The following is a 72,089-nucleotide window of genomic DNA, read 5'->3' as shown; positions in this document are numbered from 1 at the left end:
ACAACACTTGATATTGTATAATTGTATCTAACACCTATTTAATTTTATACGGTTACTTTATATGTAATAAAATTATAATTTGTACTTTGATATGTTTGAAATTTTTGTGGTACCAATAATGGACAAATTAGTAACACTTATTTATAAAATAACAAACTATAGTAAGATTAAAATTGTCCAACTTCATAATATTTTCGAAAATATATCAATATGGATGTCTATAGAAAGATCATTAGAAATTAATTTCATTGGTTTTTTTATTATATTTTTTTGATTTGTAGTTTGTAAAATATTGTCAAATGAAGTATTATTCGATTCTTATAATAAACATCTCTCTTCATTAATGACGCTGAATAGGATGTTATTTTCTCTAGTAACAAATTGTATTTTTTAGTAAAGTAAAATATTTGTTTAGTAATAAGGAAGATTATTTGGCGCCAATGAAATTTGTCCCGCCTTCTTGTGGTAAATGGCGCCAAAAGCCAAAAAAATTTCCCTCTCATATTTCTAGCTAATGAATTTTTAATTGATGTTGTATGTGTGGTCCGCATACAACAACTGTATGTGTTTCACCTCCCAGAAATAGTGCACCTTAAAATTTGCGTAATGAATGACCTCATGAAAAGTCATTACGTTATTCTGACCTCACTTATAAGATTAAGGCATTCGAGCAGAATTATTATTTCTAAAATTGTCTTTCATCGATTATATAGATCCATTATACATTTAGTAAACATGAATATACAAGCGATAATAACAAATCGAACGCTGTTGCATGAGAAACAGGTGTCAGTGTTTAGAAGCCCACGCATATCGTTTCTCATGCCACGTCCTTGCCTTCATACCTCCAATTTCCCATTTTCTCACCGAATTGACGCATTCATTAACTCCAACTTAACGGAAATTTAACACTATATATTCTATAAATCGAAAATACTATACTTTAATTTTAGTAACTAAGTATTTTAAATTTTGTAACACTACTCTTTCATCTTGATCAATTCAAAATTCTGTTGTGATTTATTCGTGCATCATGAATTCGAAGCATCTTTCGTCCACTGCTAATTCTGTCATCCATCAATGTTCTATGTACATTTTCTTTCTCCCTATCTATAATTTGATCTTGCATACACGTTGAATGCGTACTTGTGTGTTTTATTTATGATCCGAATATATTAGTTTGTGTCTCCGCTAATGCACGGGATATATATTTATATATTTGGAATTGAATCTCATTGTTGCGGTGTATTATTGTTTTTGTTATTTAGCTGAATTCAATTAATTGCGTGATTTGGTTGTTCATTTTGGTTCAGTTTATTGTTTCGTAATTCTCCATCTTTTTTTTTTTTTTTTTTGTTTATTTGTTTATTTACAAGAGATATGTTAATGGTAATTTTCATGTCATAATTAATTTTATGTAGTATCTAATAGTATATTACTCTCTCCAAACCTAATTTTTTTTTTTGGCCCCTTATTGTTATTTTTGGGTCAAACTTGTAAAACATTGACCACAAATATAAGAAATAATATATAATTAAGTGGAATCTTGTTAGACTCTCTCATCTCCAAATAAAGAATTGTGGATAAGTTTATGGTTTGTGTCCTTTCGGTACTCCTGATCTCCAAATAAAAGTCCTATTTACCTTTTTGGGCACGTGGAAGGTGAATAAAAGTATAATAAGATAAAGAACGGGTTTGGTTAATTAGAAGCGACGAAAGAAATACGAGGGGTTAAAGGTGAAATGAGAATTTTATTTAAAAATAAGGTATTTGGGTGAATGAAACTTTTATTTGGATATAGGAGTGTGTTTACCATGTAAATGATGTAATCATACTAAGTGAGCACTGAGGTAGTATGAACTGTTCTAAATGATGTTTTGAGTGAAATTGTGACATTTTTGACAACGAGATGTTTGGACTATGTGAATCTCCGGTTAGAGAGAATAATTAACAATTATGACACTTTTTTTTTTTTTTTTTTTTTTAATCTATTTGTACATGACATTTTACTATGAAGATCGTCCGCTTAAATTATGCTGCCCCCTAAAATGTAGGACTAGTACTTTATGTTATAATATTTCTAAACATGTAGAATGTGGAGGTATTATAATTGAAGAAGAATTGATATGTTAATTTATAAGATGGTACTCTATATGAATATAAATTGATAATTCTGGTAAGAGTGTAGTTTCCGAAGGAAGAACATAGAAAATTAGATAAACCATTCCTTCAATTTAAGCTACTCGAATTTGTTCATCATCTAATTTTGTTCACTGCTTGGTTTAAATTTGAAATAAAGTATTGTATGATGATCTTTTTTCTGGGTAGGAAATTACACACCTCTGTGGATGCATTGTTGGAAGAATATAAGGGAGTATGGAAGCCAGAGATGGGCGAATATTCACGAAAATTAGTGGAGTTTTGCTGCTCAAAGGCTGTAAGACAGGGGCCAGCTTGTGGCGAAGATGACTATATTAGTGATAGTTCCTTTAGCCGCTTCACATTTGACATGATGCTAGCATGGCAGATGCCAAGCTCTGCTGATGAAGAATCTTACAGGGTACATTTTTGTGCACCCTAATATGTACTCTTTCCATCCGTACTTAATAATCATATAGGATATCTGCGGAGAATGTAGACAAAATGAAATAAATATGTTAGTCATTTCCTGATTAATTTGATCGATAATATAAGAGAGCTTTAGTCATCTCCTGATAAATTTGATATAAAGTTATGTGTATAATATAAGAGACCTCTTAAGTTTACCCGTCAAGTATGGTAAGGTAGATGCAAGCGATTTATATTTGATATTTTTGGAGATTGATTTGATCCTCAGTCTCAGTTTTGTTGTGCTTAAAGTGTCCTTATGCTGTCCAAGTTCAGCAATACAACATCGAGGGTATGACATTCAATAGGATAGTCTGAATACATGTCCCAACGACAGTATAGTAGCCTTAATGGATTATTTTATTCATGGAATATTGTTGCTTGCAATTTCCTGTTGATTCGAGTACAGGTTCAATAGTCGTAATGATATACTGCAAGGGCACTGTATGAATTTTGATATATTTTGTAAGTCTCTCATTGAATATTTAGTTCCCTGCTTTTGTATTGATTTACAGGAATCTTTAGGTAAAGAGAAAGAAGAGAAGAAATCCCTTGTAGCGACTCAACCACACGAAGATGTGTCATTGTTCTATTCTGACATCATGCCACTGCTCGTAAGATCTTCACATTTATTACAATTCTGTCACATTTCCATTATCTGTAGATACAATTGTGGGAACCAGAAATATTTCAAATATTTAGCATTTGTTGTTTTCAGTCCATTGACAGCAATTTGAATTATGACATTGCATTGGTAGGTTGATCATGGACAAGGTGTTAAGGAAGATGCTTTTGTATGGTTTGCAACAATGCTCCCTTTGCCTGGAGATGTAATCAATGGCAGATTCATCTTTGAAACGCTTACGGCATCTACAGCAAACATTCTCCATTATCCAGCCTACGATAGATTTCTCACAGAAATTGCCAAGTGAGATGACTTTTTTATTCACATGTATTAGTTTGCTTTGCAATTTATTGGATATTACCTCCATATAGACAGAATGGCATCATAACTATTCCAAATCTTTAGAAGTGCTTTATAAAATTAGTATTGATGTATTATATGTAGCCACCTATAACATCTTCCCTCATCTCCCTAAATATGTTAACAATCTAACTTTCCACTTAAGCTATCACGGCTTCATGAGTCTTGGACTTTCACGGGTTTAAATATTCTAAAGATTTCACCTGGCACGAAGATTATTTTTTTGGACAGAAGATAGTTAAAGAATTTTAATGTATCATCATTCTTTTTCTTGTAACTGTCTGAATGTGATACAGCTCATAAATTTGTTCATGTAGTAAGGCATTAGGTTACTTTCACCGAGAATACAGAAATAGGCTTTTTTTTTAGTTTCAATTTTGTTGGAGTCATTTCAGGTGTATAAGGCATTTGCAAAAGGAAAAAACACCAAAAGGGTGTCAAACTCGCTGATGATGAATATATATTGCATGTTGAGGGAACGGCAAGTAGTCAACGGGTAGTCCGTCATATTGGAGGAACAAGCTGGCCAGGTTGGTTAAGCCATTGTATTTTAGTTTTTTTTTTTTTTTTATAGTTTCTAAGAATCATTCTACATTGAACTCTGGAAAATTTTCACTTCTGCTGCTGTTCTATCTAGGTAGACTGACACTCACCAACTATGCTCTCTACTTTGAGGCCATGGGATCTATAAATCATGAAGATTCAATAAAAATGGATCTCTCTAGGAATATCGAGCAGAGTGTGAAACCAGCTGCTACAGGTCCATGGGGCGCTCCACTTTTTGATAAAGCCATGCTTTATGAATCCTCAGAACTGTAAGACTTTGATCAGCTAGTTAGAAGTAACCTTATTATGCTTTCTGTTTCATTTTTGGGTCTGAAATTATTGTTTAATTCGTGAATTAAAATGAATGAAATTTTGTACATTGGACGGCATCAAATCACTTAAGGGTGGAGATGAGAATCGATCCCAAGATCCCCTGGAATCGGGAGGGAGCTCTAACCACTTGAGCTATCCCTCACTCTCATTAAGGATTTCTAAATGAGCTAATATGAATCGTCTTCTGCTTACAGTCAGCAACTTCTATGAAACAGTACAGGCTTTACACAGTTTAAGTTTCCTGGCATACATTAAGATTTATGATACCATTTTGAGTAATTCAAACGACAAGTATTTAAAAAGCCTTATCATCCCTATCAAATCAAGAGTGGTAGTCCCTTGCGATGTTATGCAGGGTCATGAATTAGATTCCACAACTTGTTGGTATAGGGGGCTTGAGAATGTTTTTGATAGTGAATTTTCAGAAAGAATTAGATAGTGTACTGAAAAGCACTGGTTTCTATTAAACCATCATAGCCAAACTTTCGAAATTGATGGATTTGCGTATTTTCTTGTAGGACTGAAGGTATACTGCTAGAATTCCCGGAATTAACCAGTTCTACAAGACGAAATCATTGGTTGGTCTTAACGAAGGAAATTATTCTTTTACATCAGTTTTTATCTAAAAAGGAATCGCTGTCTGCAAACCAAGTATGGGAAATGCATGCAAGGACAATTTTAGGCTTTACAAGACTTCATGCTGCAAGAGAAATGCTTAGAATGGCACCTCCATTACCACAAACATTTTTGATCTTTACTTTATTTGATGAGCTGCCTAAAGGAGATTTTATCATAGAAGAACTTGCAGAAACTTTAAAGCTGATTGAAACGGAAGAACCCTGCAGTGCAAGTTCAATCCTGAAGAATCTGAATATGTCGCACAAGTTTGCACCTGAAATGGAGTCGAAGGAATCAGATGTGGTTGAAAAAGTCACTTTAAAAAGTGCCCAAGAAGATAGTTTTACAACATTGGATGAAGCTGTTACAGAGGTGAAGGAACAAGCAAAGGAAATCGAGTCAGCAAAAGCTACTACTGAAAGCTTAAAAGAAGAAGGGGTTGTTGACAGTGCTCTTGTACTTTTGGTAAGTGTGTAACCAGACTATATTAGGACTTTAATGAAAAAATAGTCTCATTTGTTTAATATTGTTTTTCCTTGGCCTTTCGTCATTCTAAATTCCATATATACTTTCTTTTCTGATTTCACTAGCTAGTAATAGTGTACACGTAAGACTAGTAAGAGTGCCCTGACTTCTTACTTTAAATCGCTACAGACTTCATGGCGCTTTTGTAGATTACACTTGTTCCTTAATATAGTGACCAGATTACTGTTTCTTTTGGAGTCCTCAAGCCCTATACCATTTTTAAGAGGATTTAGTTCAGTTCTATAATTTGATGTTGGTCAGGATGAGATGTCAGGTTCTGTTTCAGAATGGCATCCGTTGTGCCAGCCTATCATGCCTTGATACAGTGAAGAATGAAAACACGCCCATAGAGAAAAGAAAGAAAGAGAAAATCTGAAGGCCCATTCGTAGGCGGTAATAAATTGCTGTAATGCTTATGACTTGAAGTTCGACTTTACTTACAAAATTACATAAAAACTCACACTGCCTATCATGCTGTCCATGATATAGTTGGGCTGTATCCTACTTTAGTCATATCATCCTATGTATTAGTTTGTAATTGGGAATTTGGGATCATAGATAAAGCAGTGATTTTTAACCATCGTAATCATTTGTAGGAGCTCTTGAAACCACTAAAAAGCAGTTGGATTTGGCTTCAAGAAGTATTGGCATGGGAGAGGCCGGGTGCAACCATCAATTTGATCACTGCTATTCTCTTCATAGCCTACAGGTAATTTTTCGGTATAATGATCAATTTGTAGTTGCATTTTTTAGTGCAGCAGGTTTGTTTTATCAGCAGTTTAATTGTAGGGAGTGGATTGGAAAGGCATTGGCTACCATCTTATTTTGGGCAGCCTATGAAATGCTACGAGCAAGGCAGCAGAGGATTGGAGAAAAGTATAATAAGGTGGTGGTGTGTACTGCTTCAGACCAGACAACAATGGAGAGCATTATATCCGCACAGCAAGGACTTAGAACTGCCCATGACTTGGTGCAGCAGGTCAACATTGCAATACTTAAGATCTACTCTATATTGGTTTCTAGGGCCCCCAAGGTACTTGATTCACTTGTTCTTGCCTCTCCTTTACATAAGTTACGAGAATAAATCAATTCAAAGTCTTTTAAGTGTTATGTTACAATGTTTGTTAGGAAATAAATCGAGTTGAATCTCAATATTTCCTGGTTTTCTTTTTTGATTATTAACACTTAATTTATTCTTCTTTTCACCACAATTTTGGTGTACTAGTATAATTGCATAATATGGGGTTGTCTTTCGGCAGTGACAATAGGACTTTATGATATTTCTATATTTAGATAAAAGTAAGGCTTGGCCAACAGAACATGTTTGCCTTAAATAAAACTCAAAATTATTGCGGGTTTTATGCAGCAAGCAAACATGGTGATGATGATGATGGTTGGAATAGCAGTGATTGTAGCTCTTATTCCCTTCAAGTATATGATTATGGCTTCCACCTTGTATCTATTTGCAACGAACTCAAAATATTACAAGAATCTCATGAAAAACGACTCAGGAAATCGGCGATTGAAGGAATGGTGGGACTCCATTCCCGTTATTCCTGTGGAAACCGTGGACGAACTGCCAGAGAACAGATGATTGGCTTGTGAACTGCAGTCAATGTTTTATGTAATTATATGACCTTAATGGGTTTTACAGCACACTTGGTAGTTAATAAACACTTGGCTAACAGTGTTTTGCGTGGAGCTTATCAGCTGCACCTAGCAATACACTCTTTGGGTGATAGGATTAATTTTTAATAAGGTATATACTTTCCTTTATAAGCTTTTGTTTCGTTTACATTCTTTTGTTTTAGGGGTAAGAGGTGTACAGAACACATAGCAAATGACTTCTGAGAGTTCTGAAGGTATAAAGTTTCATGATTCTGCATAATTATATGCCTTTTTTTATAACTAATATCCTAATAGTAGTGGCGGATCCAGTTGGTTTAACTGAACTCATACTAGATGCAGAATAATTCTAATAAATTTTATTTAAAAAAAAAAAATACACATCACTACGCGCATAGTTAAAGAACTTTTTCTTGCACTCCAGTAGTAGTTGCTTTGTATTATTTAACTGGTCCTGGGTTCAAAATCCCCAGGACGTTGAAGCCTAAAATATTACAGAGTTACACACCTAGGAAAATAGGATAAGAAAGCTTCTAGGCATATGAAGACCCTAAACGATAAAAGTGCAAGAGGGTTAGCTTGCCCTTAAGTTTCTATATTTCTTCTATCACACTTTGCTCATTTTTTTTTATCCTGTGATTTTTCATATTTACTCCTGTTTATATAAGCTGCAATTTGAATAGGAAAGACTAGCTCAATTATATTGATGTAAAATGTGATCCTCCACACATGTTGATAGAACTGTAATTTTCATAATGTTGGTAATCAGACTTGCAAAAATATGAAGATTGGCCTCAAAAACCAAAGTGTCAATCTGAGAACATCAACTTATCACAAAAGGAGTATTATCTTATGTAGCCTATGTTGTGAGCTACGCAAATATGTACTCTAGTAATTAAGAGTCAACACCAATTAAAGTTAAGAGGTTTGTCAACAAGATTTGTGAGCAATAATTTCTACTCATTAAAACTAGATTTGCATTATTAGGGTTTGATGAGTGCACAACGGAAGTAAAGATGTATTTGATTGAAAAGTATAAATTGAATTGATAATTGGCAACATAATTAATATAAATGAACACACGATTTTATGTAACAACGAGCACTTTTATTCCACTATTTAAAAGTAGGAGAGTACAAGAACCCCTTGAGGGTGATTATTACAAGAGAACTCTCACTATAAGAAACTCACAAGGAATATTATGATATTTTTGTAGAAAGGCTTGTGTTTGGTATGGCTTCTTGTGTTGTGTTTTGTTTTGTGTTGTTGTGTGATTGAATACCCTTGACCTATATTTATAGGTGTAGATGGAGCTTGGAAGATTTGTGTGGAAACTTCCACATATGTAGATATTTTTAAACTCTCCACATAAATCTAGAATTTTCATTGACATTTAATAATTCTAGATTTTTTCTCAAATCTCCATCCTTCTTGTGTCCATAATATTCTAGACAAGTAGGATATTATTTCGGAAGCCTTTAGAATATGAATAATACTTCGACTAAAATAATTGGCTTATAAAATTTGGGCCATACCCAACATGCATTATTCTAATGCATAGAAAATTATCATCATTAAAATATAACATCAGCAAAGGAACAGTCAGCCACCAAAAATATAGTACTTCCTTTTTTTTTTTACAACACTTCTCTTTTCACGTTTGCCGATTCATGATTTCAATCATAAATATCTTTAATTACCAATGTGTAAAAGTTATAAATATTTGATATTAAAATAATATAAATTAAGACGAATCTAACAAGATTTCACATGACTATATTTTTGCTTAAGTATAAACCATCAAAGCTAGTCAAAGTGAAACACATGAATAGTGAGTGTAAAAGTCAAACGGTTGCAACTATAAAAAAACGAAGGAAGTACATGTGAACAACCGTCTCAGAGATTGCAATGTCTAGCAACCCCACGGATCCATGGTTATAATGAATTATTAGCCTTAATGTTCAAACCTATGACCTCATGCTTATATTATACTTTAACTTCAACCACTACTCCAATGACATATCTCATATCTGCAATGTTTTGTTAACAAGAGTTAATCATATTCATAAACTTGAAGTCAAACCAAGCAAATTAATAATTTTAAATATTAGATATTGGATAATATATTTTGATGTTCAATAATGATTGGAAAATATATTTAAATAGTACGAGTACTGAAGTAAATGTTGTTGAATTGGAATAATATATCTAGCCGCCCGATCAGATGTGTGTTGGCCCGTTGGACTCCAACGGTTTGATCTTTGGATTCCTTCACTTAATTTCTTGAGTAATTCTTACAACACCCAATTTAAGAGGATGTTTAAGATGATTGTTCACCTCCCTTGATGCTTAGGATTCTTCTTTTATGTTCTTTCATGTTTCTCTATAAATAGAAGAAGCCTTTTTTTTTTTTTTTTTTTAATTCTGATTTTTATACCTGAAAAATACATCAAGCACAATAGTCTAAACACATTCTCTATTGGGCATAAGTTACTTGACTCAAACCTTCCACCCAAAAGTGTGTTTGTGTGAAATACGGCAAATACAATTGAGCATCTTGGTTGGGCCGAAATTCATTTTCAAGTTAGTGCTTTGCATCACGACACACCGATATTGTTCCGTTGTTTGTGAGATTATCTTTTTGATCTTATTTAAATATTTTTATACTAATTGTACTAGACTACTCCTTTATTTACAACAAATGTAACTAATTTTATCTTTTTTTGTATTTTATCACGTACTTTTTTATCATAAAACCTCATTTATAATATACATATAATGACGCGGGGCAGTGCCCGGGCCAAAAACTAGTTTATTAATTAAAACTTGGAAGTATAAAAAACAACAGCATAGAGAGCACCATCAGGTACCTCTTCAATCCAGACCCTCTTTACATCATTACAAGAACTAAGTTTAGCAAGTCTATGTGCCACACCATTTACCCAACCTTCCTACATGAGAAAACTCGATTGAAGTAAAGTGAAGAATGTCCCTCACTATAAAGCCAAAAGTGGTATTCTCGCTCTTTTTGCCTGGCAAAATGATGATAGAGTTTTAGATTATCAGTCTCCAAGATCACTTTGTTCAAGCCAGCATCAAGCAATAGATAGGGTGTGCCTAGCAGCCAACACTTCCAGAACATCCACAGCAAAGCTCCCCTTAAGCTCGCAGCAGGTGGGCAAGGTGGCAGCCATCACATCTCCAACATGGTCACATATTACTCCCCTAAGACCCGCTGAACTATCCATAAAGCAGGCAGCATCAGAAATTGCTTCAAAAAGGCCCGTAGCATGAGGCATCCAGGTATTAAGAACTGGTTGTCTGCTGCAAATATCAGAGGGGACCTTCTCATTTGCTTTTGCAAACTCCCCAACAACATTTACAGCTTTTCGGATCACATCATCAATCTGAGTTCTCTTTTGCTCAAAAAACCAGGCATTTTTTCACAACCAAATACCCCAAAGCAAACTCCAGAACATATGCCACCATTCTACTTATTTTAACAAAATCAATGGTATAAACACAGTTTCTAAAAGACAGGTTCTAAACTTTCATTGAGTCCAAGCGAAGGGGCGAGAAGTGCCATATTTCCATGGCTGAATTGCATAAGTACAGTGTGTGCATCAAGGTTTCAGCAGATTCACCGCACAGTGGACATATGTCGTCAGTACAAACACCTCTTTTCTTCAAATTGCTATGAACAGGAATACCACCATTGAGAGCTCTCCAACCAAAATGTATAATTTTTGGTTGAAGATTTGCAGCCCTTGGGTTCTTCCAAACCCAATTGTTGGATGACACAGATGAAGAAGCACGAGAGTCTCTCTTTGCTTTTAATTCCACACAGTAAGCATTTTTGACAGAAAACTGCCATTATTTGAATGGTGCCAGGTTTAGCTATCCTCCCCACTATAAACAGCAATAGGGATTTTAGCAATTTCAGTCACTTCCCAGCTTGAGAAGTTATCACTCAAAATTTCAGCATTCCAGAAGCCCTCACACATCAATTCAGAAACAATTTTAGGAGCCTCATCCAAAGTCTGCAGTCGTGGCAGAGCTTTGAAATCAAGCATATATGGGATCCATGGGTCCCTCCATATGTCAATTGAGGATCCTTTCCCAACCATCTTTCAAGCCCCCTTTCTAGCTACATCCCTTGCAGACAAAATAGACCTCCACGTGAAGCTAGCACTCAGGGTAAATTTTGCATCCATGATGTCAACATTCGTGAAATATTTGGAAAACATTCGGAAAATAACATTAGTTACAGAACTTACTAAAAAAAACATGAGACACAGAGCATATCATCATGGAGCTTACTAGTGCCATCGATATACAAAATTGCACAACATACAAAAGTAGCAAACATGATAATATAAACTGACAGAATAAGTTTACATCAGGAATTTAATAAAAACTACACTTTTCATTTGAGAAATATGCAAATTTTATAAATCAATTTCAAACTATATCGTCAACAGTCGTAAATACAGTTAAACTAAATTAGCTTGTTTTCGGCAAGAATGCTACACATTAATTGATGGTAGAAACCTTCCTCAACTGTAGACTAGCCAAAGTAACCAAACAGCTGAATATTGAGCACATTTTGCCAAAAAATTGTGAAGAAATATAAACATTAAAAACTCACTTAGGTCATAGACACAATAGATTTGTTGATAAAACAAGTGATTTTAACAGTTTTGGTAATTAGATTAGGTAAGGTTAAAAAGTGACAAATCAGCCTCAAAAACCGCAAACAAATAATAGAGAGTATCAGTTCACAGCAAAAGGAGTCTAATGTAGCCTATGATTTGCAAATTAGCTAAGCATAGATCTGGCTCAGTATTCAACAGTCCAACACCATTTGAAATTCGAAGTTTGGATGAATAGTCACTCTTGGTCAGAACAAACAAGATTGGTAAACAAACAAAACTAATTCCTTTTCATTATGCTGATGTATAGAAAATCATTAGTATACTAAACATCCTCAAATCAACCATTAGCTAATTCGTAATACAAGTGAACAGAAGACTCAAAAAAATGCAGTTTCCAGCATCCCTAGGGCTCCATGGCTCAGCTAGAATTCCAATGTCGTTTCCACAATAACAGAATTTAATAAAACAACCATAACACACAAAGAGAATCCATAAACCAAAAATGATAAAACTACCTATTTACAATCAAAATCAATAAAATCTCAAAATAATAATCACAACAGAAATTGAGCAGTGCTTAGAAAGTATTAAGTTTGATTATTGCATCAAGGAAAATTTGAAAAATACCACCAACAATTATACCCATTTTTTTACAAAACCACCAACAATTTTTTTTTTATTTTATTTACCACCAACAATTGTTCAAAACCTTAAAAATTACCACCTGCTTTCCCAACTCCTCTATAGTGACGTCATAGTGGGGCCCACTCTTCAATTTCCCTTATTTTCCCCTTCTCTTCGCTCGATTCTCACCTTTGTTCTTCCCTCTTCTTCCCTTTCTCTACTTAATTTGCGAAAAAATTGCAATTAGTGCGGCAATTAGGGTTTTAATTCACCATTCTTACTCATGCCAAACAACAATGCAACACCAATTCCATGATTATGTTATTAAAAAGGTGATAATAGAGGTGAGAATCGAAAAAAGAGAAAGGGAAAAGGAGGGAAATTGAAGAGTGGGGCCCACTATGACATCATTGGGCAAACAGGTGGTAATTTTTAGGGTTTTGAAGAGTAGTTGGTGGTAAATTAAAAAAAAAAAAAATAAAAAAAAAATTGTTGGTGGTGTTGTAAGAAAAGGGTATAATTGTTGGTGGTATTTTTCAAATTTCCCAAAGCAAAATTGATAATTTAATAAGTTAACAGCATTGCAACCTAAGCAAAAGAGTAAACTGATCACCTACAATGAAAGTTTTCACTTCTAAACCAATCCAAAACATAATCAACCAAAGAATCGATAACCAATTGATGATATTCACTTAGTACATAACAAAAGAGATACTATAAAGTCATACATTGGTGTATTCCAATACCAAAATTCGATAACATAATCAACAATCAAATTAATAAATGTAATACTCCGTATCTAAGAAATAGTATTGAAAAGTAGAGTTAATCAAAACATGACAAGCATAGAAAAGAGACAATAAATCAAGAAACAAGGATAAGCAATTAACCCACGATGTTCCGAAGCGCCCAACTCATCGACGGTCAAAAGGCGAGAGCAGACCCTAGTAGCCCAGATCACGAAAACCGCCGCAACAACAAACCCAGGTGTAGTTCCAGTAGGAGGAAGAAAGAGCGAAGCCGCAGAGTAAATAACAATAGGCATCAAACAATACCCAACAACGCTAAAACAACGATAAAGATCCAAATTCCCATTTCTCCCAGCAAGAAAATTCAAGATGGTGTAAAGAAAGATAGAAGAAATGGCAATCCAACCAAGAATGACACCAAATTGAACTTTCCCAGCAAGTAATTGGAACAACCCGAATACGATGTAGTACAAGAAAGGGCCGGAAAGGTCGGGATCCAGGTGGAGAGATGAGTTGACTCGGAAAGGGTTGAGTAATGAGCGAGTTTTGTGCCAGATTAAGGAAGGGTTGATTTCGAGTTCTTCGAGAAGAGGGGGTTCGTCGGAAAAGAGGGGGGAGGAGGGGAGGTGGGGTGGTGGGAAGGCGGAGGAGATGTCGAAGGACATGAAAGGGAGGGAGGAGGAAGGGCGTTGGGGTTGGAATGGTGCGGTGGGGACTTGACGTTGGTGGAGCATGTTGGGGTTTCGGATGGTCGCCGGAGATGGGCCGGACGACGGGAAGGAGATGGGCCGGACGACGGGAAGGAGACGGGTGGGATGCTGAATTCTTTCGGCATTTTTTTAGTAGCAGATGGTTTTTGTTGATCACTGTACTCAGACAAGGTACTTCATCGTTTCTTTTCGTTTTTGACGTTCGGAATTATGCACGTCTACTTTGTTTTTTATTTTATTTTTTTAAGGGATGCACGTCTACTTAGAAATTGTGTAATGTTCTAAATGTACTCGTATAAATAGAGGTGTTAAATCGGGTACTCAAATGGAGTTTGGGTTGATACACGACGGGTCGGGATATTTGGGTCAGGTAATAATGGGTTATATTAATCTAACAAACCAAATCAAATCGAGTTGAACTTAATCAGATTCGGGTTAAAGTTAAGTTCAAGCATGGTCGGATACAAATCAAACTTGGGTCAAGTCAAATTTGGGTCGAGTCATATCGAGTTAAGATGAACTCGGCTTCAGATTTTATCGGATTTATTTAGGTCAAAATGGATTTATTTGACTTTGGAACGGGCCGTTTCGAATTCGATTAGATCTCGGTTCAAATCAATTCAGTTCCGATTAAAATTTAAATCTGGTTACTTCGATTATTAGCTCATTCTCAGTTAAAATTACTTTAGTTTCGGTTTTGAGTCGACTAATTTGAATTCAGATCCATCTCAGTTCAAGTCGTTTTAGTTATATTAGAATACATGTCATGTCATTTTTGTTATTGGAGATTTTCATTCATATATAGTCCGTTTGGTTTGATTTAATTAAGTTTTGTATTGGCTTATTAGAATTGTTATAAGATTGACAACTCAAGTTATTACTGAAAATGACTATTTATCGCCTTGTTCGGGTGATTATCACATCATTGTAAAATGTCTTTTTCCTTACCGTTTTGCATTTATCGCCGTCTTTGCGGCTATTTATCATCGTCAATTCATTGGCAACTTGATTATTAGAAGTATTAAGATTGTTTATTATATATTAGCATCTAAATCGTGATTAAGTAATACAAGATTTTCAAATTTTAGTAATGTTTGAATTTTTTTTAATGAAGTTATACCCTTCATTTCGTAATAATTGCAACACATTTATTTTACGTTGGTTTCATAATAATTCTAACACCTTATTTAGTAAGGACACACTACTAATGGTCAATAATGAATAAATGTTACTTGAGTTTGACGTATAACTTAAATAAGTTTTAATAAAGCTTAATAAAAGTTATCCGAATTTAAATAAATTACAGCTAAAATAAGTTATAATAAGGTCTAATAAGTTAAAGTATGTTCAGATAAGGGTTTGTTCAATTCACCTTATTTTCTCTTATTTCAAGACTATAAGTTCAGATAATATCATATAATTTTACATAGGTTTATACAAATTTAGATTAGTTCAGACAAATTCAAATTGGTTCAAATACATTCAAATAAATTTGGATAATTTCAGATACATTCAGAAAAGTTTAGATAATTTTTGAAATATTCAGATTAGTTCAAATAATTTATGATAAATTAAGATAAGTTTAGATAATCTAACTTCAGATAAATTTGGATAAGTTCAGATAAATTAATATAAGTTCAAATTATTTCATATAGTGCAGATATTTTCCTATAAAGTCAAATAAATTCAGATAAATTCAGATATGTTTATAAATTCAGAGTTGTTTATATAAATTCAGATAAGAGAAAATTAAGTTGAAATATATATATATAAACTATATTTTATGGTATAATGATAATTTAGGATTGTTTGACATAAGAATACTAAAATCATGGACTAATATATCCATCATTGTACCGTCCCTATAATGTTATCTCCAATCAAACACTCTTATTGCTTTGCCGCACCACTCTTTACTTTGGGTCGGTTTTAATTGGGTCATGGGAATTTTCAAATCGGGTAATTAAAGGTCGGGTAAAAAGAGGTATATTTCGGGTCTAAATGGTTTCGGGTAGATTTCACTTCGAGCTAGATCGAATTCGAATTTTATATTATCATGTCTTATTGGTTTCGGATTAAATATGAGTTGATTCCAAGTTGGGTTTGGATCATAAATTACCGGGTGGAATCGGTTTCGAGATAACGCCGGGTCGACTCCAGATCGAATTTGAATAAAAATACCCGGGTCCAACTAGTTCGAAAACAGTTCGGATTTAGGTAAACCTTTTGGGTCGGGTAAGTTTTTTTACGCCCCTACGTATAAATATATTGACAGAATTAAATGAGAATTTCTTAAAATGAGAATATTAAGAAAGATTATATATGCATTTTTTTTTTGTAATGAATATGACTCATATTTGATGTGCATATATCTAATAATCTCGAATCTTATAAGAAAAATTGGTAAAAATAATCTTAAATTTTGCTAGTTCACCTAAAATAATCTCAATTATGGATTATTTTTAAATAATCTGAACTTTATGGGTCATTCGTTCAAAATAGTCTCAAGTGACCAATAACCTGATAAAGAGGTAAGTTTTTTATTTAACTAACACGTGTCACAACGTGATTGGTTGGAAACAAATTATTAAAAATAAATAAAAACTTCAAAAAAAAAAAAGGCCCCACCCAGCCACACAACCCCAGCACCACCTATCCGGCAACCCCTCCTAAAAGTGCAGCCATGGTCCCCCGCCTACCACCCCCGTCGGCGCCCAGAAACCCCCCCTCTCCCGCGCCGAAGCCGCCGCTGCCTTCCCCATACCCCCGAACCACCAAATCCATCCCCACCTCACATCGCCGCGACTTTCCCTTCTCTTTCTCTCTCCTCTTTTCTTTCCTCATCTATCTCCTTCTCATTCTTTCTTCAGTTCTCTTTCTCGCCTCTTTCTTCTCTCCTCTTCTTTCCCCTCCTTTACCAACACTTATCTCACACCACCACCGCCCACACTAACCACCGCAACAACAACAACAACAATGGCGACCACCAGCATCAACAACACCACCATCGCGCAACAACAACAATGTCGACCATAACAACCACTGCGTAATAACATCAACAACATCTAGTTTCAAGGTTTTTTGTATTGTGAATCTTGTTTTAATTTAGGTTAGATTGTAGATGTAGTTTTATTTTTTTATATAACAAAAATTCTGATTTGGGCGCAATTGCTGTTGGTCTGCCGAAGGTTACTGCAAGGTGGTTTCGTAGTGGTTGTGGTTGATGTGTGTTTGTGAGCTAGTGTTGGTCATGACGTTGTTCAGGAGTGATTGGGTGTCTGAGCTCCGGCGGGTATGAGGGGTTCTAAGAAGAGGCCATGGTTGGTGGTGGGAGGGTGGTCGTGGGTGGGGCTTGGTTTTTTTTTTTTTTTTTTTTTTTTTTAAGTTTTTCTTTATTTTTAAAATTTTTTAAAGCTTTTATTAAGTTTTTTTCAACTAATTACGTGGTGACACGTGTCACCTTAGCCTGTTATAACAGGTTGGATGACCGGTTGGGAACATTTTGAGCGAATGACCCCTGAAGTTCGGATTATTTAAAAATAATCCAAAATTGGGATTATTTCGAGCGAACGGTGACAAGCTAAAGTCGTATTTCCTAATCAAAAGTAATTCCTAAGACTACTAACTAATAATAGATAGGGAAGTAGGGTTGAATCCACAGGAAACAGCGTTTTTCTATTCCTAATCAATTAAAATAATCTAAATTATCAAGAGACAATCAGGTTTGAATGAATTAATCTAAGGGAGAAATCAATAATAAAAGGCCTAGGGTCACAAGTTCACCAATAATTAATATTCCGAGATAAAATATAACAATCAACAATTAATCTTGCAAACATAACATGATTAAGAGGCTCTCACAATTTATTAATCAACATAGATCTAACAGGCTCTTGCAATTTACTAGACCTAAGCTCCTATTGAAAATAGCCTTTAATATCAATTTTACATCTGCTCGATTCATCAATTCAATATTGCTATACTTTTACAATCAAATCACATCTGCTCGATTCATAATCCAATTGTATAGAATTAAAACAATCCAATAAGAAATTATTATGCAATATCAATAATAAACCAAAATAATTTATCCCTTCATATTAATTATGCATCCCCCTAGAACCCTAGAAATTAACTACTCACACATAATTAAATCTAAACTAATCAAAGCATATATAAAAGGCATGATTGAAATCAAAGCACAAAAATAGCAAAGCAATTAAAATCAAAGCGATAAACAAAGCAATAAAAGAGACGAGAAATAATACCGAATGAAGGAAATATGAAATTGCACTAAAAGGGGAAAACTTGAGTTCAACAATAATCTCTCACTAAAATCTCTCTAAAAGTTTAAGAATGAAAATTGTAATTTAAAAACGTAGCTAATAAAGCTTACAAAGAGTTTAAATACTCAACCCAAAATTAACTCAAAACATGATTCCTAAACGACTCTGGAAAAAACGTGCCCGATCGGGTGAAGGGCCGCCCGATCAGGCCCGCCTTTTTCTTCACACCGCCTTTCTGGGCAACCGCTCGATCGGGCCATAGGTCGCCAGATCGGGCCCGGTCTTTTTCTTAGGCCGAGTCTTCTTTTCTTTTCTTCTTTTGGGCTTCAATTACTTGTGGCCAAAATCCTCTTCCTTGGTCCATTACTTGGACCAAATCCACGAACCAAGCCCTTAGTCACTGAGATAAAAGGTCTTGGGCTACAAACGATGGTCATGAATGTGATCATAGCTTCGATATCTCGTAGTGGCCAGAAAACCATAGAAATCACCAACAAATCGGGGGAATTCCTACAAAACAAATGCCAACTCTACAAAACACTCGAAACCACACATTAGTACTAAAAATAGCTCCGAAGAGCTTGAGTATGCATAAAAATGACCGTGGGACGGGGGATAAAATAGTATATATAAAACGGACAAACATTGAGATTTTTTTTTTATCAATTTTTTCAATCTAATATCATATCACTAATAATGATTATAGATCCATTCTTATAGCAATTACTCAACTACTCGTTACATTTATAGTATCCATGGTTTTACTAGCACTCTGTTGTGAATTAGTAACAGTTTACATGATTTTACTAGTAACACCCTAAAAATTCCTTCCTTTTAAAATACTTATTTTGCCTTTTTTTTAAATACGAAATAGGAAATTCTAAGACATTATCGCCACCGTGATAACAGCTAAGGCAAATATCAAAGACACATAGCGGAAGACTCACTTCAGTACTCATTTAAAACAAACCAACTTAAAAGTTAAACCAAACGAAGTAACATTCAACCAAAGTCAAACGAATTCAACCTACAACTTGGAACCATTGTAAGCCCTTTCAAAACCCAAAACCAATATTTAAAAACATTACGTTAGTCTCATAAGCAAATATATAATAATTAAAGCAAATAGAACATGTCATATTCTCATAAAAACTAAACAAGATTCACTCTTCACTCATGCCCATCATGAATATGCTTCATCACCTGAAAAGCTTCTCTTTACTTTGTCCCCACTACTCGCCATTAGAAATGGGTCGTCGTAGGGCCAAGATAAAGACAAGGTCAAACAAACGTACAAACACACAATCAACAATGCTGAGTACATAAGCGTAAACGAATCACACAACTTATTTTGTTGCACCTGTTGTGAGGAGGGTGTGCCCGTCGTTGGGGATCCTTCTCCTCTATGCCCATGGCCCTTTAAAAGCCTAGGACTTTACATTGTTTTAAGCCGTGTTAGGATTTGAATGCCTAACTGTTTGGGGGACCTTGAATTAGAGTAGATCCTATCATTATGCTTTTTTATAAGAAACTAGTAAGGAGTCGCCAATGAGTTTTAGGAAAACTCATAAACCTCGTTCATGCCTTTCCCCCAAGTAGGGTTCAAGGGATATTTAGCATGAATCATAAGTTTACCGATGCCCAAATTGGTCCACGTGTACCAGAAATGAGTTCGGGAGTGAGGGTACTAAAATAACGTTCCTTTTAGGGAGGAATCGCTATTCTAGCCCAAGTGCGGCCTCTACTAGCTCTTCCTTTTTCACAATTTCATTACCAAAAAATATATGCAACGTGATACCTAAAACTAAGTTAGTTGATTTTATTTACACATATTAATCACGTAGGAATTACATCGAAAATGTCGTTATTCTTATTTATTCAAATTCGTGAAAGAACAAAAAGTAAACAAGATTCGCCTTGGATTAAATGATAAAACAATCAATTAATTTGTCCAATTCTAGTCTTGTTTAACGAAAGAAAACTATGTGAAATTAATTAGTTAAAAGTTTGTTTAGAGTGATCAAAAACACTAATTAATGATTAAAATAAAGTTGTTTAAACAAGAAAAGAAAAGGTGATTTATCTTACCACTTTTCCTTGCTAGATCTTCGTTTAGAACACTTATGGACTCCTTATTGTTTGGGAACCTCCACCGTAAGAACAAACGATTAAAAGGGGTGAGTGTTTAGGACAAGGGGAATGATTAGTGCATAAGATCACAAGGTTTCTGCTGACTTTCGGGTTAATTTTTGTGTGTTTAAAGCTTCGTATTGCACCCCTATTTATAGGGAATGGATGAATTTAGGGTTTTGAATATTCTGCCGCAGCAGGTGGCGTGTGCATCTCGAAAGGTCATGCACGGCTGTTGCGCGCAAGTGGTTGATTTGCGCTGCTGAGGGTAGCGCAACCAATTGTCTTGCACGTGGCTTTATGGTAAGATTCGATTCAGCATTTTTATAAAATACGAAATCTTCTGCGAGCGCACCACTGGAGATTGCGCTGGACGTCACGCGCAACCATGTGTTGCGTGTGCCAGGCCAGCGCGACTCCTTGAGTTGCGCGCGGTTTTTCCTGTGGTAGCCTCGAATTTTAACATAGGCACCTCTAAATCCGTCAAAATTAGGTTTAATCTTTGGGATTAGGCCTAATTACTGATCGGGATTAGTTTTAGTTAGCTTTGGTTCATTTCGTATTGGGTCAAGCTAGTTGTTTTATGTGTTTAAGCCTTAATCAGCATTCCATAAGTATTCTTCACGTTGATCCAACACAAAGATGGTTTTATTTATCGTCATAGCACTTCCGGTCGGGACAGGGGACCAAAAGTAGATGTCTACACCTGTTTACATGCATACAACATACAACTCAAACAATAGATAATTAAATTGCTTAATATTTGATTACGCATCGAACGAATTTCCCACCAAATCCCTGCTCCAAAGAATTAAGGTAAACTACTCCGGGAGCTAACTGGGTAGGCATAGATGTCACATGAAAGTGACGGACGTCCTACTCATAAAATAATAAAGGAAAATACAGCGTCTTGTACTCCCTGTTTAAGCTATGGTTAAATATAAAACCTCATAACTCCCCCCCCATATGTTCATACTCGAGGTATACACGTTCTAAGAGTTTTGGTGCGTAATCTCTTTCACATTACGTTGTTTACATATTTTAGACTTGGTGATGTCTCTCAATCCACAACAAAATTAATCAACATAAATCATACAAGTATTCAAATGTTCCAATTCAATTCTTGAATATTTAGTGATCACATACTTCCTTCGTTCTATTAATATTGCAACAAGGATGAAATTACGCATCCCTAAGCACATTTTATAAGCTAAATATCTATAATTGTGTAAGAGTAGAAATTATAATAAGTTGATACTGTGAAAGTATTTTATGAGATGAATCCAACAAGATCCCACATGACTATATTTTGCTTAACGTATAAATCATATTATATGGTCAAACAAGAGTGATGAATAGTGCAAAAAGTCCATTGTTGCAATATTAATAGAACGGAGGAAGTATAATTTAATGTTGAACCCTTTTTAAACTACCTCGGTGTTGAGACACCTTACGCGCATAAAGCACCGCATATCCTATTCCTCGGTGTTTAAAACACCTTAAGTACACTAAGGCACCGCATTTCATTTTAATCCTTTGTACTAAGACACTTAATAGCTTAATTCTCGTGCTTATAGCATCAATAAAAATTATATGAACCATAATAAAATTCCCTTTTCACATTCCAAACCAAATTAAACATTTAGTTTAATTAAACCTGTCTTCAATCGTACCAATAATAAAAAGTGTGGTCCATATACATTATTCCAACATCATAAATTACAATCAATAATTTATCTCAAATAACCCATTTCTCACAAATCATTCATCAAATCAATCCAACCAACATATTCCAATCAATACCCAGCATGATACTAACTTGGAATTAATTAAACAAGTCCTATCATGCTTTTACAGGCTTTAATAATTACCGAGTACGCGAACGTAACTCGAATATGATCTTATAATCGCCACGATTACATGAAATCACTCACTTGGAAGTCTCCAACAACCCACAAATACCAAGAGACATGAATACCTATTCATATTAAATTTTCAGCAATATATACACTCTTTAAAACACTTTTAAACCTTCTAAAACATGCTGAAAATTAATTAGAACCACCTATTTTTATTCCCAAGTAATGGATACTTAAAATCCTTTCAAGAAAACTTTATTCTAGCCTCTATGTAAAAATTCCAGCAATATAAAAACCCTTAAACTTGGTGGAATATAGTTTAAAAACAATAATTTCAATAGTATTAATCAACCAATCAAATTTCTTCAATAAACATCAATTTAGAAACCTAGGGGTTAATCAATTTGGGGCTAATACAAAACCAAATATGAAAATTATATATGTTAATCATCATCAAAAACATCCTAAAATCATCACACAACACCCAAAACAATAATTAATCAAAGCTAAATAAATTCTAAAACAAGAATTTTTTTTATACACCAACGCACGCACACACGCACGGGGGGGGGGGGGGGGGGGGGGGCTGATGCCGATTATTGCTATTGGCGGTGGCCGGTCGGTGGGTGGCAGTGGTGGTGGCGGCCAACCACCGTGTGTGAGGGTGGCGTGTGTGAGGTGAGGGAAAGGGAAAATAAGAAGGAAAAATAAGAGAGAAAGAGTTTACCTCTTTGAGATCATCACCTTGCGCAATTTCTCATTTTTGCTTTATGGTGAGTACTTATACTCCTCTCGAAAACCCTCTTCCCCTTGATTATTCCTTTTTACCCTTAATGATTCCCACTTCTACTCAAATTGGTCTTTTGACTATAAAACTCTTTTATAATTTAAATATGCCTCAAAGTTTATAAATATAAAAATAAAATATTTCCAAAACCATATAAATAAATAAAAATTAGGTTTTTAATTGAAATATACCTTTTTAAATATTAAAATATCACAAATAATTCTTTTTAAATTTTTTAAATACTTTATAAAATAATATTTTCATTTATAAATTGTATAAAAATACGGGGTATTACAGGTATATATATATATATATATAGTAACAATAGAAAATTAAGTTGATTGAACTAATGTGATATATATATTAAATTAGTAACAATTGGAAGTTAAGTTATGCTGTGTGTTGATAATGACGATAGATTCCATCTTACAGCAACAATTTAGGTGAGACAATATTAGTTTTTTTTTTATTTGTTACACAATTCTGTTTTAATATTTATTTAATAAATATCCACTATATAATTTAATTATTTTTATCACGCGAAATTGTTAGTTTGTAAAGATTTTTTTTTAATTATAAAAGGATCTAGTAACTTCATACTTAGGCAAATGTTGCACATGTATGATGTATTGTGCAAGTGCCTCTATGATTTTGAATCAAAAAATACCTTGTTTAATAATAAACGTTATTTTTAAAATTAGGTTGTGTTCTCCTTACTTTATTTTATAGTTGAAACAGTGATAAATCTAGCATTTTATTAATGGGCTAAAACCAACTTGAAATAAATTATGTTAAAATTATATATGAATTAACAAATTACATAAAACTATATCAATTGGTCAATTAAAGAATTTTAATCCCAAAAGTGGCTTCGACAACATGAAACTACATATATGATAAATTACTCATAATTTTTATATTATTTTTTCATATTAAATAATTTAATTTTAAATTAATCATTATTTCTTCATCTTTTAAATATATAGATTACTCACAATTATTAAATTATCTTTCTCATATTTAATAATTCATTATTATATATTTAATCATTCTTTTAATTTTTTATACCTTGAACTTAAGAGTTGAAAGGCTAATGTTTTCAAAAACACGTTGTATTTGATGAAATTGATAAATTCAAATAAAATATTTATGACAAGATAAAAATTCATTAATTTATATACAACAAGATAAAGGTTAACCAATGAAATTAAATAAGACAAGATAATTCTCCATCTGTCTTATTGTTTTTCTTTTTAGGCGTCTCACTCCTATTTCATATTTTTCCATTTTAGACACTAGAAAAAAAAAATACTAAATTACCATCATTCTTTTTGTTTTAACTCACTCAACTACCTAAAATATCCTTATATATTTTCTAAATATTTGTGTCCCATCCACGTGCATGTCTTAATTTCTTTTCAGGTAGTAATAAGCAAATTTTAGATAGATTTTTTAAGATAAAAACGGTCTTTAGATTTTTATTATCAATATAATCCTATTATTTCATATAAACATAATTAATCATAACTTTTAATAATATACTATAACTCGGTTCTATTTTCATTATAAAGTTTGTTTTAAAATGTTTGTTAAAATTAGATCATTTATAATATAAAAAATAATAGAGAATTAGTAAAAATAAGATTTAATCAATAAAAAAAAAATTTAGTTTGGTAAAAATACTTTCAGTTCAGTAAATATAATTTAAGTTTAATAAAAATAATATGTTATCTACTTACAAACAAAATTAAAAAAATAAAAAAAAACCAATATTATACTCCATCCGTTTTTAAATACTTGCTCCATTTCCTTATTTGGAAAGTTTATACATTATTTAATTCAATTATACAAACTAGTGGACCCCAACTAAATTATATTTTATTACCGATACATTCTCTCTCCTCCAATTTATATAATAAAAAAATGGTACACTCCCCCCCCCCCCCACTCAGCCATATTTAAAAAAAAAACCTGAAACTTTGAAAGTGATTCTCTCTCCTCTAAAATACTTTGAAGCAACAACAACAAACGTTCTAATTGTTTAGATCTAGGGTTTCATGGAAGACTACTCCATGAAATTTCTGGAAACACTAGTTTTTTAGAGGAGAGAGAATCACCTTCAAAGTTTCAGGGTTTTTTTTTAAAATATGGCAGGGTCAGGGGGGGGGGGGGGAGGGGGGTACCATTTTTTTATTATATAAATTGGAGAGAGAATGTATAGGTGATAAAATATAATTTAGTTGGGGTCTACTAGTTTGTATAATCGAATTAAATAATGTATAAACTTTCCAAATAAGGAAATGGAGCAAGTATTTAAAAACGGAGGGAGTACAAACAAGCGATATGGTATCGTAAGTCTAAATGTCCTGCATTATCAAAAGGATTATATGATTGTATTTAACATTCAAGACAAAAAGTTTATCCTAAAATTTTATCAACCATCTGGGCATTGCCCGTGCACAAAACTAGTACTCCTTCCTGTAGGACTTTAGGTACCATAAGCGGAATTTCATGAATCACATTCACACGCACCTAAATCAGGTCACATGCATAACACACAAGAATCACATAATTATACCTTTGAAGCGTGAATTCCACGTAGCTATTCGATTGACAAATCAAGGAGAGAATAGAGCCCCAAGCGTGACTCCTCTACTTAATCTACGGGATTCGAACAAGCGTCCACCAATACTAGATTGGTCGAGTGAAGGGAAAAACCGTGATCACCACCTTTCTTGTACAACCGGACACCACACGAACACCACCACCACCGAGCACACCACCGGTGCCTAGGGGAGGAGAGAACCGTGAGAGAGAGAGAGGGGGTTTGAAGGGTTGGTTCTCGTGTTTGTAATTAGGGTTTCAACTTAACAGTAAACTGTTGGAAAAACCTAGGCACCAAGTCTAATTATAATCCTATTATAATTAGACTAGGTTAGGAAGCCCAAAACCCTCCAAAAAACACCTCATGGCTGGCCACCTAGAGTGATGAGGCCCATCATGGGCCTCGTCCTCTTTTGCTTGATCTAGGCCCTTTGTGTGACCTTATAGGATCCGTCCAATTGGGCTTTGGCCTATTTTACAAGCCCAAAGATCGTTAGTACCTCTAGCTATGATATAACGGCGACTCAAATGGACGAACTTAATTATGTCCATTATATATCTAGTAATTGCACTTGACGAAAACACAAATCCTTCAATCTCCCACTTGTCTGAGAAAAGTGTGCAATATTCAAATTCCTTAACTCAATGTGTGTCGATTTGAAAATATGATTGCATCCCATGTCGAGGTCTTATTAATCTACAAATCATTTCTTGAAATCAAAGTTAGAATTACAAAGCCAAATGATTACTGAGTAATATATTTGAACGCGGCCACGTATTTTCTGAATTCTCCCTCTTCAAGCGGCCATGACACATTTCCTAATTAAATGGGTAGACTCAATCCAATCTTGTGGCAACCAAAGCTCCCACTCAACTTTTGAAGTAACCAGGAAACATCTTTTATAGTCCCCTTTTACGGAATGACGTTTGGGTGTACCACAGTTAAATCAATCATTGAATGAAATCAGTGTTCCACTCATGTTAGAGGAATCCACTAATATATCCGGAAGTTCTATACTTGAACTTCAAAGTAGGTTAATAGTTCGATCATGCATCATTCATGCATACCCATGTGATTAACCGAGCATCTCTATGCCCCTATAGCCTATGAAACTGCGCTATCCAATCAATCTTACATGCTTGTCCATTTATTGAAATCATTTATGTCCAATTTAATGATTTCGAACTAGGAACTTAAATAATTTATGAATTTAGTTCACCTGTGGGGTTCATTCACCAAATCACGTATTTGATTATCTCATCAATTCATAATTATTTTGGACATTTTATTTAATTTCAAAAACCATAATTAAATAAGAGAAATAATAAATTTCTGATTAAACATAATTTTGCAAGTTAATGTATTACTTATGTGATAAGTTTTCTCAAAACATATACAACTTAAATTACACAACTCACTTCAGTCCAAGAATTTAGTATGACTCTCATACTTTGGCCTATGAAAGGGTTTAGTAAGTAAATAAGTGATATTTTCACTCAAATGAAACTTTCATATCTTGACATCCCGCTAGCCAATGATCTCTTAAATGAGGTGATACTTTATCTTAACATGTTTGGATTTGTAATGTGACTCTGACTCCTTTGATTAGGCAAAGGGGTAATTTTGTCACAAAATAACTTGATCCAAACTTCCTCCTTAATTGCTTCTACTGCAGCTAAATACTTCATATTCTGACATTGAGTCTGTGACAGTGCTCTACTTTAAACTCTTTAAGCTCACTGTTTCTCCATTCAGACATAAAATGTATCTAGATCCAAATCTAAAGTCATCTTTGTCTGTTTGCTGGAAACTTGCATCCGTATAACCTTGTTGACAACCAATTTACGTTTGCCACCATAAATTAGAAACATTCCTTTAGTACTTCTCAAGTGCTCAAGGATTTGTTCTTAGCAGCTTTCAAATGTACATCTTCTGAATTTGCTTAAAACCTGCTACACTTACACAAGGCATATGCAACATCCAGCTTTGTACATATCATGGCATACCTAATGGACCCTATTGCAAAGCATAAGGTACATTAGCCATACGACTCAACTCTTCTAACTTTTGAGGGCACTGAGTTTTACTGAGCATAATACCATGAAACATGGGAAGAAATCTCTCTTAGAATCTAGCACCTTGAACCTGTCAAGAATCTTATCAACATAAGTCTCTTGATTTAGTTCAATTATCCTTCGAGACCTTTCTCGATGAATCTTAATTCCCAATATGTACTCGGCATCTCCTAAGTCTTTCATATGGAAACAACTCTTCAACCTATGTGGTTGCCCATGAGCTATATGTCATGTATGTACAAGACTAAGAAAACCAAATTGCTCCCACTAAACTTCTTGTATACACAAGATTCTTCCTTTGCTCTAAAGGAAACAAAACTATTTGATTACCTCGTTAAAACGAATGTTCCAACTCTATGATGCTTGCTTCAATCCATAAATGGATTTCTGAAGTTTGCAAAACATTCTAGGATTTTCTCGATCTCCAAAACCCCTAGGTTGTGTGATGTACACATCCTCCATCTAGAACATTTCAAGAAAACGATTTTGATATCCAACTGCCAAATTTCGTAATCGGAAAATTAGCTAGAAGAATCCAAATAGACTTAAGCAACCAATGGGTTTGAACCATGTGCAAGTCTATCAAGGACTAACACATTATTTTTATGACATGGAGTCCATTCTGGATTTTATAGCCTTAAGCCATTTCCTGAGTTAGTGCTTACCAAAGCTTTTTTGTAGGCTATGAGTTCCACACATTCCAATGAGAAAAGTTTGGAATCCTCAGTTTATCAAAATTTTAACAAACTGTTTGTTATTTTGATTCTGAACTGCCTACTACGGGTATGAGCAACAACAGAATTATTTCCTTCAACTCTTTGAAGTTTTTCTTTCTAGTGGGACGGTAGGAGCCTCGCTAGTCGAATTAGCTTGCTCCGACACATGATTCGTCAAATTAGCTGACTCATGCGCCCTCGCCTCTGATGTGGTGTTTCCCATATCCATTTGTTGCTTGTCTCAAATCTCTTCGAGAGCCACTTTACTCCCACTTGACTTTGTAGAAAGAGAATCCTTTCTAACAAGACACCATCGCGAGCAACAAACACTTTGTTATCTGCGCGATTGTAGAAGCAATACCCTTTTATTTCTATGGGATAACCCACGAAGAACCATTTATCTGATTTAGGGTCTATTTCATCACCTTTGTAAACGTTTTACATAGGTTTCACAACCCCAAATCTCGAGAAAAGACAACTTTGGAACATTTTCACTCCATAACTTTTATGACGTCTTCACAATTGCTTTGGACGGGTTTCTTATTTAGTATATTTGCAATTGCTTTCTAATGCATATCCTTAGAAAGATATGTGAAGATCATTAAAGCTCATTATGGATCGAACTAAGTCAAGCAAAGTTCGATTCCTCCTTTCTAACACATTTGATTGTGAAGTAATTCGACAATCTCTTAGATGATCATAAAATTCTTGAGTCAAATATTCACCACAACGATCAGATCGAAGTGCTTTAATTGTTTTCTCAAGCTGATTTTGTACTTCATTCGGGAATTCCTTGAACTTTTCAATGATTCCAACTTTTGCTTCATTAAGTGGATATAGTCATATTTACTTAAATCCTTAGTAAAAGCAATGAAATAGTTAAATCTCTATCTAGCTTTTGAACTTATTGGTTCACATACATCTATATGTATGAGTTCCAAAAGGTCATTAGCTCCTTCATCCTTTCAACTAAAAGGATATTTGGTCATCTCACCTAACAAGCATGACTCGCAATTCTCAAGTGATTCATAATCAAATGAGGATAAGAGTCCATCCAATTGTAATCTTTGGATGTGCAATTGGTTTATGTGACCTAACCCTACTATGTTATGAGTAAGTTGGTTTTGAATCATCTTTTTTCGCTTTTGTGATCTACTTATATCTATGTTAAACAACAAAATTAACTCATAGCTAGCAAAATGAAAACAATTTATTACCTTATCATGGATCAACACTTGCCCACGACAAGCAAAAACTGAAAAATTGTCTAATCAAAACCCGGAAATTAAGTCTAAAATCATCATAAAATTCTGAAATTATGAAGCTATCTCTGGCCACTTGAACACTTCTCGTGCACCTTCAAGCTCCATTTCCAAGCTAGCTTCACTTCTTTGCAGTCTCTACACAACACGAATAATGTTAGCACTGCAACTTGGTATCACATACCTAAGTGAAAGTTAAAATGTTTATAACATTTTACCTGAGGTCGAAGCTCCATTCTTCTTGAGGTAGTCAAGGTACTTCTAGCAGTTGCGCTTCCAATGTCTTTCTTCTTGCAGTAAAAGCATTCACTTTCACTTGCAGGCTTGGGCTTTTGAGTCGCTTTGGGTTTTTCAGGAGTCTTGACAACTTTCTTGCCCTTGCTCTTGGCACTTGCCCCTTGCCCCTACTTCTTGAACCCCTTCCCTTTCTGGACCATAAGAACCTATTTCTTAACGTCCTTGGGGATTTGCTTCTCTGCACTAACCAGCATAGCGTGCAACTCATTCATAGTCTTCTCAGCATCAGACATGTTGAAGTTCATGATAAACTGATTAAAGGTTTCTGGAAGTGAGTGGAGAATGATGTCTGTAGCCATCTCATTGATGCATGGGTGCCCCAGTTTCTCCATATTTTAAATTAGGTCGATCATTTTGAAAACATGATCTTGCACCCTTCTCCATCTTACAATCCAAAAATGTCTCGATGGAGCTCGTACCTCTCAACTCATGCCTGTTTCTTAAACAAGGCTTTGAGTTCTTGCATGATGGTGTATGCATCCTGGTCTTCAAAACGCTTTTGAAGGCCAGGCTCCATAGTAGCAATCATCAAGCATGTGATTGGCACAACTCTATCAATAGTCTCCTTATGCCTACGCTTCTGAGCCTCAGTTGCATTTTCTGGCAAAGGTGCATTCAATGGGGTGTCAATGACATCCTCTCTACCTTTAGATTTCAGAACATATCCTTCTCAAGGAATGGTCGAAGTTGGAAAAGTTGTCCTACCATATCCTTCTCAAGGAATGGTCGAAGGTTGTAAATATTGTTGTCATTGTTACGGCTACCCATCTACAACAGAATAAGGCAAAGTTCAATTATTATGTTTAATAAAATTAAAGTAGCATAAACGAATTAAATAGGTTACTTTAAAGCACTTTATTCAATAATAAATTATCTTAATTGAATTAAGTGATTCTAAAATCCTTTATTTGTGTAATAGTTGACCGGACTGAGGCCCTACCATCAAGCATTACATTTTCAAGGTGAGTAAACTCTTTACTGATTACAACTCTTATAACTCTTTGTTGAATAATTAACCATCACATGTTAATTATTACCCTTTGCTTCAAGGTTCTAAACGCTTTAGGTAACCTTGTTGAGCACAACCAATTAAATGTGTAGAACGTGATCTACCCCAAATTACCTAAGATAACAAGTGACACCCTGCGGAGGCAGTCCCATCACTCACGATCGAAGGGTTGTTGGGTATCTAAATGGAAAAGCAATCTCAATATTACAAGGACCTAGATTTATTATGTTGTTATTATTTAGTGAACTCTAGCGCATCATCAATCAACATAAATAAAATCTAGCATGCATAATCTACTAATGCATAAAATAAAGCATGACATAGTATGTCCCCTTAGTCCTAAGAAAACTAGAATTGAAAAACTCCCACTTGAACCTTCATGGATCTCCATCCACCTTGCTCCTTTGGGCCTTCACTTCATGGGCTTTTTTGGATTAGACTATTTAAATAACTAATCTATTTACTTTAATAAAAAAGTTACAAAAACCATTAAGGTACGCAGACCGTATTTAGATTACAAAAATACATCACAATGCACAGATCATATTTAGAATCTATGGGCCATACTAGTCTATATATAGCAATATAATATCATATATTATATGAAAGTGCGATATAATAAATCACTCAACATGCTTGCCTAAACTACAACATCGAGTGTTCACAATTAAGGCAACGAAAATCCTAAAATATCTCATATTTTTAATTAGATAATATCGTATATTATTCATTGCCATCTATAAAATATCTTATATTTTAAATGTGGCATGAGATAGAATCAAATATTATTTTAATATGGAAAGATAAATCATATTTATTTTCCTTGATTATCCTAACTAATTTAGGAGATTCTATCCTAATTACTAGCCAACCAAATAATTTTAAAATCAATTATTTTCTAATCTAATTATGGGATAATCACATTATTTTAATCAATTATTATCCTTTTGGAATATGCTCAAAATATTCTAACTGATTTTATCCAAAATTAACCACTTTAATTATGGATAATCACAAAATTAATCAACTTTAGAAAATTTGATTTTATACCAAAATAAAATCAGATTTTATTTCAAAAATATTTTAAAACATAATTTTTTTTTTGAAAACCGCCGCAACCACCAGCCACCTTGGTTGGCCAGCCGAGGCTAGCCACGGTGGCTGGGCGCCTACCCAGCACCCACTGTCGTAAGGCAGTAGCGACAGCAACGCAGCTGTTAGCTGCAGGTAAAGGTGGGCAACGTACCGCGCCGGGCAGCCGTTAGCCATGCCTAGCGGGCCACGGTCTCAGGCGGGCCATGTCGTGCCGTGCCACCGTGCCAGAGGAGGCGTGCCGTGCCGTGCCACCCAAAATCGCAGGCCAGCCCACAGCACGACACGGCCCACTTGCCGAGCGAGCTCGTGTCGGGCTGGCCTGCGTGTTGGCCTGCTGGGCTGCGGCCTTTGCTTCCCTTTTTTTTTAATTTTTAATAGTTTATAACTTATAAGTTAATTTTTAATAGTTTATAACTTATAAGTTATAATCTTATATTATTATTTTTCTAAAATAAATTAAGTTTAATATTTATGTTTTATTATTTTTTATATTTAATTTTTATATTTATATATTTAGTTTATACTATTACTTTATATTTTAATGTTTATAATTTATTATATTTATTTTTATATTATTAATTACGAATTATTATAATTTTTTTTTTGTTATATTAATTTAAAAATTATAACTTAACGGGAAAAAAGGCAAATCGGACTTTGGATGTGAATAATGCATACTTCATATTATTATTACTTGAAAAAATTGTACAATGATAATAATGATAAAAATCGTACAAGGATATTAAACAAAAATTGGATAATGATAAAAATCATGATAATATTGATAATGATAAAAATCTTACAATAAACAAAAATTGTTTATTCTTCTTCTTCTTCTTGTTCGTCTTTGTCTTCGTCTTCGTCTTCGCCTTCAAGGTCATCGGCTAGTTGCATAGATTCGGAGGTTCCTTCATCGTTGTCGTTGTCGTCGTAAGAACGATCTTGTGAGCGATTTTCAGCATCCAACCAATCTTTGAAACACACGCACATTTCAAGTTTTTTGGGTTTTAGACTTGTTCTTCTATCGTCTAAAACCCTCCCGGATGCGCTGAAAGCTCGTTCGGAGGCAACAGAGGTGACTTGGATACCAAGAATGTCTCGTGCCATTGCCGCCAAAGTTGGATGCTTCATGCTTTGTTTTTTCCACCATGCAAGGAGGTCGAGGCTGTTTATCTCATCGTCGTCCATGCCCTTGGTGAAGTCGTAACTCAGGTACGTTTGCAACTCTGAGACATCGCTTTGCGTTCTCCTTATTGATGAATCACCTGAAAACCTTGAAATCAAGTTAGTAGCTTGTGAAAATAAATGTTTGGCCTTCTTACTTACGTTTTTGGATGGTTGGGAAGGCCCTGAGCGAGGAACGGTGCCATATTTGGTTTCATAGACTCTATATAAAGCAAAAAACTGATCCTTCACATTACTCTTATAGGTTTCTACATTATCGTCAAAAAGCATGCATTGAAAATAAACGTCAACTAACATAAATGTATTTCATACTTTTGCCTAGGATCTAATATGGAAGCAAAAATATAAATCAAAGGAATTTCACTATTATATTTACGCCACTTTGTTTCCTTTGCTGGAAGATACTGATCATAATCACTTTGGTTGCGATGATCAGTGAAAAGTTGGGCGAGTGAACATGCATTTGAAAGAAATTTTTGAGCACAAGGATTATAAACAGAAGAAAAACAAAACGTCATGTTATATAATAACTGTAAAAATTGCATATATCTTTCACATTTATACCAATCACCTTATATATAGCATTGTTTGGAAATATTTGGTTGTAAAAAATTGTCAACGGATTCTTGTACTCAATTGCCTTGGTTAAAATGTCATAGGTGGAATTCCACCTAGTTGGGCAATTGGTTTTGATTTTTATTGCTCTTATCTTTTGTTGTAGTATGGACCAATTTCTCTAATTCCATCCTGTATACATAAGTTAAGAACATGGCAAACACATCTAGTATGAAGTGCAACACCATCTAATATTACATTGGTCAAGTTTTGTTTGACCTAATTATCAGTATATGTCATTGAGGTTGCATTGTCAAATGTCATAGACATGATTTTTTCTCGAAGGTTGTATTCATTTATTGCTTCCATTAAGTGGTGAGCAATGTTAATACCAGTGTGGGGATATTCCAGCATTTTGAAATGGATTATTCATTTTTGTAACAACCATTGATCATCTACCCAATGGCAAGTCACACATAAATAATCATATTTATAACCACTATCCCAAGAATCGGCAGTCAAAGACACTCTACAATTAAGTTTACTCAATTCGTCTTGTAACCGCATTTTGTACTCTAGGAAGTTTTTCATGGCGGCGGAACGAACGGTTTTCCTTGAGATTCTTTTATGTTGGGGTTGTAATGCTTTGTTAATGTAAGTGTTAAATGGGTCACTTTCGGAGAAAAGAAAAGGTTGTTCGGCGTGTACTATCATTTTCCCTAGTTCATCCCTATCCCTCTCATAGTTGTAGGTAAAGCCGTGTGGATGGAATTGGGAAATTTTTGGCTGGGTTGGATCACAAGCTGGTTTTGCACAACTTCTCATGTGTCTACTTAAGTGTCTCGTCCCGGACTTGGATTGTGCAGAGTATGTATGACCACACGTTTTACATTTTGCTCTTGTTTGGGCTTTATTTGGGAGGAAATAATGCCATACATCACTTTTGCGGCTTTTGATATTTACCATGCATGTCACTTTCGGTTAACCCATCTTCTTATGTGTTTGGGAATTGGGTGTTTGTAGATTCGGGGATTTGTTGGTTAGTAGTAGAACCAGAGGCATTTAGGGTATCTTGTTGGCTACCTTGGGTAGAATAAAAATTTTGTGGGTGGAAATTGACCGAATTGTGGAAATTGGTTTGGTGGTGGAAATCCGGGCATATTATTCATGTTATAGGGTTGAAAACCGGAAGTACCATCGTGCCTAAATTGGTCAAAGCCTAGGGGGACGTTACCGGGGTCATTGGTCGGACTTGAAATTGGGGGGGTAATTGGATTAGGTGATTCCCTAGACCTATTACCACGGGCTTTCCTAGAGGATGATGGGTTGTTCGTGTTTGGTGATGCCATAATTAACAATAATAATAATTAATAGCAACAATTTTAACAATAATCATAATTAATAACAATAATTATAACAATAACAATAACAACAATAATAATTAATAACAATAATTATAACAATAATAATAACAACAATAATAGATTAAAGATTAGTTTAGATCTTACAACCGTGCTTCAACGCTTTCCACTAATTACGATTACGAACTTTTAATTTTTTTCGATATTAAGAAATAATAATTAGAGAATTTAAGAGATTAAGAGAATTAATAGATGATATAAGAGGTTAAGAGAAGAGATTGTGAATTTGTGATTTGGAATGAAGAAGATGGAGGTATTTATAGAAAAATGGGGAAAGTAGCTGTTGGAAAGAAGGGGAAAAGAAGAACATTGCTCAACGTTCTCCATTGTTTCCGTTGAGCAACGGTCAGTAAGCGTGCAGGTACGCGGGTTGGCACGCGGGCTGTGCCTACCGGGCTGGCATACGGGCCATAGGACAGGATCGTGCCAGAAAAAACCAACTTTTGTCCGTGGCACGGCCCACGGCACGCCTGGCGACCACCGTGCTAGGTCGGGCCAGCTGTCAGGCCGTGCCTTGCCACGTCGGAGTTCGTGCCGTGCCGGGCCGCCTGCAGGCCAACCCGGCCCGTGCCCAGCTTTAGCTGCAGGCCACCGTGCATGGCCAGCCAAGGCTAGCCACGGTGGTTGGCTGCCTTTCAGCAGCCACTACCGCAAGGAGCAGCAACAACAGCGGCAGCCACGGCAGCAGCGTGCAACGCTTGCACGGCTGCTGCTAGCCACCCTTTGGACCACCTACCCTCCCTCCCTTCCCTGTTGGACTTTAAAATTAGGGTTCTTCATAAAGTTAATCCCAATTTAATTCTAACTCTTAAAATTAAATTGATGATCATACCCAAAACACTTTAATGCATAAATAAATTCTAATTAAAATTATGAAACATAAAATAAATTGAATTTAACCAAAACAAGCACAAAATAAAAATTTAGAGCTATTATTTTCGAAAAATTTGAAATTAGGATTAAGGGTGTTTGAAAATTTCTAGCAAACTAGGACAAATTTTCGGTCCTCTCGAGGCTATTTTGAGCATAATTATATCACATTTAATCAATTTTAAGAGTTAAATCACATTTAATATAATAATTGAACCATAATTAAATTAATTTCTCCTTCTTAATTGATTATAAAATTATGAGCGTGGATTTCAAATAATCGTATTATTATAATCAAGCGTGTTCATGCAAGAGGCTAACTGATACTACTATAGGACTTTAGGTACTATAAGCGGAATTTCATGAATCATATTCATACACACCTAAATCAAGATCACATGCATAACACACAAGAATTACATAATTATACCTTTGAAGCGTGAATCCACGTAGCTATTCGATTGACACATCAGGGAGAGAATAGAGCCCCAAGCATGACTCCTCTACTTAGTCCACAGGATTCGAACAAGCGTCCACCAATACTAGATTGGTCGAGTGAAGGGGAAAACCGTGATCGCCACTTTTCTTGGACAACCGGACACCACACGAATACCACCACCACCGCCACCGAGCACACCACCGGCCTAGGGGAGGAGAGAGTCGTGAGAGAGAGAGAGAGGGGGGGTTTGAGGGGTTGGGTCTCGTGTTTGCTAATTAGGGTTTCAACTTAACAATAAACTGTTCTCTGGAAAAACCTAGGCACCAAAACCGTATTATAATTAGACTAGATTAGGAAGCCCAAAACCCTCCAAAAACCCATCTCCTGGCCTGCCACCTTGAGTGATGAAGCCCATCATGGGCCTCGTCCTCTTATGCTTGATTTAGGCTCTTTCTGTGACCTTATAGGATCCGTCCAATTGAGCTTTGGCGTATTTTACTAACCCAAAGATCGTTAGTACTTCTAGCCAAATGGACGAACTTAATTTTCTCCATAATTTGATCTATTATATATTTTGTAATTGCACTTGACGAAGACATAAATCCTTCACCTCCATCCCATAATACTTGGGATGTTGGGGTGGACATGTAGTTTAAGAAAACTACAAGTGAGCCAATTTAAAACATTTGTTTATCATATGAAAGGATCTCTTTTGTATTTTTATATTACAAGAAAACAACAAGTGGGATGGAAGTGGGGTAGGTGAGGAGAGAGAAAATGTGGGAAAATATTTTTTTATTAGTAGTCTCATTCCATATTTAGTAACGTGTCAAGTATTGTGGGACGAATGAAAATGGGAATTGTGTCAAGTAATATGGGACAGAGGGAGTATATTAATCAAGTAGGCATTTTTCGGGAGTATTCAGTGTGCCACATAAGTAAAAGTATTATTTCGACCAACTAATAATTAGATATTCTAGAACTAGGTTAGAACCCGTGCGATACACGATTTATATAAAATCTATTTTTATAATTTGTACATTTTTTAAAAAAAAAATAGATAAACATAAATAAGAATTGTGCACATTGTATAAAAATATTTGTAATTTTAAAATTTTAGATTTTCATCAAAATTCTGATATAATACTTGTTTAACATCGTCTAATACATATTTCAATGTAAGAGTCCATTTATTAGTTTGCTATTTACAATTGTTTCATTTTTTTAGGATAAATTGATACATAAGTTGTAGTTGTAATGTAAAAGCTTCTAATTTTCAAATTTCAAAAATATGGTGGTTCCACACAAAAAAAAAAAAATGACATCATCCTTGCATTTAGGCGGGAAAAAATTTATTATGAGAGTGACATGTGGACAGCAACGTTTTGTTTTATTAATAGTTAATAGATTATTAAAAAATTCACTCATCGCTTAAGCAAAAGTGACTTATGATATTGGAAAAGTTATATAATAAACCCGATGCACGATAACTTATTGTGCACCCAACCATCTAGTATATCATTTGAAATGTGATTATATCATCCAAAAAAGGATTATGTATTTGTATCATTCAAAACTGAATTTATCATTAAAAAAGTATTAAACAATAATTATATCATTGAAAGATAATTATATCATCCAAAAGATAATTATATCATCTGACTAAATTTTTTAAAATACGAATGACTCACAATAAGATAATTACATCATCTAAAAAAGTGATTATATTATCTAGAATGTGACTATATTAATTGAGAGTGTCAAATATTGGGTCTTGAAATTGTTGGTAGTTTCGATTATATTATTTGATGTTGGTTGTAGAATCAGAACATTTGTAATCGTTTTTATTGTTGGAGGAGGTGGCGATAAGGATCAGCTTGAGGCAGTGCGGTGGTGGGTAGCCAATGGTTGATGCCGGTGGTGCTTGTGAGAGAGGCAGTTTTTTGTACTTGTGGGAGAAGAGAGAAAAATGGAGGGTGATTAAGGTCACATGATCAGGTCAACTCATCTTTTTCGGCACTAGGTGGTAACTTACAACATTTTTTTGTAAATAGGTGGTTAATTACCACATTTTTTCAAAAAAGTGGTTTTTTGAAAAAAAAAAAAAAACACAAGATTTAAAAAGTGGTTTAATGCAAAATTCCTTTCGTATTAAATTATTTAAAAATACTAAATATTTTATTTTGATATTATGATTTTAAAAAATAAATATTATCTTTTGATATTAATGGTTTTATCTAAAGAGCCGAATGATATTAAGTTTTATTAGGATTTAAGTTATTTTATAGACTAAAAATTAACCAAAATTATCTTTAGATATTAGGATTGAAATGATTTAAAAAACTAAAAATTATATTTTAATATTAGGATTTAAATTATTTAAAAAATAAATATTATCTTTTGATATTAATAGCTTTATCTAAATATCCAATTTATGAGATGGTGTTTTCTTAAAAAAACTTTAAAACTTATAATGCAAGAAAGAACTATACCTTCCGTAAACATTGATGTGAAATTTATGTCAAAAATTTTAAATAGAAAATATTTTTTGTTAGAGATTAAGAGATCACAAAAGATACAAAATGACTTATAGATTTGGGAGTTTAATTTCAAGTGTAAAACACAACGGATAATTATTAAGGATTTAAATTATTTAAAAATATATATATTATCTTTTTACATTAAAGATTTTTTCCTAATATGTAACAAATGAAATATTAAATATATTTACAGTTTGTTCATATTTAATAAATTTAATTGTCATATACATATAACTAAGAACAACAAATAAATAAATCAGAGTTATCCTTTCAATATTGATGTGTTCACAAAGTAGATCGTCAGCGCGTTAGTTGACCTCACCAAATTTTCAGGGAAGCTACTCTTCATTCCATAGCCTTTAATATAAGTTTGCAATTTGTTTTTTCTTTTTAATAAAGTCGCATTATAAATTATATTTTTTTTAAAAAAAACAAAATTATACTTTTAAGTAGGCAATATGAGTTTAATTAAATTATTATGCATTTTTTTTTTTACCTAAAACTATTAAATCCTAATAATTTTTTTCTGGAGCATTCGGTACGCCACATAATCAAAGGTATTATTTCAACCAATTAAAAAATGGAAATTACGCTTTAATTATCCCAACTTTGCCCAATTTACTTTAATAATCCGAACTTTTCATTATTATGCAATAATCCTGTAACACCACAATAATGGCTACTTTCCATTATTAATTAACAATAATCCTGTAACACCCAATAATGGCATAATGGCTACTTTCCATTAGTGATTAGCAATAATCCTGTAACACCCTAATAATTCTCTATTTTTACCTGTAAATAAATGTAAGAGAATTACTAACATGCTACCGCCACATGTTCAAACGTTAAGGCAAATTCGGAATTTAGCAGCAGAAAAACTAACTCAGTTAAAATAAAGTTCCAAAACCAATACGCAAAACCAAATTTAAATCTTAAAAGTTGAAACCATCAAGGCCCTTATTCAAAACCCAATCATCAAAGTAATAAGTAAATCAAACCAAAGTTTAAGAAAGTTTAATATTCATGCAAAGAATAAACCACAAGTAATAACCAACTCTACACTCAAATTCCCACCACTTGATGCAAGTCCAACATTGCAACACATGTGGCTAATCTGCTCCCAAATATTACAAGTGTAAAAATTGGATCATCGCAGGATCATTGGAAGACGAAGGCCATGACCAAGAAACACACACACAAAAGCACGCAATCAGCAACGCTGAGTACATACAAGCTATGAATGAAGTAACACAATAAAATTCATAGCATGCTACTAATTTTCATTCAACACACAAACAATTTTATTATTAACTCAACACATGATTCAACTACTAATATTACTAAGACTTCTCTAATAAATATTATTTCATTTCATTTTATTCATTGGATTAAGCAATAGACAAGTTTGTCTCCCCACGCTCCATTAGGGAACATCAATAAATAAAAACCTCATGCCTCCTTTCGGTAACATCAATAAACATCCAATGGCAAACGGGCGACTCCGTGGCTATAGCTAGTATGAGATCTCATCTAACTCCTTATAGTTTTAAAAGTATTTGAAAACAAGAGACTTGTAGATCATACGGCCTCTAAAAAGTGCACGGCTAATGCCCCGTAAACCCCAACCCCTGTTTGTCAATACTCTAGATGTACACAAATCCAGAGTTTTATTGCTCATCCATCTTACACTTTAAGTGATTTATAGGTTTACACTTGGTGATGACTCAAATATAGAAACAATGCAACCAATCAAACATTAATCAATCAAGCAATTCAAATTTCCAATTCCATTCTTGAATTATTAGTGACAAACAACATTTAGTGTTGGATCCTTTAAACTAGCTCAGTATATAAACACCTTAAGTGCATAAGGCACCTTAAATCCTCAACCTCGTCTTATAAGACTTCAATTCTCCCTTTACACATTCCATTTCAATCATCGTGAACGAGTAATAAAAATAATTCAATCCCACAGGTCCATGTACCTTTGCCTCCTAGTTCATCTTGCAAGTTAATGCATATAGAATACTCACAAGATAAATCAATATACATAAACTTCCACACGACAACATTTCATACACAATCAAGAATAACCACCAATGAGATTTGTTACCAAACAATTTCAATCAACCACAAGTTCCCTAACATGATTCTGAGTTTTCCAAATCCCTAAACATGCTCCTAAAGTCAAGGTTTTTCGTATCCTTGTACGTACCTTGAGTAAACGAATTGGTAAATCACTTTTCCAACTAAAAATCACCTTCTATGAGGTCCTCTCCTAAACTAAACAACAAAATCTCAATCAATACTAAAAAAACCAAATTTACAGCAATACTAACTTACTTTAAGACCTTTAAAATCCAATTAGACAACACTTTTAAATCTTCCCTTTGATTAAAATCAAAAACTTATATATAGTTCTTTAAGTTTCCTTCATAAAAACCTTAAAATACACATTTATTCATAGAATTATAGCAAGTTTACAACTTTATAAAAATCTGAAAATTAATTGTTGAAATTAGACTTTAAAGTTCAAAGCTTTATAATCATAAAATACTCACAACCATTGTTATATGAGATAGGAAACATAATAATATGATATTAATACAATTTAAACCCAAAATTAAAACTTTAATAAATCTGAATTTTCTTTATAGTTAAAATAATTAAGCTTTAACATAATTTAAACATAATATAGTCAAATAACTTAATCAACACAATTATCAACCCTAAACCCATAAGAATCAAAACTTTAAATCAATATCTTTTACTTAAGAAAATATGAAAAATCTATTCAACAATTTAACATCAAGAAACACATAAATTTATAGTCTTTAGAGCGAATAAACACTATTAAACAATACTATCAACAATTTAAGACCAAAACTAATAAAGATCAAAGCTTGGAATAAGCTAAAAAAAAGAGAAAGAAAGAAGGAAGAAAAGAGGGAAGAAGAGGGGCGAACTGTTGGCTGACGGTATCCTGGGCGGCAGTGGTCGGCGCGACGGTGGTCTAAGCGGCGGTCTGGGCGTACAACAGGTGGCTCGAATTTAATTTTTTGTGAAGTCATGAAAATAGGGGAAGCAAAATGGATGTAGTAGCAGCAATATTATAAGGGAGGAGGGAGTGTTATACGTGAGTTTTTGGTGGGGGAAATAAGGAGTAAGTTTGACGCAAATTTTAAGGTGCACCACGTCAATAATTTGAACATTTAGTTTAAATACTTTAACAATCGCAAATTTTTAACTAAATGAAACATCAAGTAAAAATATATTCTCTCCCTTCTCTTTTCCCCCTCTCACACTTTTCTGATTTCTAATTTCTCTCTCCTCTACTTTTCTCTCTATTTTCTCTTTCCTTTATTTTTCTCTCTTTTGAATTTGTTCATCATTTTATTTTTGATTGAAATCATTCATCACCATTATTGATCACCATAAATTGAATTCCTTCATCACCATTGTTGATCACCATAGATTAAATTCAAATTTCGTTTTCTTCAACTTTCGATTTGAAACTTTGTTAATGGAGTTTCTACATTGACGAGGAGAAGGTGGTTAAGACGGCGGAGATGATTATCTTCTGAAAAGATTCCATTATTTTAAATCGCCATGGCTAGGTTTGAGTTTCGGATCGGAATATGTAGCTTTCGTATTGTTTTTATTTTTTTGTTAGTGATATTTGTGTACTTTGTTATGAACAGTTCTATATTTGGTATATTTTGGTATTTTGAACATTTTAAGTAAAAAAATATGAACGTATGATATGTTTCCAATAATTATTTATTTTTACCGTCATATATTTTTGGAAGTATGAACATCTTAATTATAATTCTGAGCTTGTGATACATTACTTATTAACTTTTTTGTTTATTTTAGATCTATGTATTTACAATCATTTAAAAAAATTTGGCATTCTGTACTTTATAATTTATATATCTGAACATTTGATTTTTTGCATATGAAAATTTATTTTGTTTTTGATTTATGTATTTTAAAAACCTTTTTAAGTTTTGTAATTATGAACATATTATGTTAGATATCTGAACATGTATATGTTTTTTATGAACATTTGAGTTAGATCGATATATGAACATTAATTAATTTGGGTTAAGGAATTATGAACCTCAATTGGGATTTAATATGTAAAATGAACATTTAGTATATTTCAAATGAACATTTAGTACATTATAATGAACATAAAAGAATTTATAATGAATTAATATAATATATTTTTCGTTAACAATTATATAAATAAAGTTTAAAACTATAGTTTCTGAAAAAAGAACATATAAAATATGAATATGACAATGTTAGAATTTGAACATATAATTTTTGAAAATAAACATTGAAATTTTCAAATATAATCATTACACTATCTTATAATGAGCATCAATATATATGAATATGACACTACTCGAATTTGAACATTTATTATTTGAAAATGAATATCGAAATTTAAATATGAACAACTATTTTTTGAAAGAAGTTTACTGGCTCGGGATAATTCAATGGTTTTGTAATATAACTGAACATTTATTGCATATAAATTGAACATTACGTTATAAAATATGAACATATAAAATTGGATGTTCATGTTCATTTTTTGTGACGTATTCATATTTTTTTTACAAAATGTTCATTTTTTGTAAAGTGTTCGGCTTTTTTTACTAAATGTTCATATTACAGTCGTGTTGCATCCATTATAGTAATACTCTCAATCATTGTGGCTCATGTCAAGCGATGTAACAAAATTTTACACTGATGTCACTGGCCTACTTTAACCCTCCTCCTTTGTCCAGACTTAGGACTAGCAACGGGAAATCCTCTGGCAGAGTTAATTTTAGAAATTGAGCTAAAAAAGTTTATTGAAAATTAGTGGAAAAATAATTCTGGAAATTGGGCAAGTTTTGATGATTTTAAACCAAATTTATAACCAATATACAATAATTATTAGACACTCGATTTATCTTCAAGCACATTTTATATCACATATATATGAGTGACTACCCCTTCTGTTTTCGAATAAAATTTATATTTGTTTTATGTGTTTTTTTCGCTTGTCCGATTCATTTTTCACGCTTGTTAATACTCCCTCTATCCCAAATTACTTGCAACATTTTGACTGGACATGCTTGTTGATGCACATGATTGATCGTCGATATCTTTTATTATATATTTATAAAAGTTATAAAAGGTTTATATTAAGAAACTATACATTAAAAGAGACTTAACAACATCTTACATGATTACATTGGCTTTCATATAATAGCTAGAAAAGATGGTCAAAGTGAGATGTGTGAATCCCTACCTTATAAAAAGTACAAGATTACTCTTATGAATAGTGTTATGCCAATTATACCCTTCAATATGTGTATTTACATATATACCCTCATTAATATGTACAAATTTTTTAAATAAATAGTGCTTGGACAATTATACCATCTAAAATATTTCCTTACTTATTTGCCCTCATTAATTATAATTACCTCTTTTTTTTTAACTATTAAAAATAATGTGTGGACATTTATACTCCTAAATATTTGTTTATATATTTTCTCTCATTATGCTGTCAATCAATAACTAAATTTGTGATGTAAGGCAAAACCAAAAGAGATTCCGGATATGGCCAGCTATGGCGCGCTCATCGCGGGCTACCCTAATAGTATAAAAAGTCAAAACGTTGCGAGTGATTTGGGACGGAGGGAGTACCGAGTATATATCTTCAACTCAATAAATAAATATTTTAATAATTAAATATTTTCATAGAACTTATTGTGAAGATTCACCCAAAACCCTATATGACTATAATGTTATTCACGTAACGGCCGGTAATGGCAAAAAAAAAGTACACCATCATTTAAAATAAATTAGAATAAAACGATGGTAATAGTTGTTATGCCTAAATTTTCACTACAGGTTCAGATGTCTGCAGGTTGCTAGATTGCAGGTTGCTAGATTGCAGGTTACAGATTGCTACGAGGTCAACGACTAGGTTACCAGAAGTCAAGGGAAGTTAAATGAAGATATTTCCAAGGAATATTCTAAGGAAATCCAAGTTTGGATGAGTCAAGAGAAGTTCCATAAAAACAGGAACCATAAACTCCAACTAACTATTTGCAAAGAACAAGTCAAAGGATAATGGATAAGAGCATGAAGAATGTGGCATGAATCTCGGAGCTGAACGTGGCAACTAACTCCAATTTTCAAGGAATCGTCAAAGAAGCTGTTACAAGACTTCAAAAGGCTCTCCTATTATAAATAGGATGAAAAACCATTGTAAAAAGACAAGATACGAGCCCTAGGCATTATATTAGCAATTAGCAACCAAATTACAGATTCATTCTTGATCAAAAACAACCTGCATTGTACCTGTACTTAATTCTCAAACTAGTAGATTGGTGGACTCAACGTCACCCGCAGTTTTTACCCTTATTCCTGGGGTTTTCTGCGTCATCATCTTGTGTCTCATCTTCCCTTTCCCCTTTGTTCATCTTTCGTAGGTTATTCATCCTCATTCATTGAACCTACATTATCATTTGTATCCTTATTAATCTAGTTGTTGTCCTATTGAACCTGGTCTAAATCTAGCGATCAGATTTTGACCTAAACAATAGTTAAGGGTAATTATCATATTTCATGTCAATATCTTAAAACTAAAATAAACCAAATTAATCAAATATGATCACCTATAAAAAACGAGACAATAAACTAACATAATTTGTTAGTTACATATATTTTAGAATAAATAGGGTATAATAGTTAGGCAACACAACAAGAGAGGCCAGCCAACATAGGCAAAGCCATAAAGCAACTTGAAACTCAAGAAAGAATACAGGAAATCTCAACTCAAAAAAACTAAAGATGCCCTTCATATTAACAACTATAAGTAGAAGACGGTTTTCCTTGCATAATCATACAAACAAACAATAATCCTTCTCTCAACCATTTGTTCCATTGCATAGCATTGTGCATAATTAAGCTTACTTCAAGGAAAAAGAATGGCAATCAAAACCAAGAATTCATCAGCAGCACCTTCTTACATCGATTTCGATCCTTTGTGTGATTTGCACACAGAGGAAGGTCTTGAAACTTTGATCATCAACCTCCCTGGTATAGTTGAATAATTATCTTATTTTTTTTTCCTTTCTTATGTTTTTGTTTTGATAAAGGGAATTTAAGAAGTTATTAATGATTGAGGTAATTATCACAATTTTGTTATTGGCACGTACTTCATCTGTGTCTTACAAAAAAGTCAAAAACAAGAAGAAATTTTAGCGGCGGCGGAGGGAGTAATATTCAACTCAAAATGAAAAATTAAGTGGTTCATTTGTGTCAAAGTTGTCTCGTCATAGTAGTTCAATTGCTCCACTATTCAATTTTTCATGCTTATTGATTGATATACATTCAAGTAATTTTAACGAGATACCATGCACATAGTAGCAAAATATTACTATAAGAGCAATTTGTTCTAGAGAAGTCAAATGGAGCAAGTAATTTGAAACATAGTGCGTTTTTGAGCGTCAACTATTTATAGCAAGAGCATAGACACTCGATCATTTCATACTTTGAATGGAAAAAACTAATTGGATATTTTTTTTCCCTTGTAGACTTTAAGAAAAATCAACTAAAGGTACAAGTTAACAAAGATGGAGTCCTTAGAGTAAGCGGCGAGAGGCCAACAAATGCAGATGGAACAAAGAGGTGCCGATTCATCAAGGACACAAAATTATTAGAGAGTTGTGATGTAAACGGGATTCGAGCTAAGTTCACTGAAGGACGTCTTCATGTTATGATACCAAAGAAAGTTACTCCTACAATTCCTAAAATCATCCAAGAACCACACCCTACAACATCGCCGACTCCTCCTCATCAAGCAGAGGAGGTTACAGAGAATCAAAAGTTGAAACAACCCGAGCCTGCCACGAATTCGGACGACCACAAAACAAAGGATGATAATAATAATAATAATACAAGTGCTGAAAATGATAAAATGGCCGAGCCCGAGACACGTATGACGAGTGATGATCAAGTAAAGGATGATCATCATATGTTTGAGCATGGAAGTATCATGCAAAGGTTGCACTTACAAGGAAGAAAGGTGGCGTTGGGATTTGGTGTCGCTGTTGTTACAATGGTAGCAATTGGAGCTTTTGTGGCTTCTTAATGAAAAAAATATGGGTTATTAATTAAAATTGGATTTTATGTTTTTAATTAAGTTGTATATGGAAGAGTAAAGGATAATCTAAGCTCTTCTTGTTGTGTATTGTTCTGATTTAAAATTTGGGTTAAGGGGATATGTGTACATATGCTCTATAAAGTGTAATGAAATATTAAAGCATGAATAAAGAAATTTGTGATTAAATTATTGATGATAGTTCTTATGAATGAATGATATTATAAAATTTTAGTTGTGATTGATGAGAAAGATATTGTTGGAATGGGACTTGTCATTGGTAAACTAGTTTAGCTACTCAGGTCAGACGACTTTTAAGGGGTGATAAGGGAATTTCCCAACCCATATAAGAACCTAAAACTTGATTTTGAAAATTTGAGGTCATAAGGTGAAAACCTTACAAACTACGTATGTATAGATATACTAATGTATGTTACAAGGGTTATTTTGTCAGTGTTATAGAAGTAACTGTGTTAGCGTTAAAAGGGTTATTCGGTCAGTATTATTAGGGTTACCCAGTCATTTTATAGGAGTTACTTTGTTGTTTTAGAAGCGGTCACACGGTATGATTAGCCACACACAAGACGAGCTAATGTTACTTATGATTAGATTAATTAAGGTCATTAGTTTATATATATTTTATCCAACACCTTTTATATAAATCTGGGTGCACTCCGCACATAGAGGTAGGTGCATTCAAGTAGAGTTGGAAAAAAGTCGTGTCGTGTTCGTGTTTGGACTTGTGTCAATTTCATGTTATTCACAAAATCTATCAAAAACTATGTAAAATTTAGGATAATTGCATAATTTGACCACTTTATCTAAACGGGTCGTGTTTAAGTTGGTTTTGTGTCGTGTCATATCGACTTTGTTTTTTCTCTCAATAACTTCATGTTCGTGTCAAGCCGGTGTTAGAGATTGTCATCTCTATATACATCCAAGGGTAGGGGTGAAACAAATACGGTTTAAAACCGAATCGAACTGCAAATCAAACGAAATTAGTAATGTGGTTCGGTGTTTTTATATATGGTTCAGTTCGATTTAGGAAATTTGAAAACTTTGATTTACGGTTTGGTTTCGGTTTTGGGGCTTGAAACAATATGCCAAAATCATCTTTGGAGGAAGTATCATTTTGATAGTGAAGCGTTACATAGGATTTTGGAAACTTGATTACCACTAATTTGTGGCAAACAGTTTATGTTTTGTTCTTTATTGGTTTACCGACCTATGGTATCTATAGACGTGGAACCAAATAATTTGCCAGAGAATCGCAAGACAAGTGGTGTCTAATTTAAACATTAATAAAAGGGAAGAATGATACTTCTTGGATGGTTGTAAATTGGTCGTGCATCGCTAGGAAAGGCAAAGAGGATCCACTACTTTTAACATTGATATTTTTTGCACCATTATGTTTCTATTGACCTCACCTTTTCCTTCCTGTACACTCTCTTCAACCATGGTCACGTCGACATTGCTATTATTGTACCATAGTCAATAGGGTGTGCATCGTCAGGTTCGGTTATCCATAAGTAATTTTGGATGCTTGTTGTTTTTGGGTTGCACATTTGTCAATCCTAAATTGTATTCAAAACTTTCAAGGTCTGCTAATTAAAGGCTGTTTAGCATCATATTTTGTTTTTAGTAAAAAACCAAAAACAGGAAGTAAGAAAATAGTATTTCTACTTTTCAGTTGTCAGTTTTCAAAATTATTATGATTTTAATAAGTTTGACTTATTTTTAATTCATTATATGACATATATCATATAATTTTGAAAAACAAAAAACCAAAAAACAGAAAACCACGTCGATACCAAATAAACCCTAAGATGTCAGATTCTTCACGATTAGTTATAATCTTGGTTAAATTAACTACCTAATGTTTTAATTAAAATCTATAAATATGCACACACACAAAAATTAAATTAATTAACACGTAGGTGGTGTTTTTTTACCTGAATTTTATATTATCTTGTCTTACCAGTTATGTGAGCCCTTATATTATCTCATCTGACAAATTGATGTCTACAGCAACCTTTATACGTTTTTTTTCCAGTTGGTAAGGAGAAGGGCCTTACCGGGCCGGAACCTCTCATAGGTCCTCCCGGCCCGAGTTTGAAAATTGTTATATACTCAAGGGTGCAAGGTGCACCCAAGTGTATTTTGCTCATTTGATATATTTTTTTGCTCACTTTAAAATCTAAAATGAGTTAAATTATATCAACTAAGCAAAAAACAACTTTGGGTACACTCAGGTGTATATAAAAAGTTCTCGCCCTACACACTTTGGGAGTAGGGGGAAAGGGTAAGAAAATCCCCACCCTAAAGTGCCTCTATTGGGATTTGATCCCCACCCTAAAGTGCCTCTATTGAGATACAAACCTAACCACTAGACCAAGCTATGCTTGGTACACACACCTTTATACATTAGTGAAGATTTTTATATGGCAAGTTTCATCTAACAAGAGTAACTTTATTACGTCATTGTAAAGATATAGGTAACTTTTAAATTATATTGGGGTAACTTTGAATCTTTAAATCATTTTATGCTAATATAATATTAAATTTTTTACAAACACTCGGGTGTAAATAGAGGTAGGTATATTTAAGGATGGTTTATAACTTATTTTAAGATTTGAAAATGGGTAAAAAAAAAAAAAAAAAAATTAATTGAGTAGAAAATATCTTTAGGTTGCTTAAAAAGTACCTTTAGGTGGATCTTGTACCTAGGTGTATATAAATTTTTTTAGCATAATATAGGACAATAGGCATTTACCTGCCTTAATATTAAAAAAAAAATAAAAAAATAAAAAACTTCTTCTGATTTTTTTATTTTTTTAAATATTGTACTACTTGCCTTTTAAGAAAATTTGACAAATATTACACTATATCTATTTTAGAAAAAGAAAAATCTATATTCACACTACAGATACCCAATATACCCTTACTTTTCAACACTAAATTTTTAGTTTAGTTAAATAATCACATGAAATAATTTTGTATTTTTACCATGTTCTCTCATCCTTTTATTCACTACTAAAAATTTGTACCCAACCTCTACGACGCAATAACAAAAATAATGTAGGAAGTATGATTAAAAAGTTATAAAAAAATAAAAAATAAAAAAAATATTTGAGTATAATCTAAGGGGGAAATGTTAAGCACGCGGCATACACGTAGCCCATGTGAAGTAAATTACGAAATCAACGCGTAGTCGCGGATAATCTATCCAACATTATCTTTTCTACTACACATCTCGTACTAAAATAGTTATTATATCGTCCTATCCAAAGTTTACAAGTTGCATAAGAATAAAAAGATATTAAAAATTTCTTAATATAATAAATGAAAAGAGATATTATTTCAACTGAAAAAAGAAAGAGAATCCGTTTTATGAGCCTATAAATACTTACCACCCCAAGATGTAATAATTCATTCATATAAACCATATAATACATACATCATCAAATATCATCCATTATCATAATCTATCATTCAAATCACAAAGAAAAATGGCAGGTTTAATTGAAAAGATAGGAGAGAAACTTCATATGGGAGGTGACAAGAAAGATGAGCATCATAAGAAAGATGATGGTCATCATAGCAAAGATGGTGAGCATAAAGAAGGAGGAATGATGTCTAAGATCCTTGGTCATGGTGATGATCATAAGAAACATGATGGTGATCATCATAAAGATCATGATAAACATGACGGTAAGGATCATAAGAAGGATGATGGTCATGGTGAGAAAAAGAAGAAAAAGAAGGATAAGAAGAAGGAGCATGGTCATGACCATGATGGTAGCAGCAGCAGCGACAGCGACAGCGACTAGATCGTTGCATTGTCATCGTCATCCACTCGTCTTTTAAGGTAGTTTTATTTTAATCTGGTGTTATAATCTGAAGATGGAAATTAAATATAGATTTTATATTCGTGTTGACTTTTTTTATGGGCGTAATAAACTTGGTGATTAATCCGTAAATATGGATTGTTGGTGGAAAAAAAATGAATATGGATTTATTTTCTACTCCGTAATTTTTTATAAGGTGTTTATTATTAATACTCCTTAATCAACACGTCTCATTATCACTCATTAGATCTACTTAAATACAGTAGGAATACATATGGAGTAGCTGACATTTAAAATTTGAAGCATTTTAATCTGCTAGTCCACATTACCATGACTCTATGAGCTATCCGATCTCATTTGATACTACCTCTGTTTTAATGTATGGTTGAACTTTGAATTTCTCATTTTGACTATTGTTTGTGAATCATGAAAAAAAATTACTTGTTGTTAGCTAAGTTAGATCTTGTTATATTAAACTCAATTTGTATTTTGAGAGTGAGGGGTAGCTTAGTTGGTAAGAATTTTCCTCCCGATTTCAAGTGATCTTGGGATCGATTCTCATCCCCGCTCTAATAGCTCATATGAACCCAAAAAAAAAAAAAAAAAAACTCAATTTGCATTTTTTAAATATCAAATAGTATCTTTTACATAATACATACTTTTACACTGACAAGCATAAAACCTAAAAGCGTAATTATGGTATTAATTCTAATATAATCTCAATGTTTTGCAGATCCTATGAAGTATGAGAGAGAATAAATGAAAAGAGCTAGTAGAAGCCGCTATGACATTGTTAGTAGGAAACTTCCTTTTTTTTTTTTTTTTTAATTGTGGATTTTATCCATAAATATGTGTAAAAGCTCTTTCTTTTTTAAAAGAAAAGGGTTTGTTCTTGTAATCTTGTCTATTATTATAATAATATAAATATAATCTTATGTTTGCTTTATTTGAGATTGGTTCGGGGTGTATTTACACACAATTTCTTTGTTTGGCTTATGCAAATAAATTAATATATTGCACCGACTATATCGCACATCGCGGAGATCACAAATTAAAAAGTTGATACAAATTGCTTGGGTTCTTCTGGGGAAGGGAGGGAGTGAGTCGCCACAATTGATTATCCCAATGTCTTAATAATATGATACAACCTGAATTGATCTATTTCGACTTGATTACTAATTCCTTATCCCAATGACTTAATAATATGATACAACCTGAACCGACCTATCTCGACTTGATTACTAATTTCTTGTCCCAATGACTTAATAATATGATACAACCTGAACCGACCTATCTTGACTTGATTACTAATTCCTTATCCCAATAACTTAATAATATGATACAACCTGAGCCGACCTATCTCGACTTGATTACTAATTCCTTATTCCAATGACTTAATAATATGATACAACCTGAACCGACCTATCTCGACTTGATTACTAATTCCATGGACGTGTACTTTTTCTTACTTTGTTTTTTAAAGTGTTACAATTAATTAACATATGAATTTAGGAGGTTCAGCCTATATTTAGTCATCTGATCTTAATTCGATTATTTGATCTGAACTATATATCAAATCAAATATTTCGAATCTTTAATTATACTTGTACTTTAATTCGTAACATAAAAGTTAATTAAATGAGATGTTATGAAATTTGTGTTAATGTATACAACTACACACTTTTCAAATATGAGAGTGAGGGATAGCTAAGTTGGTAAGAGCTTTCCTCCCGATTCTAGGTGATCTTGGGATCGATTCTCATCCCTGCCCTAAGTGGCTCATATGAACCAAAAAAAAACACACACACACACACTTTTCAAATATGAAATTTTGCAAATGCTACTTCTGGTTCAGAATAATTAACGCATTTCTTATCTTTTGATCATTTCAAAATAATTGATACACACTATTAGAAACCACCGTTATTAAATCACATTATCATAGTCATCATGTCCCACTACTTTTTCGCACTTTCAAAAGTCATTTTTTTATAATAATACTCTCTCTACTTTTTCCAATGTTTTAATTTGATCGGTTCATATACATTTATCAATAAAGAATTTTAACGAATCATATTTTTATTTTTTTCATAAGTATTAATTATAAACGTTGATATTTGGGAAACTACACATTGAGATGATTCTAACAAATACTCACATGACTATGTTTAATCTTACACAAAGTATTGGGATGTCTCACCCAATATTTCATATGGCAACAATGTAGGACACGATTTTATTATGTGGCCTGAGTTATCATTTATCTAATTAATTGATCATTGACCTTATAAATATCCTGCGTATTTAATTGATAATTATTTGATGGACGTAATTATCCTTACGGCCTGATTAGGGTTTCCCCTTGGGTGTATATATATAGAGGTCATGAGACAGAGGTGAATACACCAATCTTACGCTTCCCTTTTCCCTCTCTATTCTAGTGAGTCTCATCCTCACTTTAGCCATCATAACAATACACCCTAAACGGGAACTCGATCTACATCAGAATCATGGTCTCATCACTCACTACGTTTTCAGGTTTATCAGGTGCACATAATTTAATCTCTAATTTATATCTCATGTTAAAGGATTGATTAACATGTGGTATCGGAGTGATTGTGTTGATAAATCAATTCTTTCGTTTCCCAAAAAAAAAAAAAAAAAAATTGATCGCTGCTTGGATCAAAATTGGATCGGAATTTTTTTTCTAAACCTAACAAGTTTGTTTAGAGTATTTTTCAATTATCCAATTCGTTGGTACATCACGTTTCTTCCATATCATGATTTCAAAAATCTGAACTCTAACGAAATTGTTTTTTTTTTTTTTTCTAATTCCTTTTATTGTATTACTTTTCCACCATTATCAGGTTTCTAAACAATTTTTTTTTTGGAATGATGACCTGTTTTGTTATAAACTCTTCTGGAAATCATGATATGCTATATATATTTTTTTTATCTCATGTAATCGCTTATCAGTGTTTTTGGAATTAGATGACATTTTCGATTAAAATTCATTAAATTGATTTATTTTGCTTGACTTGAATAATACTTTAGAGTACACTTCTGCCCAAAGGTGATGTGTAACATTTGTAAAATTCTTCAAGTCTAATTCAGCATTGTCACTTAGTCCATATCCTTGAATAGATATTCACATGACATTCGCCTTAAATGCATGATTTTTCACTTCTGTCCAAAGATGATGTGTTATAATTGTGCACTGCGAACTAAATATATATGTGCATTAAAATTTAAATGTCTCACTTCTGCCCAAAGGTGATGTGTTACATTCAAATTGCACATCATCATTTTTTATTATTCATAATACTTAAGTAAGTGGTCATAACCAAAGTGAAAGCCATTTATTTAAGTAGAATTAAATTCAGTCTATTATTTTGGTGTTATAATAGACTTTTATCACAGCTTCATTACAAAAATAATGGTTCTTATCTTCGTCTGCCTTAGTACATTACCCCTTAGATCACCATAAGTTCTTCTTTAATTATGTGTCTTATTTCTCTTATCTAAATCAACTATCAGCCCCAAACATGGGAATTGAAACTTTGAATGGAGCGAACTTTTCTTCTTGGAAGGATTCACTAATGCTGACTCTTGGCATGTTGGATTTTGATTATGCACTGAGAGAGCCTGCTCCCCCTGCTCTCACTGATAAAAGTACTGCTGAAGATAAAATAGTACATGAGAGGTGGGAGAGGTGCAATAGAATGGCTCTTATGCTCATTAAAAACTCCATCAGCATAATCATCAGGGGAGCTATTCCAGATTCATCTAATGCTAACTCGTATCTGGCCTCCGTGGAGGAACAATTCAAAGCAACTTCTAAGGCACATGATAGTACTCTTATTTTGAAGATGGTGACCACGAAATACGACGGGAATAGCGGTATTCGTGAGCGCATCATGATGATGAACGACATGGCCCGTAAACTTAAGGGATTGGACATGGAGATCAGTGAGGGTTTCTTGGTGCACTTCATCATGACTTCTCTTCCCGCATCTTTTGAAGCTTTCAAGGTCAACTACAACACCCAGCAGGTCAAGTGGACGATGAATGAGTTAATTGCTATGTGTGTACAAGAAGAAGAGCGTCTGAAGCTAGACAAACCAGATGTGGCTTACCTCATGACTGCTAATCCAAAGAAGAGAAAGGGAAATGTCGACAAGAAGGAGTTTTCTAAGGGCCAGAAACGTGATGCAAGTACTGCTTCCAGCTCTAAGAACTCCAGAGGGAAGTCTTACTGCAAGTTCTGCCGCAAGGAAGGACATAGACAGAAAGACTGCCAAGGCTTTAAGGAGTGACTGACTAAGAAAGGTAATCATCTTTACATGATACTTGAGTCCTTTAATTTAAATGTTCCAACTAATACATGGTGGTTTGACTCTGGTTCTATGGTTCATGTAACAAACTCACTTCAGGGATTCCTTACAATCCAGAAGCTGGAAAGAAACCGAAGGACACTTAAACTGGGGAATGGAACAGAACTAGCTGTCGAAGCCGTGGGAACCTTAGAATTAATAATGAAAACTGGTTTATGTATTAAACTTTATGATACCTTATATATTCCCGAGATTACTCGGAACTTAGTATCAGGACCAAAGTTAGACATAGACGGTTTTGATGTTTCTCATGGTCATGGCAGACTTACTATTAGTTTAAATTCTCAAGTGTTTGGACGTGGTTATCTGGATGGTGGTCTCTATAAATTAGAACTAGATGATAATTTTTCCAAATCTTTGTTGTCATACAATATCAATCAGACACTAACAAAGAGAAAACGAAAACGAGACTTAGAAACTTCATCCACGTTGTGGCATCAACGCTTAGGCCACATTTCACGAGAACGTTTGTCTAGACTCGTGAAGGATGAAGTGTTACCATCTCTCGATTTCAATGATTTTGGAACATGTGTCAAATTCCTTAAAGGTAAAATGACATCAATGAACAAGAAAGGTGCCACTAGGAGTTCTAATTCATTAGAGCTTATTCACACTGACATTAGTGGTCCTTACACTATCACTGGCATAACTGGACATAATTCATTTATCACTTATATTGGTGATTATTCTCGTTATATGTACTTGTATCTTATTAAGGAAAAATCTGAATCACTTACAACTTTTAAAGATTATAAAACTGAAGTAGAAAAACAACTTGATCGTCAAATAAAAGTTGTAAGATCAGATAGAGGGGGTGAATATTATGGTAGACATACTGATGTGGGTCAAGCTTCTAGTCCATTTTATGAGTTTTGTAAGAGCCAGGGGATCGTGAACCAATACACTATGTCTGGTACTCCTCAGCAGAACGGTGTTGCTGAGAGAAGAAATAGGACCCTAATGAACATGGTACGCAGTATGTTAGCCAACTCAGGTTTACCCCTATTCCTCTAGACCGAGGCCTTAAAAACAGCCGTTCATATACTCAATAGGGTTCCTTATAAAGCTGTCCCTAAAACTCCTTATGAACTCTGGACAGGAAGGAAACCGAGTCTCGGATATATGAAAGTATGGGGTTGTCTCGCCGAAGCTAAAGTTTACAATCCATTCTTAAAGAAACTCGACATGAAAACTACAACTTGTTACTTCATTGGTTATCCTTCTCACTCAAAGGGTTACAGATTTTATTGCCCTTCCCACGTAACTCGCATTGTAGAAACCAAAGATGCTCATTTCCTTGAAGATTTTAAGGTCAGTGGGAGTAGTGAAAATCCTTATGAGGAATTGCAGGAAGTACAAGACGCGGGGGGGAGAGACTTGTCGATTACTTTACCTCAAATTACTCCTCTTGTACATGCCACTCAACTGGACACTGCACCACCTCCTACTCCAAATGTACCTGGAAATGAAGGCACTTCAAATGATCACTCTCAAGACAATGTTGCCAATGCTCAACCTGAAAATATACTCAGGAGGTCTTCTAGGTCTAAAAGGCCCACTAACTTTGATGATTATGTTACCTATCTGACTGAAGCAGAAATGGATGCTGGAAAGTTTACTTATCCTACCTCTTATAATGAAGCCATTTGCAGTGATCAGTCTTCTGAATGGAATAAAGCCATGATTGAAGAGCTTGACTCCATGAAGAAAAATGGTGTTTGGGATTTGGTTGAATTACCCAACGGTGTAAAACCCGTAGGATGTAAATGGGTCTTCAAAACAAAACTAGATCCGAATGGAAACATTGAACGCTACAAAGCGAGATTAGTTGCAAAGGGATACACTCAGAAAGAGGGAATTGACTATCAAGAGACTTTTTCTCCTGTCTCTCGAAAGGATTCCTTAAGGATCATTATGGCCCTTGTAGCTCATTTTGATTTAGAGCTACATCAGATGGATGTCAAAACCGCTTTTCTTAATGGCGATTTGGATGAAGAAGTGTTCATGAAACAGCCCGACGGTTTCAAATCTGAAGGTCAAGAACACCTAGTCTGTAAGCTGAAAAAATCCATATACGGGTTGAAGCAGGCATCACGTCAATGGTACCTAAAGTTGCATCAAGTCTTGAAGTCAGAAGGTTTCCTAAAGAACCAAGTGGATCAATGCACCTATCTGAAGATGAGTGGGAGCAACTTTACTATACTTGTCCTTTACGTAGATGACATTCTATTGGCAAGTAATAGTTTAGACATGTTGCATGAGTCTAAACGCTTACTCTCACGTAATTTTGACATGAAAGATCTCGGAGAGGCTTCTTATGTTATTGGCATCAAAATACACCGAGATAGAGTCAATGGTATTTTGGGATTATCTCAAAAGGCATACATCGAGCGTGTTCTTACACGTTATAACATGCAACATTGCTCTCCTTCTGTAGCTCCAGTAGTTAAGGGAGATGTTTTCGGTTTATTTCAATGTCCAAAAACAGAGGTTGAAAAAGAACAGATGAGAATGATACCTTATGCGTCAGTAGTTGGAAGCCTTATGTATGCACAAGTCTGTACTCGTCCAGATATTGCTTATATTTCTGGAATGTTAGGCCGTTATCAGACTAATCCTGGCCTTGATCATTGGAAAGCAGCCAAGAAAGTTCTTCGATATCTACAAGGGACGAAAGACTATAAACTGACTTACAGAAGAAGTGATAATTTAGAAGTGGTTGGTTATTCTGATTCTGATTTTTCTAAGTGCAAAGATGACAAGAAATCCACTTCAGGGTATATCTTTATGTTAGCTGGTGGACCTGTCTCGTGGAAGAGTCATAAGCAAGAGTTGACTGCAACTTCTACAATGATAGCAGAATACATTGCGGTGTACAACGCAACCTGTCATGGGATGTTGCTTAGAAATCTCATCACTGGACTCAAGGTGGTTAATTCCATCTCTCGACCATTGAAGCTTTACTGTGATAACTCAGCCGCCGTTAGTTTCTCGAACAGTAACAGTTCGACTGGCGCTGCTTTATATCTTGATACAAAGTACTTGTTCGTACGTGAGCGAGTTGAGGAAAATAAACTCTGTATTGAGCATATAAGTACTAAGAATATGCTTGCGGATCCGATGACTAAAGGTCTACCTCCTAAAATTTTCGAAGAACATATTTCGAAGATGGGGTTTTCTAAAGACCTTATTTAGTTGCATATTATACTTACTTACATTTAATAATAAAATTTCCTCATTGTTTTGTTTTGTTCATCTCTGAATGTGTCTATGCATGCCTAAAGACATGAAGACAACATTTATATACAAATTAATGTTGAGGGCTTAATTGTCGATTTGATCCTTAGCTTATTTAAGTTTTAAATTTGGTATTGTAGCATGATTAATGGGGGTCTTGAGTTGAATATCAATTCAATGACTGTATTTCTCTGCTGCAAGTTCCGGTTTAGAACTAAAATGGGTATTAAAATCTGATCGGACTTATCTAGTACTCATCATAAATGATTACTCGGCCAAGTGGGAGAATGTAGGACACGATTTTATTATGTGGCCTGAGTTATCATTTATCTAATTAATTGATCATTGACCTTATAAATATCCTGCGTATTTAATTGATAATTATTTGATGGACGTAATTATCCTTACGGCCTGATTAGGGTTTCCCCTTGGGTGTATATATATAGAGGTCATGAGACAGAGGTGAATACACCAATCTTACGCTTCCCTTTTCCCTCTCTATTCTAGTGAGTCTCATCCTCACTTTAGCCATCATAACAATACACCCTAAACGGGAACTCGATCTACATCAGAATCATGGTCTCATCACTCACTACGTTTTCAGGTTTATCAGGTGCACATAATTTAATCTCTAATTTATATCTCATGTTAAAGGATTGATTAACAAACAATATTTCCTTCCCTGCTACACTGCTACTACTCTCTCCTTCACCTTCAATTCCTCACTGTCTCATCTCTCCTTTAATGATGGTTGCTTTGGACATCTCAAAGCACCATGCCCCACAACCATAGTTTCTCTCTTCCTTTCTTCAATAATTCCTCTCTATAATATTATCCCATATGCATATTTGTACTCCCAATCATTAGCTTCAAGGAATATACAACTTTATTAATTCCCGTGAAAAAAAATAACCAAATAGGTCACTAGATAAGGGACGGAGGAAGTACAAGATAAGTGGTTAATTCAAGGGTACCTTAGGACTTTCAATAAATAAAGTTAAAAAAATAAGGGTATAATAGTCTTTACATACTATTCAAAAATAGATAAATGAACAACATATATGATATATATCATCCCTTATCTTCAACTGACATAGAGAAAATCCTTAGCAATCTTTGTAAAACACAAAAAATAATATACACAAAAAAAAATGTCAGCTAAAGGTAAGGGCGAAGTGGGTAATAGAAAACCCTGCACGGAAGGTTTCGTGATTTTTTTAATAAAATATTTTTTTGTTGGTAATATTAGTGACGGATCCAGGATTCAAATCAGGGGTAGCACCGAACCCCCAAAAAAAATAAAACAGATTAGTCAATCGAACAAAATGGGTTAAATTTTATATAATGCGTTTTGGTGTCATAAGTATATTCCTTAAATTTAATGGTGTGATACGTTTTAAATTTTATATTTTACTGGATATGATTGACACATATGCCAACATAAAATTTAATGGTATGATTGACACACATACATCACATACATCAATCATACCGAGTAGGAGTAATTATTTACCATTAAATTTTAAATAATTATTTTAATGGAATTTAATTTCTTACAAATACGGAGTAATTTATATTATATATCAAAATATTACAATCAAATTTTGTGTTGTATATAAGAAAAAGATTATCACATAGGACTTTTTATATAGTACTCGTACATTTAAATGTTGAATAAATTTTGTTTACTAATATAAAACTAAATAATTGCCATAGTTGAGCATTAGAAAACATGTTACTCAGTAAATTAATGGGAAGAATTTCAATGAATAGAGGGAGTATTCCAAATAATAATGTTTTTCAAAATTTAAGCTAGTTAAAGTGTGTAAATGAATGAAACTAAACGAGTTACGAAAGCCTACAATAGACTCTCTTAAAGCCCAAAAATATAGAATAGAGAAAACAAACAAAATGGTTACTTTAGGAGGGATTCGAACCGAACCCTTGAAACAATTTTCGTGCTCTTCAAGCATTACAAACCACCAGGACAATGCTGACTATAATGAATTAAGTGCCAAATAATAATAATTATACGGTACTTTTAACAACAATAGTTTTTTTTTTTTCCTTTTCTTCCTTCTTCAAGGGTAGCATGTGCTACCCCTTGTTCCTCTGTAGATCCGCCAGTTCCATATGAGCACAATTTAATACCAATTGAGTGCAATTTAATACCAACAAATCTCAGCTTTACTCTGAAAATGACGATTATGTTCCTGTGCACAGATCTATCATCTGTGCACAATGTAGGGTGTAGCCTGCCTCAGGGCAAAGTAGATACTACTGGTAATGTGCACTCTCCATCCTAATCAGCTAGAGCCTAAGGAGGATTGAAGAGCGCCTTGCTCATCTGGAAAAAACGAGTTAAGGAATTGAGAGCCAACTACAGGCTATAACATTTAACATTTCCTGCAGCAGGTGATTATGGAGAACTTAGTATACAGTAATCCTGGAGTACTTAATATTGTACTACAGGCCCAATCTAAATTAATGGGCTAAAAACACAACTAAAAGAAATGCATGCGAAATTTCATTTTACATAATAACAAATAAAGAAAATGAAATAACTTAGATTATATATATAAGAAAGATGGACCAAAAATCAAACCATTTTACTCTCTCCGTTTGAAATTACAGTTTCTCCAATTGAAATGGAGTGAAAAATCTTCAACTGCATCTATTGAAGACAAAATTTCTACTCAAGCAAGCCCAAAACTAACATAAATTAATACATGAAGTAAAGTTTTTGAATAATTGTAAATTATTTTGCTAATTAGTGTTGAATTTGTTATAATTTTTGTATTTTTAAAAATTTAATATGCAATTAATATCTGAGATATGATGTAGTAGATGAAGATGAAAAAGGAGATAAACAAATTTCGCTTCTATATTTTTTTAGGCTACTGTTATCTCAAGATGATGTTACTGTTCTTTAGATCTTATGTTAATTTGTGTTTAATATGCGTTAATTTAGTCTTTGGAAGTAGTTGAGGTGAATGTTATTTTGTAAATTAAATGAAACTATTTTAATTAAAACCTAATGTTATTTTGCTTCTTAGGCTTCTGCTATTCAATTGTGTTCTTGTGTTATTTTGTTAAAACCATGTGTTATTTTACAAACATCATATGTTATTTTGATAAATATAATTATGTTACTAAATCGTGTTATTTATATTGTTATATTGTGTTACTTTGTATACCTTATGTTATTCTTTCTATAATTTAATGTTATTCTGTACATTTAGTTTTATGTTGTTGCTTTTGTTTGATTGTCTTCTTCGCACTTATCTCCTTCTTCAATCCGTCATCATTAATGGCATTCAAATATGCTTTTTAAGTTTCTCTCTCCTTTTTTTTTTCCCTTTCCCCATCTCAATTTACTGATTTAGGGTTTTATTATCCCTATTTTTTTATCGCACTTTCTCTCTCCTGTTCCCCGTTTATGCATATCTGTCTTTTGTTTTTTTTTTTTTTTTAAATGTTGTTGTTTTAATCCGGAGTACCGTGAGCATGGTACTTCGGGAGTGCAATAGAAATTGCGATAATGGAGGACCTCCAAAGATAGACACGTGTGCACATTGCAATATACAACTTAGACGAACACCCAAAAGAAGCCACCAATAGACTTCCAGCTAACACTAATTTGGTCGGTCTAGAGATCCATCATCACTCTAGCCCGTCGTACTCAGGCGGAAGCAATGGCTCAAACGAATTTGGATACTAAAAATGTGGCCTCTTATCAACCAGCCTCCTATTATTTGTAGCACAACGTATTACCCTTTTTTGTAACGGCTTCTTCTAGCCACTATTAAATCTTAATTATGTACTTATTACAATTATGTTATGACTATCAACTACATTCGCTTAAGCAAGTATCATTAAATCATAATTGTATTGATATGTATAACATAAAAAATGTTCTGTACATTTATTTAGTAACAAGAGCAATTTTTGTAATTAGTGCAGTAATAACATTTGACTCACCATGTTTTTTGCTTTTTTATGTATCTATCTTTTTACAAATTTTAGCAATTCTTTAAAATCATTCAAATGAAGATTTAATTAACAATAATGATAAATTATGAACTTGAATACAGAAACTAAAAAATAAAAAATCAAAAGCTTGTTGCTATAATGCGTATTGAATCTATTGCAAATTATCCTCTTCAAAAAACCATTTAACAATCTAATCCAGGTATTATTTTAACCATTGGTTAATTTATTAATTCATAATACGAGTAATGAATTTTTCAAATTGCTTTGCATGAACTGGAATTACAAATTTGCTGTGAATTTGGTTGAATGCATTGCATGTATAAATGTATTAATGAGCATAATTTAATTTGATCCATCTAATGAGCATAAATTAATGAGAATAGTTTGATGCATTTTATGAGCATAACAATAATAATAATTTGATCTTGATTTTTGCTTAAACTTTTAATTTTGATGACGGAGCAGATTTAAATGAGTATATTCATAACCTATTCCAGTATAATATAGCAAACTGATGAGGTAAATAGTTGTGCAATCAAAAAATCAAATGAGCAAACCTAAATAAGCAAATTTAATTTCATTTACAAAGTATTAAAGCCATATAAGCGAAAAAAAATGAGCAAATATATTTCAACAGGTGATTTTGAACCGAAATTGATCTTTTGCATTTGATCAAATTTTTGTTATATAAACCATAAGTCATTTAAATGGTTAGAGACATTAGTATTTGTGCTCAATTCAATGTGCTTTGCTCATTTGAACTAATTTTGCTAATGATGAAATCAAGTTGTACAAGCTAAACAGTAGATGTATTCTTATTGTTGCAGAAGATCAAATGTATGTATAATTGGACAACCTATACAGAGAAGCTTTAGAATCAGAGCTACTTGGTTTGCTTATTTGTGAAATGAGCGACATATTTTTGCTCATTTGACCAAATTGATCAAGGAAATAAGGCAGCATTATTGTACCATTGCGAGCTCTTTGATATATGCTCCGAATGAGTCTTTTGGGAACCAAATGATTATGGCTTACCTGCAAGTGTAATGCTAAGGTGTTGATGTCCCTTTGTGCACTAATGTAAACTTCATGGCATTAAATTCAATAATGAGATACCTATGTAATGGTTGCAGTGGGTTTTTCATGTCTTGTGAGGGAGTATGGAAGGTGTTCAAGGCGGTTATTTGCCTTAAAGTGTGATGCTGCTGCTCGTACAATTCAAGACCTACTGATGTGCAGTCTGGCACAGTTAACATCACAGTATGTAAGGGTACCTGCATAGGGACTATTACAAATGGACCAGGGGCTGCTACAACTGGCGCTTGTCCAAGTGCAACAATGTTAAACTCGCGACTTTTGCCTATTGCTGTTGCTGGACCTGGTCTTCTGGGGTGCGTTAAACTACTTTGTAATCTTCTCATTTGCTTGTATTGAGTAAATGAGCTAAAACAATAAGTTAAAGATTGTTTATGAAGGTGAATATGAATAAAAGTATAGAACAGGAGCAAAAATTTGAGAGCACAAATCCAAGTTTAAAGTATGTGAGATGTTATCTTTTTTTTTTTTTTTTTTTTTTTTTTTTTTTTTTTGTTTATTTATCAATTTGTTTATTTATCAAAGGAGCATTAATTCTTGTTGCGGGGTTGAGGTGGAATCTATTAGCCATGTATTGTTTGATTGTGATAATGCTATATGCGTTTGGGAGCATAGTGATTTTTCATATTTGATTCAGGTTGTGGCTAGTATGGATCATGTGCCTAGATTACTATGGTATGCAAGCAGGCTGGAAAGAGGTGAAATTTGAAAACTAATGGCAAATTGCTGGCAGTGTGGTTCTGTAGAAACAACTTTGTTCACAAACAAATAAATCTCAATCCAGTGATTACATCCAAAGGTTTAGTGCATTTGGTGATGAATATCGTTTGTACTCAAAGCTCGTCAGAAGCACTACAGCAGGTCCTGCTTGTTGTATATATTCTGCAAGTTGGTTTGTACCTCCTGAAGAGGTAATAAAAATAAACATTGATGCTCACATTGCAAGATCAGGCTATATGGGGTTATGTGCTGTTGTTAAAAGCCTTGAGGGGAAGAAACTGCTCGCTGCAGTAAAAAGGGTGAAGGGGTCCTGGCCTGGTGCTACTGCAAAGGCTGCTATTGTTTGCTATGGGCTGCAGTTGGTGAGAAGATTAGGCTACAACAATGTATGGGTGGAGTCAGATGCTTTTGGAGGTGGTTCAAGCCATTAACAAGTAAGCTTGTGGAAAACGCCTGTGTTTTTTTTATCTATGAGGATATTCAAATGTTAGCTAATTTTGTTAATCTAATTGCTTTTACTCATATAAGGAGAGCGGGCAATACCGTTGCTAAACTTATTTCGAGATGGGACACAAACGGGTGTTCGGAGTTAGTTTGTATGAACAATTTTCGCCAAAGTATCCAAACTTTGGTGGACTTCGATTTGGAATAATATTGCCTTCTCATCTTTCCCTTTTAAATAAAATTCTTTGTTCATATATCAAATGAGCAACATTTATCAACTACTAGCAATTGTAATTGTTCCTCTTAGTTCAGATTTTAGTTTCTTAAATTAACTACTTTTTTTTTTTAATCATGCTAAGTGCAGTGAGCAAATATAGAATTATAATTGATTTGAAACTAGTAGCCTATGTAGGATTTGAACCTACATCCTCTGTGCAATATAGGAACACAGTGCTCGACCAATTGAGCTAATAGGCTTACAATTTTACTAACACACCTAAGTAGATATAGTGCACATAATATATAGTAGCCTATGTAGGTAACTTATAGTATTTATGGAATAAAATGAGCAAATGTAACTATATTTTGCCAGGAAAATGAACACAGGAGATTATAATATCATTTGAAGTTTTTCTCAACAAGACTTGAATGAGATATTAATCAAATATATTGACCATATTAAAAGGCAACCCAAGAATGCAAAGGTACTTGGACTCTATGTACCATCATTTGCAGCACAAACATGACTCTCACACACTTGATGCACTCAATTAATTAATATATGAGAAAAATATATACATTTGCTCAAGACCTGATCAAGTATGGCCCGGCCCGATTTTGGGCAGGTTTTGGGCAGAATTTTTCGGCCCGAAAACGGGTTGGGCCCGGCCCGATTTTTTTTGACGGGTTTGGGAATTTGATTTTTTTATGCATATTTAGTTGATTTTTTAGGCCCCGCCCGAAAAAGGCCTGAAAAGCCCGCACGACCCGACCATTTTGGGCGGGTTTGGGCATAAAAATTTCGGCCCGAGAAGTGGGCAAATTTTTTTAACTCCGACCCAGCCCGCCCAATAATCACCTCTTGTTTGCTCATCAAACAAATGAGCAAAACTTTTTGAAAGTTAAGCAAATTACAACCTTAACATAGTTGCTCATTTGAACCTAATTATAGTAAAAGAGCAAAAATAATGTCCATTCATGCCTGTTATAGTAAGTGAGTGAAAATATTCAGCTTATTTGTGGCAACTAGCCAAAATGAGCAACATTATATTGCTCATTTGTGTAATGAGCAACATTATATTGCTCATTTGTGTAATGAGCAATATTTTTTGCTCATATGTGTAATCCAAAGCAAAATATTAATGAATCCTTGCCTACTTTAGATCAAAGGGCTACGTCTATCAGAAACTATGCTAACTATATAAATCATAAGCTTGTTTCTTAGTAAACTCAAACAATAAGAAGAACACACAAACACAAATCACAATAAAAATAAGGAAAATGCTATACATAGCCTTTAGGGCTACATATAAGCATTAAATATACACTAGAAATTCGTTTCGTATAAATTTAGAAAATCATAAAAATATAAACATAATTACACTAATTTGCGCGTGTTTTTGTCATGAATTCCTAATTTTATACAATTTTCAAGAGTATATTTAATGCTTATATGTAGTCCTTAGGGCTACATATAGCATTACCCTAAAATAAATAATTGAACTACTTGAATTGACTACTGATATATCGCACATAGGTGTGACTGATTTAGCACTAAGGAATAAGATATTGGTATAGTGGAGACTGTTTTACCAATATAGTTGGATATATGTTTCTTCTAAAAGAACATCTACAATTTTCAATTTTTTTTGATTTTTCCTTAAGGATTCATCTCCCGAAATTGCAGATAGCAAAAACAAATTTGCCAAATTACTAGCATATCAATAAAGCATCAAATCATTGGTTTCTAGATTTCAATTCAATTAAATTTATGTGTCAAATTGAACAAAATTTCTAATTTAATTGAAATTCACATGACAAAGCAATTAATTTAAAAAAAAATAATAAACTTTACAAAAAATTTTGCTAATTTGAGAGGAACAATATGAATTAAATACAAGAATAACAAAAATACCAAAGAATTTTTCTTACCACGAAAATAATTTGCAGGAGAGTATTAGCTAGGGTTTATAGAGGGATTGTGAGATAGAGATAGAACTTGAATGCAATGCAATTACGGCGACATAGGCAGTGGAGGCCCGACAACGGAGGCGGTGGAGGCTAAACGATGGTTGAGGCTGCAGGGATGTAGCGAAGGTAGATGGAGAAAGGGAAAATGTTAGCTGTTGAGTGAAGGAGACAAGGACGATTGAAATAAGGAGTGAGGGAAATTTTCATGAAAAGACATTAATAACCCTAGATATACCGTACACCCAGGTATATAACACAATTTCTACCATTAACCATATTCTATGAAAGACTCAGCCAATTTTCTAATTGGATAAGTATCAAAATCAGTATAATAAAGTATATCTCTAAATCCAATAAAGGTGATTATTGGACGAGTCGGGTCGAGTTCAGGTTAGGCCAAGGCAAAAAAACCAGTCCATTTCTCGGGTCGGGCCGAGCCAAACTTCAGGCCAAAATTGCTTGTCCAAATCCACCCATAATGGTTGGGCCACATGGACTTTTCGGAAAAAAAAAAAAAAAAAAAAAAAACTAAAAATGCGTAAAACCGCATTCCCAAACCCATTTTTCAAGCCGAAAATTTCTGCCCAAATCCGCCTAAAATTGGGCTGGTTCGACCCAAGCTTCCTTTGCTAACTCTATCATCCAGTTCATAAATACAACAACTAATTACCTTCACATTTAAAACCACACTAAGTCATCCCCTAACACTCACTGATTAGAGGTGATAAAAAGATGATCAAGTCGGTCGGGCCTTAAGCCCAAACCTGAAAATAATGTCGGGTTTATGGGACCAAAGCGGACTTTTAGGATTTTTTCGAATTGGATTCTAACTTTTAACTAGAAAAATGTGCTTGTAGTCTTATTAAATCCGCCCATTTTTTTAGGCGGATCGGGCTGGGCTAGCGGATCAGGCCAAGATTGATCACCTCTATCACTGATAGAGAACCATAATTATGGAGTATAAAACAAATCAGTTATGGCATGACTTTTCGCGCGACTTACTCTTCTCTCTCTCTCTCTCTATATATATATATATATATATATAAAAAAATTTCGCACGTCCTATTTCCCTAGTATGTATATATATGTTCAAATTACACATATAAAACCCCTAATCTATCCTCTCCCAATTATTTCCTCAATAAGCAACCTTGCAAAAGGCACCCGGTATTACCTAGCTCTTATTTATTGCTCAAGGTAGTGAAAAATGGAATTCTGCGGAATTGATCAGTAGTGGTTGGTCGAAGCTCTAGTAGGTAGCCACTCCCTTCTCAGGGAATCGGACAAAAATCTCCTATCTCTCTCCTCCATTTCCCTTGTCCCTCACATACTTCCCTCATATACTCCATTCATTTGATTTCGTGTTTAATATCATCACGTGAAAGAGTTGTTTAGTACTTTAGTCGAATGAGTATATTAAAAATTATGTCGAATGACTGACTTTTAAACAACCGGTAATTAGCGACTGTTTTTAAAATCATTCGCTAATATTTCATTTTACCGACTGATTTGATGCCCGTCATTTTAAATTTTCAAAGACAAAATTGATGTATCCTTTTTATTTCTTATTGTTATTTTTTTTAAAATTATATATATATATATATTCTTAAAAAAAAAAATCTCAAAGATTATATGTTAATGTTACCAAAACACATACCTATAGTAATTGCGAATCCATCTATAGAATGTAAAAGATCTTTACTTATTTTATACAGTTAACTATGACAATTATTATTGTATATAGTAATTTCCTAAAATTTAAAAGGTTTAAGAATTTATTTTTTTAAAAAAAAAAAATACTAAGGACACACCAAAAATTGACACGTGTCATTGCTGGTGTGTCTTTTAGTATATAGTTATTGATGACTCTTTATTAATTAAAAAAAATCAAACAATTGGGCCAATTAGAGTGGGGTGGTTTGGTTAAGGTGGGTGGTGGGGTGGTTCAATTAGAGTGGTGGTGGTGTTTCGGGTAGTTGGGTGGGGGTGGGGTTGACGATGGGTTTTAGGGTGGTTGCCAGTGTGGGGGTGGGGGTGGGTGCCAGTGTGGCGCGGTGTATTTTTTTAAAATTGATTGCAGCCTTTCCGGCAGAATTAAGTCCGTCGGAAGTTTCCGACGAACTTTTCTCGGGTCGGAAAATCTCTTCCGACGACTTAATTCCGTCGGAAAAGGTCGTTTTACCTACAAAACCTTTTCCGACAATCAGTTCTGATGGAAATTTCGTCAGAAATGGGTTTTCCGACGGAAAACAAGGTGTTCCGTCGTAAATGGCCTATTTTCTAGTAGTGACCTTTACTTCCGACTCTCATATCTCCTACCCAATGTAGTTTTGTTCCAAAACGCCAAATCAACGGACAATATAATTATTGTCTAAGAAATGCTACATATAGTGAGGAGAAAACAAGAGAAAGTTGGCTACATGGCGGTGAAGGTAGACTTCGAAAAAGCCTATGATAGGCTAAGATGGGCGTTTATAAGGAATCGCTTTTTGAATTGCGCGCAGAATATAGTTGACTTGGTGATGCTGTGCATTACTTCGACAAAGCTAAGCATATTATGGAATGGAGAGCCCACAGAGTCTTTCACTCCTTCTTGTGGGATCCGACAAGGTGACCCTTTGTCTCCATATATATATATGTAATATGTATGGAACGTTTGGAACATCTTATTGACAGGGAATGTAGATTGGGAGCCTAGAAACCAGCCCGAGCAAGTGTAGGAGGGCCTCCTATTTCCAATTTGGTTTTTGCCGATGACTTGATACTCTTTTGTGAAGCAAGTTTGGAGCAAGCTAGAATCATGAAGAAGTGCTTAGACGAGTTTTGCAATGCTTTTGGGAGCAGGGTCAATATTGATAAGAGTCGTATATATTTTTTCCAATAATACGAATCTTAATGCTAGAGATGAAATTTGCGGTGAACTAGGAATGGAGTCAACGGAGGATTTTCGCAAATACCTCGGTGTTCCTACAATCAATGGTAGGGTGACGAAGGAAAATTATCATTTCTTAGTGGACAGAGTCAATGAGAAACTTGCTGGTTGGAGAAATAAAACTCTCTCTATGGCAGGCAGGGCAACACTTATTTAATCTTCACTGGCTTCAATTCCTTATTATGCTATGCAAACAACCCTTGTCCACATGGTGTATGTGATCAAATTGATGCTAAAGCTAGAAGCTTTCTCTAGGGAAGCACAGAAGATAAGAAGAAGATGCATTTGGTTGCCTGGAATAAAGTCACGGCTCCTAAATCAGAGGGGGGGCTAGGCTTTAGAGCAATGAGATAGGTCAATGCTGCTTTCATGACTAAGTTAGCATGGTGGATTTTATCTTAGCTAACTCCCTATGGTCTCGAGTTGTTCGCCACAAATACTGTAAAGGGTGATGCGATGTAGATATGTTCACTCATAGAGCTTATTCTTCTAATGCTTGGAGGGGAATTGTGGAAAATGTTGATGTGCTTAGAAAGGAATTGATATTGCAGTTGGAATGGTAGATCCACGAGTTTTTGGAAACAAAATTGGGTTATTAATGTGCCGCTTTTGGATGTGGTTACTGCTAGTCCTCCTACTGCATCCCTTGACAAGACTATTTGTGAGATGTGGGATACAAATAGGGGGTGGATAGTTTAGTATTCTGCAGATTACTTGCCTAGGGATGTTTTTGCAAAAAAATTGTCTTATGAATTGGTGGAAGATGAAGATGCTATAGACAGCATCTTTTGGAACGGTCACCCTTCAGGTGGATTCACAATTTAATTCAGCTTTACAAATAATTCGAATTGAAAATTCTGAACAGAGCTCTGACCTGGTTAAGTGGGATCAAATCTGGAAATTGCAAGTGCCCCAAAGAATCAGATTTCTTCCTCTGGTTAGCTTGTTGTGATAAGCTTAAGAGCAATGCAACCGTTTCTTAAGATACTTGACTCAAGACCCCCGGTGCTTCCTGTGTGGCTATGTGGAGGAGAACATGAATCACAACCTGAGAGAATGCCCAGCTGCGAGAATGATTTGGAGGAAATTAGGGTGTGATTTAAATCGCTGGTTTTGAATTCTGATCAATTTCAGAATTGGTTAATTGGGAACTTACAGAGGCAGGAGATGAATGGAATTGATAACTGGCCTATCGTCTTCGCTACCACCTGTTGGTGGTTATGGAGGTGGCGGAATGAACGAAGTTTTGAGAGGGAAGCAGCAATTCTGGTGGATCAGATTAGCTTTATCAATGGCAAGGGTCGGTGACATTAGGAGAGCTTATGAAGATAATTTACTGGACACTAATTGGAGGAAGAGGAAGCGAGTAGAAGTGCCGATTAGATGGATCTTTCCCAATGAAATTTGGGTTAGGTTTGAACATCGACGGCGCGTCTAAAGGAAACCCAGGTCCGGAGGTCCGGCAGGGGCGGGGGAGTAATTCGTGGGCACAGAGGTGAACTTTATGAAGTTTTCGCCATGAATTGTTGGCATCTGCCCTCTACTAAGGCGGAGCTTTCTAGCGGTTTTGAGAGGTCTGGCGGTGAAATTCAGGTGACAGTGGATTCTGAGACCATTGTCCGAATGTTGGTGGACCCTGTGCCAACCAATTCCCCATTTATTCACTTGATTCGAAAATGTAAATTCTTAATCTCAAATCCGGATTGGGAAATTACAATTGGATATTGTTACAGGCTAACCGAAGTTGCTGATTGGCTAGCCAATTTTGATACAACGTCCACTCAGAAAATAGTCTTCTTTTGAGGCGGTCCCGGAGGACTTGGGGGAAGTCACGAGGCTTAGAAGTGTTCCTACCGAAGCAACGTGAAGATTAGTTGGAGTTGAATAAAGTAGTTGTCTTTTATTTTGTTTTTGTTATTTCTTTGTTTTGCTGCTTTTTCGTTTGTATTTT

General features: G+C 34.1%; 5 protein-coding genes and 1 pseudogene across 5 annotated transcripts; 5 read left to right on the top strand and 1 right to left on the bottom strand.

Moving 5' to 3' along the window:
• Window positions 1-965: 965 nt before the first annotated feature.
• LOC110694029 lies at window positions 966-3,539 on the top strand. The gene is made up of 4 exons (XM_021871189.1): window positions 966-1,089; window positions 2,329-2,560; window positions 3,123-3,221; window positions 3,366-3,539. Exons 1-4 carry the CDS (start codon window positions 1,034-1,036, stop codon window positions 3,537-3,539), a joined length of 561 nt encoding a protein of 186 aa, XP_021726881.1. The 5' UTR covers window positions 966-1,033.
• Window positions 3,540-4,974: 1,435 nt separating this feature from the next.
• LOC110694032 lies at window positions 4,975-7,575 on the top strand. Its single transcript, XM_021871192.1, has 4 exons — window positions 4,975-5,554; window positions 6,211-6,323; window positions 6,404-6,647; window positions 6,981-7,575. Exons 1-4 carry the CDS (start codon window positions 5,132-5,134, stop codon window positions 7,206-7,208), a joined length of 1,008 nt encoding a protein of 335 aa, XP_021726884.1. The 5' UTR covers window positions 4,975-5,131; the 3' UTR covers window positions 7,209-7,575.
• Window positions 7,576-9,981: 2,406 nt separating this feature from the next.
• LOC110694027 lies at window positions 9,982-14,550 on the bottom strand (annotated as a pseudogene).
• Window positions 14,551-45,846: 31,296 nt separating this feature from the next.
• On the top strand, window positions 45,847-47,469 carry LOC110694030. The gene is made up of 2 exons (XM_021871190.1): window positions 45,847-46,222; window positions 46,720-47,469. Exons 1-2 carry the CDS (start codon window positions 46,111-46,113, stop codon window positions 47,274-47,276), a joined length of 669 nt encoding a protein of 222 aa, XP_021726882.1. The 5' UTR covers window positions 45,847-46,110; the 3' UTR covers window positions 47,277-47,469.
• Window positions 47,470-50,644: 3,175 nt separating this feature from the next.
• On the top strand, window positions 50,645-52,079 carry LOC110694026 (dehydrin HIRD11-like). Its single transcript, XM_021871187.1, has 2 exons — window positions 50,645-51,153; window positions 51,867-52,079. Exon 1 carries the CDS (start codon window positions 50,795-50,797, stop codon window positions 51,113-51,115), a length of 321 nt encoding a protein of 106 aa, XP_021726879.1. The 5' UTR covers window positions 50,645-50,794; the 3' UTR covers window positions 51,116-51,153; window positions 51,867-52,079.
• A 2,599-nt stretch (window positions 52,080-54,678) lies between these two features.
• On the top strand, window positions 54,679-55,449 carry LOC110694028. Its single transcript, XM_021871188.1, has one exon. It carries the CDS (start codon window positions 54,679-54,681, stop codon window positions 55,447-55,449), a length of 771 nt encoding a protein of 256 aa, XP_021726880.1.
• Window positions 55,450-72,089: the final 16,640 nt, after the last annotated feature.

The sequence above is a fragment of the Chenopodium quinoa genome, unplaced genomic scaffold (genome assembly GCF_001683475.1).
Source record: "Chenopodium quinoa cultivar QQ74 unplaced genomic scaffold, ASM168347v1, whole genome shotgun sequence".
Taxonomy (NCBI): Eukaryota; Viridiplantae; Streptophyta; class Magnoliopsida; order Caryophyllales; family Amaranthaceae; genus Chenopodium; species Chenopodium quinoa.
The sequence above is the reverse complement of the archived record's forward strand: the minus strand, read 5'-3'. Positions and strand labels throughout refer to the sequence as shown.

What these genes read in the sequence shown, in the direction of transcription:
- LOC110694030 (XM_021871190.1), top strand. Translation starts at nt 46,111, where the DNA reads ATGGCAATCAAAACCAAGAATTCATCAGCAGCACCTTCTTACATCGAT. An exon ending in TTTGATCATCAACCTCCCTG is followed by an intron (nt 46,223 to 46,719) that starts GTATAGTTGAAT and finishes TTTCCCTTGTAG; the next exon opens with ACTTTAAGAAAAATCAACTA.
- LOC110694028 (XM_021871188.1), top strand. Translation starts at nt 54,679, where the DNA reads ATGGGAATTGAAACTTTGAATGGAGCGAACTTTTCTTCTTGGAAGGAT.
- LOC110694032 (XM_021871192.1), top strand. Translation starts at nt 5,132, where the DNA reads ATGCATGCAAGGACAATTTTAGGCTTTACAAGACTTCATGCTGCAAGA. An exon ending in ACAGTGCTCTTGTACTTTTG is followed by an intron (nt 5,555 to 6,210) that starts GTAAGTGTGTAA and finishes AATCATTTGTAG; the next exon opens with GAGCTCTTGAAACCACTAAA. An exon ending in ATTCTCTTCATAGCCTACAG is followed by an intron (nt 6,324 to 6,403) that starts GTAATTTTTCGG and finishes GTTTAATTGTAG; the next exon opens with GGAGTGGATTGGAAAGGCAT.
- LOC110694029 (XM_021871189.1), top strand. Translation starts at nt 1,034, where the DNA reads ATGAATTCGAAGCATCTTTCGTCCACTGCTAATTCTGTCATCCATCAA. An exon ending in GTCATCCATCAATGTTCTAT is followed by an intron (nt 1,090 to 2,328) that starts GTACATTTTCTT and finishes TTTTCTGGGTAG; the next exon opens with GAAATTACACACCTCTGTGG. An exon ending in CTGACATCATGCCACTGCTC is followed by an intron (nt 3,222 to 3,365) that starts GTAAGATCTTCA and finishes TTGCATTGGTAG; the next exon opens with GTTGATCATGGACAAGGTGT.
- LOC110694026 (XM_021871187.1), top strand. Translation starts at nt 50,795, where the DNA reads ATGGCAGGTTTAATTGAAAAGATAGGAGAGAAACTTCATATGGGAGGT.